Genomic DNA, 60,948 nt, shown 5'->3' with positions numbered 1-60,948 from the left:
ACACCTCTGCTGCCCCAAGGTGAAAAGTATGCCAAAACTACCTGTGCTCAGCCGAACCCCTGGCAGCCCATGCCTGCGGGAGCTTCTCCTCCGTGGGTCTCAAGGACAGAGCGAGCAACCTGCCTCCCAGCCCGACGCACGGGTTAGCCACCACCCCACTCCCTTGGGGGATATTTAGGTGGGAGACGGCCTGACAATGACCTAGGGCAAGTCATGTGGCCTCAGTTTCCCCAGCTGTACAGCACAGATAGTAACACTGCCCTCCTCTGTAAAGCACTTTGAGAATGACTGAAGAACACTGTCTGCACGTAGGCCCTAGTTACTCCCCTGCCTGCACCCTGAGATGGCTGAAAATTGAAGATGAGATCAGGTTGAGTCTTGCTAACATATGTTCCCAGATGGAAAAAAAGTGCAAGGAGAAGCAGGCACATCTGTGCCATTGGGAAGATTCCTGGACTGGATGTTATTTTATATTTTTATTTACAATATTTGACCTACTTAGTAGAATGCTGGGCTGGGTCTTTACTTACACACCATAAACATTCAGATTTTACACTAAAAAAAATAGAAAACACAATATCATGTGCTAAGTTGGCCAACTATTTTGTTTTAAAAATCAAAAAAACACATTGTCTTATTATTCAACAGTTGTGTTACCATTGTTGCTTATTGTTCAGTTGTATACCAACTTGTGTTTTCCTTTTGCTCTCCACATTTTTTAAAGCATAGCTTTACTAAAACTGTTTGGTTTCAAAGACCTGGAGGCATTTCTCTGAGTGACTGCTGCTAGGGATTTCTATCATTACAACTGTTTAGCTCACCAGGAAAAGGAACCAAGTACATCGTTTCTAGTGCTATAGTGTAGCTGGATGTAGTAATTAAAATTAATCAGTCTCCTCAAGAAGCGTTACTAGTGGGCGGCAGCGCCCATGGCAGCCGCACATGTGGGCATCAGGGAAACAGGTTTGGGAACCCCCGGGTTAGTGCCGTAACTCGATCTCAGCAAGCATTGGCGTGTCTCCTCCAGCTTGAAGTGCAGACACCTGCTCAAGGTCATACGGTTAGGCCCCACCCCCCAGCAGCCTGTCCTGCGCGGCAGCGTTCACCTGCAGACACAGCCTTTTACACAATGGATCCAGGAAGAGGGGTCCATTCAAGCCAAGCCCCAGACATACAGCATGTTTGACTGTAAGCCAGCCAGTGCCCACACACTCGCTGCCCCCTCCAAGCCCACACGTAGGCCCGGAGCCAGAATCAATGTGCAGAGTCCTCATGGACCACGACACAGCGCCAGGGCCTGCTGGCCTCCCGTAAAGAGCCTTGTAGCCAAGCAAATCCAGCTCGGGTGTCACTGAGGCTGCAGGCCTGCCATGGGGCGTGGGCAGGGCCCAGGCTCAGGCAGAGGGGGACCCTGACAGAACCCCATTCTGCTTCCCTCCAGCCAGGATCTCCTCTTCGCTGCGCAAGGACCTGGGCTGCAGCTTGCCAGCAAGGGTGCTGCCGGGGTGCAGGCGTGCAAAGCGCCCCAGGGCCCAGATGGGGAAGACGTTGCGGTAGGAGGTGTAGCTGACTGCACAGGACTTGTTGAACACTCCAGAGATGTTCTCCTGCGAGGGGAGAGAGACAGAAAGAGGCAGGATTGGCAGGGTGCTCGTGAGCAAGGGGTGCTCTGGCAGGTGGTCCCACAAGCCCTTTGCACTCTCAGGTCTGTTGCGGGTACTGTGCCACGCACATGTTATGACTGATACACTCGTGTTTCCCACATGCCCCGGCACATGGATACACTCCCTGCTCACTCCCCCTGAGGCATGACACCGCACACACACACGGCCATTTGTTGTGAGTTCAATCCTTGAGGGGGCCATTTATGGAACTGGGGTAAAAATGTGTCTGGGAATTGGCCCTGCTTTGAGCAGGGGGTTGGACTAGATGACCTCCTGAGGTCCCTTCCAACCCTGATAGTCTATGGTTCTATGACCAGGCTCTCCACCCCGCTCCAGTGGCCCGAAGAGGCCAGGCACTGGGCAACAGTGCCCAAGTGGGGATTGCCCTGCCGGGCACAGAGCCAGCATTAAGAGGCTCTTGCAGCCTCCAGCATGTGGTGTGGTCGTGGCACGGATGGAACGCACTGTTGGATGGGATTGTGACCAGCCCCATGTAGTAAAACAGTCCTTGGGCTGCTCTCACGTGTGCTGGGGCCGCGGCCAGCAGGCAGCCGGCCTCAGAATCAGGCAGTCAGACCTCCCCACCTCCCAGGGCTTCCCTGCAGCCACCAGCCTGTTGGTGTCACTAGGCATAGCTACCAGGTAACTCGGGGGGGTGGAAGACCACGAGTGTCGATGAAGCCCTCCTGCTCTGGGTCTACGTGAGCCAAAGCAACTCCATCTTGTGAACTTTAACCAACCTAAATGTTAACAGCCTAAAACCAAAATGTGTAATAGTCAGCATTTCTAGCAAACAGCTAACAGCTGTAGCTTTGCTCAAACTAGCAAAAGCGGTAGTGATAGGAAGGGGGAAAGTCTACATGCGCCTGGGCCGACAAGGCCAAAGATAAACATGCGGACGGGAACTTTTCTAACACGCTAAAATGTAATGCTTAAAGTAACTGCTGTTGGGAAGGGAGGGGTGAGGAGGGAAACAAAACAAAAGGCTTACACAAACAGCTTAAGATATAAATACTGGGACCCCGCCTGCGTGCAGGTGTGCAGGATTTGAGAATGCTTTTTCTCCCTGGCACCTTATTTGGGCTCAAATAAACTTGGTTTGCTTCTCCACCCTGGTGTGTTAATTAGTGCGACGCACACCGGGGCACACCCACTGTTGCCCCCCCTCGGGCCCTTTGGGCCGGCAAAACAAGCCCATCCAATCCTACCCCCTTAACACGCCATGCCTGCATCTCCCTGTACACCTCCAGCCGCTGAACAACAGCAGTCAGCAGATGAGCCCTGTCCTGTTCCTGGTTCCAGCTGGATACAGGGCTCCATTAGCCAAGGGCACAGGGCCCTGGGAAGGGTCAGGTGGGGTCACACAAAGCCATGCAGCCCGAGCCAGGGGGGAATCCCCCCGAGATATACAGAAGAAACCTCGTCCTGCCCACAGTCCTTGGACCCAGGGTGAGCTGCTGGGACGCAAAATGGATCCGTGTCCAGGGATTTGACAGGCTACTTCCATGTGCAAAAAGAAGCAAACCCCACAATGGCCCCAGAGGGCGAGTGCTGGCAGGGGAAGGCAGGGCACACAGGGTTGGCTTGGGGTGCTCTTTGGTTTGCCAGCGTGAACGGCAGGGAGATGACAGGCAGCTGGCAAAGCAAAGCCCAGGGGCAGTGTGGTGGGGAGAGGAGGGAGGTCAGCCAGAGACCCTGCCTCATCTGGGACGCTCCCACTGCCGAGGGCACCTGCTCCCAGAGCATTTCACTGCTCTGCAGCCTGGGGCTGCTTTGGGTCCTGCATGGCGCCTGGATCCCCAAGTAACCATGACAGCAAAAGCCCCCTCACCTCATGGCCTTGGCCCGAAGCCTGCACTGATCAGAAGCAGGCCCCTCCCAGAGTGTATCCTGGCCCTCCCCCCCAATCTCTCTGTGAGATCTACGGCTCATTACTGCAGCTAGGCATGGACCGATAGGCCCTGAACAGCAACGGCTGGTTCAACATGCTGCACAGGTCAGCCCAGTACATGTTCCCTGCTCCGGCTCCCCTCTCACAGCGTCCAGGACAAGGGCTCCATCTGCTGGTCAAACCTTCTCCACCAGGGAGATCGTCCCTTCTTCTGACACCACGACTTCTCATGACAACTGCATTCCACCAGCTCATCCAGACAGGAAGGCTTTTCAATACAGGAGGCAGAGCTGTCCCTTGAGCTGGACCCAGACTGTGGAACTCACTGCCACATGACAGAAGAGACCATGGGCCAGAACTAAATGCAAAGCTCAGCTCTTCCACGGAGCCACCCTCAGCCAGCGATTCCCCCTCACGGACAACCCCCAGCAAAACCCTTTGAGCCATCGGCCTGCTTCTCCCGCAGCTGGGAGGGATGAGAGGGCGAGTGGCTGGCTGAAATGCCTGCAGTGACAGGGGCTGGACACATTAGAGAGAGCAGTGAGGAGCTGCATACCTGAGGCCAGTCACCATTGGGCAGCTGCTTGTCAATCAAAACCGTGATCCCCTTTTCCAGCACCCCAACGTCCGGGTATCTGCAACGAGAAGGGGCAGACGTCAGTGGTGTGACTCCGAATAACATGCTAGCCCCCCACCCCCGCCAGTGCAGCCGCAGCCGGAGCTCTCCTCTCTCCCTCCCCGGCACCGCAGCAGGGACAGGAAAGCTCTTCCCCTCCCCCCACTAGCATCCAGCACTCACACTATGGCCACCCCCCACCTCTGTGTCGTTCCCAGGCCGGCAGGGCGGCACCGAAGGCCCTAGAGAGCCAAGCAGTTGAGGAGGCACCAGGCGTTAAAGACAGGCCTGCGACAGCAGCCACCTGGTGCAGCGCCGAGCACGGCAGTGCCAAGGCTCGGGGGCAGCTCTGGGCCGTGCTGCTGCCTTACAGAGCCCGGACGCTCGCTGTGGGGAGCCGGTAGCGTGACGACGGGCACCAAGCGCCAGCCCATGGAGTGGAGCGGTCACTGGCTAACCCCTCTCGGCACAGGTGCCTCCCAATCGCTGGGGCGTGAGCTCTGGGTTAGCCCAGGCGAGGACACCGCAGAGCACAGCAGGGGGAAGGCATGGTGTGAACGAAGGCTTCCACACCAGCGCCCCGGTGCCGAGGTCCTTGGCAGGGCTGTGCTCTGTGAATGCGGGTGAAGAGGACGATGTTCTGCGGTGAGAAGCGGCGTCGGTGCTCCTACCTGACGGCCATGAGCCCCAGCAGGGCCCAGCAGGTGTTGTGGATCTGGGAGGTGGAGCTCTGCACGTATCTGCGCTGCTCACAGGACTCAAAGTCCTCTCCCCAGCCACCATCCTCCATCTGCTTGGAGACCAGGAACCGGCAGGCCTGGGCCACTTCCCTGCATGCGGCTCTGAAGGGACGAGGCAGAGCAGTGGGAGTCACTGGGGGCAAAGGGACTAAGCCAGGGCAGCCTCATGGGGCTTTGGGGGAAGGGGCTGGTGGAGCAGGTGGGGGCAGCAGACAGTGTGAAGCTGGGGCAGGGAGGCTCTAGCAGGAGCCGGGGGCTCTGAGATGAGACCTGGCCCCGGGGGTGGGAGCAGCAGCCTAGGACCAGGCCAGCTTCCTCTGGTGAGTGCACAACCTGGCTCTGCACACCAGAGCCCCCAGCTGCGTACAGCCAGCCAGCGGGAGCCAGGGGACCACGGCTGGGGACAGGGCCCCAAGGGGCTGTGACTCTCAGTGAGCGGGGGACCGGAGGGTACAGCACAGGACAAAGGAGCCCGACCTAATGCCCAGTGCGGAAGGCTGCTCTGGGTTTGAACAAGCTCCTCCCCCAGCAGAGTGATGCGGCACCTCCCGTGCTCCAGGGATGGCGCCAGCCACTCCAGGTCATGCCGTGCAGGCCGTGGGCAGCCAGGGAGCCGCACGCCGGATTCCCACACTCACCCGTTCTGGTAGGTCTGCTCCAGACAGGCGAAGGCCTCCAGTCCGAACCAGGTGCCGTAGGTAAAGCACACGCCCCAGCTCCTGGCGAGAGGAGAGAGCCAGCGTCAGGCAGTGCAGAACGCTCTGCGGGTCTAACACCACCGGCCCCCCGTGCCACAGACGGGCATGGGAAGTCCCCGCCTCCAAGTACAGACCCTCCCCGCCGCAGACCAGGGCTACGCTGAGCCTTTACTGGAGCTGTCGCACATACACGAGCCAGGAGTCGCATCCCATCCCCCGTCGCTGCGTGTCTGGCTCGTCTCTAGTCCACAAGCTAAGGGGGTTAGTCACTCACTGTCAGCGCCCAGCGCCACAGGCTCTGGTCTGCAGGGGGCCCTAGACACAACTGTAACAGGCCGGACTGCTGTGGGCTCCCTGAGCCAGCCCCCTATGCCCGCTCCCCAGACACTGGCACACCTGGAGGTAAAGGGGAGAGAGGGTTGCCCAACAGTACAGGTACCAGCACCTCTCTCCTCACCCCAGCCGCCTCCTGCCCCGAGCAGCGTGGAGTTTGCTGCACCAGCGGTGCACGCGGCCACTCACCCTTCCCATGAGCCGTCAGCTCTCTGCACCCTGCGGCAGTACTCCAGGCCCTTGCGCAGCGTCTCTCTAGACAGGAGGAGAGGGGGTTCCTTAGTGTGCAGCGTCCATCCTCCTGCCAGCCCGACCCAGGGGCTCCTTGGGAGCTCAAATCCCCTTGGAGAAGTGGGGGCCCAGCCCCTATTAAAAGAGTCACTCGAGGGCCGTAAGCTGCAAGATGGACTGAGCTTCCACAGCCCCTGTGCAGCTGCCTGACCATGGCCCCTGGGGCTCAGATGGAGACAGGACATTTGCCGGTGGCCTCCCAGCTGGACTGCGGGTGAAACACAGCCTGGTCTGTGCCCCCAGTGCCCTGCTTGAGGCCAGATGGCCCTTTGGCCTCACACGGGAAGTGGATATACTCAGTTGGGCTCTTCTGAAAGGGTAGCTAGGAAAGGAGGGTGCCCCTCACTGCACCAGGGCAGCGCTGCCCCAGGGGCGTGCACCCAACCAGCGGCACCCGCTGGCACAGGAGCTGCCCTGTTCGGTTACCGGGTTTGTTCCTGGAGCTGTGTGGGCGGCAGGGTCTGCCCTGCAGGTCAGAGCGTACAGGCGGGGCCCACGCCAGGTTCATCCCAGCAGGCCCCACTTACTGACCTCCCCAGGGTGCAAGCTTTGGACTGACGGTTCAGCGCTCCCCCTCCCTTACCTGACCTCCTGGGCCCGGTGCTCGGGGAAGGCCTCATGGAAGTGCTTCAGTGCCTGCACGACGGCCGACGTGCACTCCACGTAGCAGTAGTCTATCATGATGTCACCTGCCCGACAGGAGAAGCAGCAGTGAGCATCCCCGTCACACAGGGACTCATGGCCAGCAGGCAGCTCGAGGACAATGCCAGGTGCTGGCAGGGGCCCTACTTCCCTGGTGCACTCCCATCCTAGGAGCTGTGCAGAGCTGCTGTCTCTGGGGAGAGGCACTGGCCGTGTGACTGCACTGAGACCCCCCCGGGCCTGCCATGGGCACCACGCCCAGCAGACCTGGCCCTGACTCCCATCGCGGTGCAAGTGACAATAGCTGGAGAGAGGCCCAGCGCGCCTGCCCTTACCAAACACCTCCGAGGGGTTCAGGAGCTCCAGCAGCCGGCCCCCCCGCTTGGTTTCGTATGTCGCAAAGCCCCCATCAGGATTCCTCATGCTCAGCAACTGCCCGGACATGGAAGGGAAGAGATTGACAATCCAAATCAACCTCATTCACCCCTTGCTACAAATCACCGCCCCCCCCACCCACTTCACAATCCCTCGTCAGAACCCTAGATTCCAAGGCTGGAAGGGCTGGTCTGACCTGCAGAGCACAGGCCAGAGACCTGCCCCAAAGTAACTCTTTTCCAACAACAGCAGATCTTCTAAAAAACAGCCAATCTTGATTTAAAAATGGCCAGTGATGGCGAATCCACCACAACCCTTGAGGAGTTGTTCCAAATGTTAAATACCCTCTCTCTTTCCAGTCTCAATTTGTCTGGCTTCAGCTTCCAGCCATTGGATCATGTTAGCCCTTTCTGTGCTAGACTGAACAGTCCATTATTAAATAATTGTGCGATTAAAAAAGTTTATCGTGTTTAACTGTATGATTAATCGCACAGTTAAACAGTAGAATACCATTTATTTAAATATTTTGATGTCGTCTACATTTTCAAATATATTTATTTCAGTTACAACGCAGAATACAAAGTGTATAGTGCTCACTTCATATTAATTTTTATTACAAATATTTGCACTGTAAAAAACAAAAGAAATAGTATATTTCAATTCATCTAATAGTGCAATCTCTTTCTCATGAATGTTGAGCTTACAAATGTAGAATTATGTACAAAAAAACTGCTTTCAAAAATAAAAATGTAAAACTTTAGAGGCTACAAGTCGACTCAGTCCTATTTCTTGTTCAGCCAATCGCTGAGACAAACAAGTTTGGTTACAATTTGCAGGAGATAACGCTGCCCGCTTCTTGTTTACCATGTCACCTGAAAGTGAGAACAAGTGTTTGCATGGCAGTTTTGTAGCTGGCATTGCAAGATATTTACATGCCAGATGCACTAAAGATTCATATGTCCCTTCATGCTTCAACCACCATTCCAGAGGACATGCTTCCATGCTGATGATGGGTTCTGTTCAATAACAATCCAAAGCAGAGCGGACCGACGCATGTTCATTTTCATAATCTGAGTCAGACGCCACCAGCAGAAGGTTGATTTCTTTTTTGGTGGGTTGGGTTCTGTAGTTTCCACATAAGAGTGTTGCTCTTTTAAGACTTCTGAAAGCATGCGCCACACCTCGTCCCTCTAAGATTTTGGAAGGCACTTTAGATTCTTAAACCTTGGGTCAAGTGCTGTAGCTATCTTTAGAAATCTCACCCTGGTACCTTCTTTGCGTTTTGTGAAATCTGCAGTGAAAGTGTTCTTAAAATGAACATGTGCTGGGTTGTCATCCAAGACTGCCATAACATGAAATATAGGGCAGAATGCAGGTAAAACATAGAGCAGGAGACATAGAATTCTCCCCCAAAGTGTTCAGTCACAAATTATTTAACACATTTTTTTTAATGAGCATCATCAGCGTGGAAGAATGGCCTCTGGAATGGTGGTCGAAGCATGAAGCGTATCTGGCGTGTAATTACCTTGCAATGCCGGCTACAAAAGTGCCATGCGAATGCCTGTTCTCACGTTCACGTGACATTGTAAAATAAGAAGCAGGCAGCATTATCGCCCATAAATGTAAACAAACTTGTTTCTCTTGGCTGAACAAGAAGTAGGACTGAGTGGACTAGTAGGCTCTAAAGTTTTACATTGCTCTCAAAACCAAAACAGTTATGTAACAAAAAACATCTACATTTATAAGTTGCACCTTCATGATAAAGAGACTGCACTACAGTACTTGTATGAGATTAAAACTGCAATTTTTTAAAAATCACAATTAATTTTTTTTAGTTAATCGCGTGGATCAATCACAGTTAACTGACAGCCCTAATAAAAATATTAAACAGCAAGGCCCAGGAAACTGATCCCTGTGACACACCTCTAGAAACTCACCGCTTGGTGCCGATCCCCTGTTGACATTACATTTGGAAACCCATCAGTTAGCCAGCTTTTAATCCATTTAATGTTTGCCAGGTTAATTTTGTATCACTCTAGTTTTTTCACCAAATTTTGTGTGGTACCATGTTAAACATCTTACAAAAGTCTAAGTCTTATATCAACACTATTACCTTTATCAACCAAACTGGACAAAAAATTATTATTTTCCATAAATAATTTTTTGATTATTCTAATTTTAATCTCAGTGGTGACTGGCATTAATTACATTACCCTCCTTTAAGTTTTTATTAATGGAGTTTCTTGGCCGCTCCATTATCTTGCCAGGGATTGATGTCAGACTGTCCGGCCTTGAACATTTTATTTACCCGTTTCAAATACTGGCACAACATTAGTTTTCTTTCAGTCTTCTGGAACGTCCTCGATGTTCCAAGGCTTATGGAAATAATCAACATTTACAGTCCAGTGAGCTTCTCAGCCAGCTCTTTTAAAACTCTTGGATTCAAGTTATCTGGACCTACTGATTTTTAAATGTCTAACTTTAGTTGCTGCTGTTTAACACCCTCCAGAGATACTAGTGGAATGTAAAGATCATCAGCATATGATATGACTACACCATCTGTCTTTTCCCCCAAATACAGATAAAAAATATTTATTGAACACTTCCGCTTTGTTTTGCATTATTACTGATAATTTTATCATTTTCATCTAGTAATGGACCAACACCAGTTTCAGGATTCTTTTGTTCTTAATGTAAGCAGAGTCAGGATGAGCTCTACCTTGACATCTGGTGGTGAATTGTGGTGAGTTGTGGAAAAGAACTTCAGGGGCTGGTCTTGTTTGCATAGGCACACCCACCCTGCCTAGCATGAGCCCACAGCTGCCCAAATGGTCACTTTGGCTGCTGTGGGATCTCCAGTTTCTCTGTTATTGCGGCAGGAAGAATAAAGTGTTGTTACCCTGATTATGTGAATCAAGGCCAGTGGAACGGTTTTATGACAGGGTGACTCGCCATCAACTACGAAGCACTCGCTAGACAAGGGCCATGGGTTCCAAAATGCAGTGAATTGAGAGAGGGAGAAACTGGGGGGTGGTAATTTATATCTGATGGTATGGGCCCCTTTTGAGAACCTGAAATACCAGTTGCTGCACCACCACGGTTGAACAGCAGAGCTGATTTTAGTTTTATTAATAGTCTAGTTACAGACTGCTGTGCTGAATTCACGTTAGGCTAATGATGCACCAGTGGTGGGGCTCCCCTACTACAAGCTGAAATCACTAAAGAGCTAAAATTACTAAGAGCTGTGATCACTGAGTGCTGTGTTAACTAGTGGGGGAGCCTGAAGATATATTGCTAAGTGGCTGGCAGAGCAGTTTGTGGGATGATTGGAATGGCCCATGGGACAGCAAGTGGAGTGAAATGGAGCTGAGCGGAGCAGTTCGTGGGACACTGGAGCGGATCATGGGATGGCTGGTGGAGTGGAGGGGCTTGTAGTGAAGGCTGCAGCAGAACCCCACAGAGAGGTGGGGCAGTCGGCCTTGGACCATGTAAGGTGCCCCTTAACACCCTGTGCACCCCTTCCCCCCCATTTCCACCAAGGCTGGGGGGGGGTGTAAAACTCTGCAGATAAACTTTTGAACTCTGGGGCTGCACTGACCAGGGATAGAGACTTTGGGGGTGCTGGACTTTTGGGGTGTTGGACTTAAGACCCTGAGGGAAAAAGGATAGTGCCAAACTTATTTGGGGGGTCTTTTGCTCATGCTTTGTGTTATGAATCCTGTTTGTGGTGTTTTCAACATAATGCCGCATTGTTTCCCTCCTTTATTAAAAGGATTTTGCTACACTCAGACTCCGTGCTTGCGAGAGGGGAAATATTGCCTCCTAGAGGCGCCCGGGGGGGGTGGTGGTATGTAATTGTCCCAGGTCACTGGGTGGGGGCTTGAGCCGGTTTTGCATTGCGTTATTGAAACAGAACTCCTGGATACTGAACCCGGCCCTTGTTGCTGCCAACTCAGACAGGCAGAAGGGTTACATTAATATCTTAAACTCCTTATTATCCTTAACTCTGCAGGCCAAAGAGTTCTTCTTGTGCCCCTTTGTTTCCCGCATCCATTTTCTACAATTCTTAGCTTCCGATTTCAACTTCCCTTTTCTGCCATTTGTTAGATATTGTTTTCTTATTTTTATAGGTGCCTTCACCTCCCCTCTAATCCAGGTCTTTCGTTATCCACTCCCGCCTTCTTCCTTGATTGTAGGATTGTAGCTTTTGGGGCATCCACTTGTTCTTAAACAATTACCAGTTATCATCTACATTTTCTCTGATTAAATTCTTCCTCCCGGCTGATTTGGGTTGCAGTTGTTTAGCTTTGTGAGACTGGTCCTTTTAAAGTACCAAGTATATATGCCTCTGCTCTGGACTTTATTGTGTTTGCACATTACTCATGTGATCGATTCCTAAGATTCCACTAATTTTTAGCTGTGTGATCAGTTCCTCTTTATCTGTCAAGACGAGGTCCAATACAGAATTCTCTTGTCTCGGTGGCAACACTTTTTAAGTTAGGAACCTGTCATCGATGAGATTTTGAAATCCCAAGGAGGTTTTGGTATTGGCTGCATGAGCCCTCCAGCGTGTGTCACTCTGACCGAACTCCCCCATCCTCACACAGCTTTTTTCCCTACACACTGCAGATTGGTGCGTAAGGGGCCAGACATCCTGGCCCCTCCTGTGATTTGGGGTCTGTAACAAACACCAACTTGTGCTCGGTCTATTAGAACAGTGATCTATTAGCATCTGAGGTCATTGTCTTCCGAGTTATCAGTGACTCAGAACAGGTGATGCCATTTTTGATGTAGATGCCACTTCCCCTCCCCTTTTGCCCACTGGGTCTTTGCTAAATAAGTCAGGGCCATTGACTTTACCATTCCAATCGTGGGACTTGTCCCAGCAGGTTTCAGTAATGCCACAGCTAGATCACATTTATGAGCAATTCCAATTCCTCTTGTTTGTTACCCAGGCCCTGAGCATTGCTGCATAGGCAATTCAAGAATTTTTCTCTCTCATGTCCTTTGGCTCCCTGATTTTATTCTCAACATCTCAATTTTGAGCTAAATGAGGCCTCATTTCTTCCCTCTTTTTCCCCTTCCCTTTTGCTAGGAGCTGGCCAGAGCCAGAGGCACTTTTATCCTCCCCCCGGAACAGCTGCCTGGTCTCCAAGGCCCTGGAGCCAGCTCGGGACACTCGCTTCCGCTCCCCAAGACCTGGGCGAACGAGCTCCCTGCACGGGGTGTCTGTGCTGTGAGCAGACTGCCCACCGGGGAAAGGCTCTGCACTGTCCCTCCACGCGCCGTCCCAGGGACTGAGAACAGCTCTGAGCTCTCTCCCGCACACAGGGCAATCTGGTCACGTCCGGTCAGCCTGCACGCGCTGCTCCCCTCTCGGGACTCATGAGCGACACCCGATGGCAGCGAGAGGCGCTGTGCTAACAGCCCTGCCTGGGCTCCTCCTGGGGTTCATGCCAGCCCGGCCCAGCTCACATCCAGACGTGATACCAGGCTCACGCCCAGCAGGCCGTAAGCCCAGTCACTGGACGCCGGAGGCTCACAGAGGCAGAACATCCCCCACCCAGAAGCCATTTTGTATTAAGCTGTTCCAAGATACATGGCGCTGACTCTGGGGTTCTCCCCCCAACCGAGTCTCCGCCACCTCTTACCACATTCACAGCATCAAAGAGGCGCCCCGTGGGGACGTGCTCTGCTATGAAGGGACACTTCTCCTGTAGCAGCATCACTGATTTCAGCCCCTCCGCAGTGCAGTCAGCCACGATCCAGCCGCAGTCACGGGTGCTGAAGGGGAATCCGCCCTGGGGAGTCAGGCACCAGCACTCAGCCCCAGGACTGATGGAAACTCCCCCCGCCACGCTCTGCCCTGCCCAAGGGACGGGGGAGCCCCCTCACCCAACCCCGCATTACAGCTCTGCCTGTGCACACGAAATGGGGAGAGAAGGCTGGCAACCATCCCCCACTTCGAGTCCGGCAGGCAGCTGGGGAGGCAGGGGAGTCCCTCCTTAACAGCAAGGTGGCACCAGGAGCTACTGCCATAGCTTTCAAACCTAAGTCTGGGCCCCAAGCAAAGTGCCAGTGGTGGGTGAAATCCAGCCCATGCCGTGGGCAGGTGTCCAGACACATTCACTGAGCAGCTGGGCGCAACGGGAGGCCCTGGGGCAGGTGAGGCCCAGAGCTGGCACAGTGGGGGCTGCAGCCCAGGATGGCAGTGCCATGGTGGAGCCTGGGGGCAGGAGCTCACGCTGTGTCTGGCTGCGCTTTGCCTGTTACACGGGACCCTCATAATTACCCAGGTGAAGCTGCCTCCCGCACCAGAAAATACTGTACTGGAGAAAACAACACTGCCCAGCCCCACCACAAACAGGCCTTAGTGCGATTGTGCCACATCTCCTTCCATGGCAACTGGTCTGACGGCCAGCCCCGGACCCACGGCCATTGGCCTCAGCTTACAGAGCCCCTCCTCCGCCGATGTGATGTGTATTGGCCAAGCCCCACCTCCATATGCAGACACCAAGCCACCTGCTGCTCTGCTTCACATGCCCCGGGCACCGCCAGGTAAACGCCAGCTCGTGCCCTTCTTCCAAGCAGGCTGAGCCTGTCTAACTGTCAGCCCTCGGCACCTGGGATCTCAGTCACGGCCGCAGACTCCTCCAGACACCAGAGAGTCGCTCTGCTGCCAGAGCCTCCCTCTGACGCTATCACGGGATAGCTCCACTTTGAGTCTAAAAGGTTCGTTCCCTGCCCCACGAGCAGCCCAGAGCTAGGGGCAGACAGACACGTGAGGAACAAACATGGAACAACAGGGGAGAATCATCCCAGGGAAATCCAGGCACGTGGCCAGCTGTACCTTGTTCATCTGGCGATAGTATTTCTGGTAGTCGGGCGGGTTCTCCGGAATCTGCAGGAGATACGAGGGGCACCAGTGAGAAGGAACAGCAGGAGCAGCCTGGCTGCAGGCTCCATAGGCCCCACTGCAAGAGCAGAGCCCTGCAAAGGGCAGGGGTCCCACAGCTATGGTCAGGGACGGCTCTATGTATTTTGCTGTCCCAAGCATGGCCGTCAGGTGGCTTTCAGTGACATGCCTGCGGGAGGTCTGCCGGTTCCGCGCCTTCGGCATACCCGCCGCCAAATTGCCGCCAAAGCTGTGGGACCGGCGGACCTCCCGTAGGCATGCCGCCGAAGGCAGCCTGACTGGTGCCCTCACAGCGACCGGCAGGCCGCCCCCTGCGGCTTGTCGCCCCAGGCACACGCTTGCTGCGCTGGTGCCTGGAGCCGCCCCTGGCTATGGTGATGGCCACGGGATCAAGGCCAGCTGTACCCGCAGAGCACTCCTGTCTCTGCTGCCACAGTCTGGTCGCCAGAGGCCAGGCTGGGACTGGTGCTTGTCTGTGCCACATCTCCCTGGATCAGGCTGGGGCCAAGGCTGGCCCTGGACTCTACCACTGGGCGGGGACGAGCAGAAGGGACTTCCACAGCTGACCTTTTGCAGTACGCCCCAGTGCTGCCCTGGCGTGGCTGTGTCAGTGCACAGGGCACCTGGAGCGCTCCCCCAAGCCCAGCTGCAGAAGGCCCTGTGCACCCACTTGTTTTCAGGGCTTCACCCCCCACCCCAGAGCTCTGAGAGGGCCCTGCAGCTGGGTCCGCACCAAGCTTCCCATGAAACTACCCTGCCACGCTGGCCCCAGCACCAGCGACAGGGCAGCCTGAGAGCAGAGGGCTGCTGGGGTGCGACCCCCGGGCCAGGCAGCCCTGCTCAGAACAGGCCTGGACGATGAGGTGGTGAGAACACCAGTGGAGGTTCACACGTGTGCTCCCATTGCCTCTAGCGCCTGTGGAGCAGCACCGGGAAACAGCACCAGTGCAGGGACATCACAGGAATCTCAGGGTCAGCCAAGCCCATGTGCCAGCTGTGTCCCAGGGCAGGGAGAGGTGAGGCACATCCCACTTCACAAGGCCAAGTGCGCCGCTGTGATGAAGTGGGAATGTTCTTGATGTGTTATTTGACTGCTGAGTGGGGAGTTTTGCTGGGACTGCCTACATTGGGGAAGGGAGGATTCCTGAGCAAGTAACATGAGAACCCAGGAGAGGGGTTGAAGGCCAGGTAACACCTCTGCCCGGGAAAGTGGACAAAGGACACAAAGGCTGGGGGAGGAGCCGGGGGAAGGCCAGAAAGGAGATGGCTGAAGGGAGTTTCAGTTTGGAGCTGGCTGGGAAATAAAGAGGGGCTCCCTGACCAACAGGCTGTGGCCTCCGTGGGGCCCCCAGATGGACCTAACTAAAGGGGGTCCTGTGTTCCTATCGTCTAAATAAACCTTCTGTTTTACTGGCTGGCTGAGAGTCATGGTGAATTGCAGGAAGCCGGGGGTGCAGGGCCTTGTCTCCCCCACACTCCGTGCAGCCCTGGCTCCAGCCCTGGCTGGGTGGGGATCAGCTCACTGCGAGAACCCTCACCGGAGCTGCAGGGGGACAGCGGCAGGGCTCTGGAAACAGGGGAACTAGAGAGAACCCAGCTGGCTCAGCCCTACAGAAAAGCCTCATGGAATGTAAGAAGGAGGAAACCTACAGATCCAGAGACATTTGACAGGGTGCACAAAAAGGACTCTGCAAACTATTGCGTTTGACAGACAACGAAAGCCCCTGAGCTGAGCTAGCCCATGGGACCCACAGCATTCACCTCCCTGCCACGCTGCTTTAAAATGCCCCTGGGCTCTGACCCCCAGACCCAAATGGAGTTAGACACCTCAATACCTTTGAGACTCTGGGCCTCTCTCCCTACCCCGTTCTGGTACCAAATCCCTTTCCTCTGTATCTCCTACCACGGCCCGAGGCGCTGGGTGCTGAAAGCCAGCTAACAAAACTGTAAACCCTGTGTGTTCAAACGCAATGTGAAAAAGCGCAATTCCTGCTCACACCACACTGGTGCAGCACATCTCCAGAATTCTCTAGAATTGCAAAATAACGCTAGCTTCCTTCTAACAGCACCAGCAAACGTTTCACAGTGAAACCTGGGGGTGCTGCAGCACCCCCATCCCCCTAGCTCCTGTGCCTATGACTACAGCGCACGAAGGGGATGAGCCGCATGGCTGGATGCCAAGAAGCTCCGCAGGACACTACAGTCTTACCAAAGTCAATGCTGGCTTCCCACATCTGTGACCCCAACTCAGGGCTCACCTGGGTGATTTTGAGGAACTCATGGGCCTGCCTCAGACAGGAAGCGAATGCCGGGTCGTTCTCAGCACCAGCCTAGACAAGGAGGCAGACACACAAAATAAACAGACATCACTGCTCAGCTCTGTGATCAGTTTAGTTCTTCGGAAAAAACAAATTAGAAGAGAGCTCCTGGAACCTGTGCCAGGCACGGTCACTCCCTGGTAAGAGTCAAACACAGCACTTTGGCCAGCCAGGGACTCTGGGGCACCAGAGATCTGCACTGGGGTGGCTCATCTCCCACTGGCTGGTATCGGGGAGGAACAGGAACTCTCAGGCTCTGAGCGACTGGCACAGCAGCATTGCAGTGCCCAATGCTGGAGCTGTGCCAAGCAACACACCTCCATTGCTCGCTCAGACCCCACTCTCTGTATTCCAGCATTGCTGCTGGCTCCGAGCAGCGTTGGGCTCTGGGCGGGTTTTACCACGGCAGGGGCGATACGGCCCATCTTCGTACCAGTACCCCAAAGAGAACACAGCGCATGCGGGGAAGAGGTAACAGGAACTCCCCTTGGTCCCTGCCCATGTGCATTTCAGCGCCTACCCACCAGTGCCGTGGGGCCACGTGCCTGCACCTGACGGGGGTTAGGACGGTATTTTCGGGGGCCATCCCCGGCAGCATGCCACATGCCTATGGAACAGCTATAGCGGCTCTTCCCTATGCTCCTGCCAGCTCCACGCCTGCAGCTGCCCAAGTGCAGGTTCCCAAGCGGCGTGACAGTGCTGCTCATCTCCGGGTGTTACTACAGGGGACACGTGCAGAGCCCCGTGACATTCTAGCCTTGCTCCAATGACACCTCGCACGCAGCGTTCAAAGGCCAGTCCACCTGCAAACCTGCACACACCTGCCTTTGTACACAGGTGCGTCCACCCGACGCTACAGGGCACTAGCTGTTCTGCGCCCTTAGCGTGTGTTCGGAGCTCGCTGGGATTGCAAGCCTGCAGGTCTCTCTCTAAACGCTGCACTCTGCCTGCACCACCAGTTACCGTCTCAGCGCAGGGAGCTCAAGGTGACATTCTCTGGGCTGTGCTATGCAGGGGGTCAGACTCGACGATCGTCACAGTTCTGTCCAGTCTTGACACCCGAGGCTGTCGAAGCCTCTCTCTAGTGTTGCTGTTGAGCGTACACTGCAGGAGCCGGGCCCCCAAGAGCCATGGCACTGAGGAAAGTGCAGGATGGTGCCTGTCTGAGACCCACGGCCCTGGGGGGCAGCCGGCACGACAGCAAACATTACCTCCAGGAAGGCTTGGACGGCAAACGCTGTGTCCCAGAGCTGGGATCCGTTGGTGCCCTGGAACAGAAGAGTGTGCAATGAGAAGCAGCTTTTCAATCCGCCCCAGGCTTCCCGCCCACCCCTACGGGCCACACTGCCTGCAGGTGCCATCACGCTGGACCAATGGGCCTCATAGACAGAGAAAGGTATAGGGCACGCGGCTGGGTGCAGTCATGCAGCACAGGCACCGTCACACTGCACCAATGGGCCCCACGAACAGGGGGGGCTGCAGCCTAAGGGAACCCACTGGGGCAGAAACAGGCAGCAGGAGCAGGGTTATGGGGTTTTTTGGTTCGAATTTCCCTCCAAAGCTATTTTAGCGTCTGATCTTGCAAGCCCACAGAGGGGTTCAGAACGAGGGCAGTTTGGCCATGGATCCTGAACCCAGAGAGGAGCGCGAGGAGGGGACTGGGATGGGCTGACAGGGCTCCAGGCACATGGGGAGCTTGGGCAACAGCATGTGGGCCCTGCTGGGCTGGGCCGTGGGGCAGCCGCGGTACTCAAGCCCCAAGGAGCTGAAGGCTGGGAGAAGGTCTCGGTGGAGCACTGCACTACGAGACTGCCTGCATGGCAGGTCTGTGAGTGCTCTGCTGGCCAGGGCCAGGCCGCGACACCAGGAACAGTCAGTTTTTGCACAAACTGACAGCAGTGCGAATGGCTGGCTGGGCGGCAAGGGGAGCCGTGGGGCGGGGGAATAGGGAGGTGGCAGAGCTGTGTCTGGGGGATACACCGCTGTACCGGGAGAGGCACGTTTGTCTGGGAGACACTGAGCTGCAGGAAGTCGGACAGAGAAGCAGCCTGTGTGGCCAGGGCATGGGGGAGCAGCACGCAGCCCCTTTCCTTGCTGGACACTCAGCAGGGGCCAAGCAGCCGTTAGTGTTCTGTTCTAGCCCCCAGCGCAGGTAGGAGAGGGGCTGCCCGCTAACGTGGGGGCCAGAACCGCACAGCTGAGACAGGACAGGACGGGACTCCCCCCTAGGCTCCATCCCAGGGGCAATGCCTGTGTGGCAGGGGCTGGGCACGGGATGGCGGGTGCAGAGCACCCCCCAGAGGTGCAGGGGAAGCAGCTGCCTGAGAGCAGGACACACACTGCTCCCAATACCAACCCCTTCTACCCTCGGCCAGGAGGAGGAGCAGGGACGGGAGAAGCTGCTGCTGTGAGCCGCACAGCTGGGCCAGGGCTGGTCCTATGACCATCAACAGCCCGGCAGGAAAGGGAGACATTGCAGGGGTGGCAGTTCCCCCAAGGCAGAGCAGCCTGGCGAGACCCCCTTTGCAGTACGCGCTCAGTCCCTGGGGGAGGGGTCCCTGCCCAGCCCTGGGAGCCGTCTCACAGCAGCGAGAGCGGGCCCAGGGTCCCTGCGTTCGCTGCCAGGGCCACAGCGCCTTACCTGCATCTTCATGCCGTCCAGTCCCAGCCTGGTGGAGAGAGAGCACATCAGTGCAGCAGCCTGGGGAGCGTGGTCCTGTCCCCAACTCCCGCAGCCACCAGGCATCTAGCACTGCTGCCAGGGCACGGAGCACTGAGCTTCACGGGCAGCCCTGCAGCAGCTTCCCCAGGGGCCCTGGCCTGCCCCTTCCCAGCCCTCTGGCCCCCAGCTGACTGGGAGAACTGGAGCAAGTGTGACTCGCTAATAAGGAGCCAGCGTCTGGAGCTGGCTGCTGATCAGTGCAAGACCCCCACCGTTCGCATGCCGCCTGCACAGAGCTCCCTGGTCCTGGGGCCTAGGCAGTGTGGTAGCCCTGGGGGCAGAGCGGGGTCCCCCATGGCAGGTCTGGGCAGCAGGTTCCCTGCTAGGGCCTGGGGATTCCCGCACAGGGCAGAGTGGCTCTCTCTAGCTGAGTCCTGCGCTGTCTCTGGGGCTGGGGAGGTGCATGGGCCTGGCCTTACCAGAGGTAATCAGGGATCCTGGAGACATGCTCCTGGAAGGCTGGAGAGCTCTCCCCCTCCACGGACCAGCGAACCAGCATGTTAATGGTCTTGGAAATCTGCCGAGAGAGAAGGCGTCACTCCCCTGCAGAGCGCAGTGGTGTTCGGCACCTGCACAGCATGACCTGACCTCGTGACCAGCCACAGGAGCAAACCCCAGGCTGGGGCTGTCTGCAGGCGAGCGAGCACGTCTCCTTGGGGCTCTGGTCGCAGAACGGACCCCTTGGCATCCCCATGTCTGTTCCCCATCCCAGCGCAGGAGATCACTCTCCAGCCAGGGCCTTCCACCAGCTGTTCCCAGCACAGACTCTGCAGAGGGGAACAGCTGGCACGCCCTGTCTCCACGGCCACTGCACAACGACCAGGCAGTTGCTCACGCTCTCCTCTCCCGCCAGCCTGCTCACGCCCCTTGTCACCCACCGTGAACTCTCCTGTGTGCAGCGCCCAGCACAACAGGCCCTGAGCCTGCCTGGATTACTGGTTGCTATGGTTACGTGCCAGCAGCTGGGCAGTCCCAGGCTGGTCTCTCCCGCACCTGGGCAGGAATTGGAGCCAGCGCCGTTGAGTCTGTGGGAGCGGTAACAAGCAGCCTACCGGGCCAATGCTGATGGCCTTGGTGAATCTGTCGTCAGCCTTGATGTGGTCATACAGCTCCGCGATGGCTCGCTGCCTCAGCCGGGCGCTGTGGTGGGCTTCGTACACGTTCAGGATGGCTGAGACGGGAACAAGAGAGACACAATAAGCTGCCTGGTCCCAACTCCTGGGCGAGCAGGGCCCGGCCCCGAGCCCCAGTGAGCTCCCCTCATCCCTGGGGTCAGCCTCCTTCAGCAGCAATCAGCACAGAGCCCTGCGCCTTTCCTACCTACTGGATCCAGGTGGCTGCTGCTGGCTCGTGGCTGATGCAAGCGAGCCAATGCCGCACACAGATTGCCCTCGTGCCCACTGGGCAGGGCAGTAACGGTGGCGCAGTGCGGAGGCCAGGCAGGCACAGCTTTGTCAGGCACACGCATTCCCTCCCAGGTTAGTAAAGTCTTGCCAACTTCTGGTCCCTGGCCACTCTGAGATCCCACTGGCAGAGCAAGGCTGACAGGAAGCTTGGGGGCTGCACTGGGGTCAGATGTAAGGCTATGGGGCAGCTCCACTAGTGACCCACGGCCGTGGGGACAGAAAACAACCTGCACATCAGCTATCCCCCGCCCTGCCCTGGCCAGGCCCAGCCACTTCCCTACTCACCATTGGCAAGTGTGAGCAGCCAGCTGTGCGGGGTGTAGAGATCGCAGGCAGCCACGTTATTCCTCTGGGCCGGCCAGTCAATGCTGGAGTAGTCCTGGACGTACAGCTCCTGGCAGGGAGCAGGCGGGAGATTAGCCATCCGCTCACTAGCACGCCATGGGAGCAGACCCATGAGACAGCTGCAAGTGTCAGCCTGGCGGGGTTGGCAGCCTGGGGGAGTACAGCATGGAGCACGCAGGGGAGCACCGGGGAAGGAGGACAGCGCTGCCTGGCTCACTCTGTGGCTCCACACCAGCCACCGGGACAGGTCCCATGTGGTAGCTGCTCCCAGCGCCCTTTGCTAAGGAGAGTTAACAAGAGGAGAAAGCACCTTCAGATAGTGCCAGAGCACCTGAGGGGGGTGTCGGGGGCCCACACGGCCTGCGGGGGGACACAGCCCAAAGGTGGGGGGCCCACACAGGCCAGAATGGAGGGAACATGCTGGAGCACGCTCAGGCAGTAGGAAGGGCTAACGGCTCAACTTAATTCTGGCTGGAGGCCTGTGTGCAGGACTCCACCCCGCTCCAATTCACAGCAGGGCTCCCGGGGCCCAGTGGGCAGGAAGAAGACAGCCCCTAAGGCGTCACTCCCCTTCAGGCCTAGGGGTGTCAGGTGCCCAGCCTGAGACACCAAGTCTGATTCGCAGAGGGCAGGGCTCAGTGCTCTAAAATCAGACTCCTCCCGGGGGCCTGACGGGGCCTCCCAAAAATCACTCCTCCCTTTGGAAAGTGCAGGCCTTAGGCATTGTGAACAAGTGTGTGGTAGGTATCTTGCCGTGGCATTCACAGGGAAAGCCTGCTCCCTGCACGACCCCAAACACTCTGCCCTTGGCTTCCCTTCCTACCTTGCCCTCCCAGCTCTCTCCTTCCTTCCCCAAAGCCCACCCCAATTCCTGCCCCATAGGGCTCCCATCAGCCAAGGTTACCAGCAATGGAAGAGCGTTAATGCGGCGCCTACACGGGCTGTTTGAGGCAAGCACTCCCGGGCCCCCCATGACTGTCCTGGCCACTGAGTATCAGAAATAAGACTGGCAGGTGACTGGTAGAAGAAACTTCACAGGGAGAAGATACCAGGTACCGAAGGGCGGAGAAAGGCAGAACAAGAACCAGTGGCTGGAGCCATGAGGCCCGAACTGTGAACAAGGAGGATGATCAACCACCAGAATGAGCTGCCAAGGGAACTGGCAGACTCTCCATCTCTTGATGTCTTCAGCTCCCAACTGGCTGCCTTTCTGGAGGGCACGTTGTACTGCAGCCAGACACGTCGCTGGGCTCAGTCCAGAGTAACTGGGTGACATTCTGTGGCCTGCGTTGCACAGGAGCCTGACTAGATGATCTACCAGTCCCTTGATGTGATGAATCGAGCTCTGGGTCATCACACAGACAGCAGGGCATCGGTTCCATGCAGCTCCTGTTGGGAAGGTTACTACTGCACCCATGAAGGCAGAGCCTTTTCATCTGCTAACGAGAGCTCGGATACTGCACAGAGGGAACATGCCAGCACAGGCCAGTCATACCTCAGCCCTAAGCTAAAGGGAAAGCATGGAAGGACCACGTGGCTCACTCAAGCAACACCCCCCTGAGGGAGCAGAAATGTAGCGCACACGACGCCAACGTACAGAAGTATCAGCTGTGACAGGGAAGGCGTAAGGAGGCTCAGAGGGAACCGGAATGGCCAGCAGCAAATAGCAACTTCTGTAATTCTCAGAGAACCAGGAAGCTGGTGAGAGTCGCTGGCCCTGCTAGATCAGCAGGGAGCGAGCGGAACAACCAGGGAGGACAGGATGCTGAGCGGCAGGATTACTAAAGTCTTCACCACAGAGAACGAGGGGAGAGTCCCACCCTGAGCTCCTCTTTGGTAACAGACGAGGCAGCATGAGGGACGGAGGTGTCAGACAGGGGCTGCTGGGACATGGCTCAGAGCCGTCGCAGTTAGTGCCCAGGCAGGGGGAAGACCCAGAAGCTCTGGTGGGACGGGGGAACAAGGGGCTGACGTGGGGATCACATCACAACAAGCCTACAGGGATCTCCAACAAAGCACTGCCAGGGGCTGCAGGGGCTGGGATTTGTGCCCAATGAGGAGATTTGGGTCCATGCGACTAGACACAGCTGGGCCATGGTGGGAAGGGTCTCCAGGCCACCGTAACACAGGGTGAGGAGCGGGGAGGGTGCTCAGGGAGTTCATTTACCTGTCGGAGGCTCTGGACAAGCTCATCCTCTTCGGCAGTCAGGCGCGTGGCGTAGCAGTAGCTCATCGGCAGGTACACCTGGCGGCAGTGGCACCAGAGCGTGGAGGGGTGGGCTGGCATCCAGGCCGGGAGCAGCCTGTCACACAACAGAGGACGCTGTCGGCAGTGTGCGGGATGGGGAATGGGGGGCCGCAGGGACATGGGCACAGTTAAGGACAGGGCTGTGGGGCAGTCAGAGGGGTAATGTGCCCAGGAGACACTCGGTGTCCAGGATAGCCGCTGCCTGAGGGGTAGAGCAGCCGTTCAGGACAACGCGCAGACCCCAGGCGACCGCTGCTCCGTGCTCCCGGGGTGCGGGGGAGCTGGGAGAGAAGCTGGAGCCCTCGTTTGGAGCCAGGAGACTGTCTGCTCCAGCCCGAGGAGAGCGTTCTGGGCTCTCCCAGCAACCCAGCGAGGCTGTTATCCTGGGCGGGGCCTCTGCCCACAGCCTGCAGCTGATTCCCTGTGGTTCGTGTTAACGGGGTGTGGAGGGAGGTGCAGGGAATAAACAGCCTCTCCTGGGGGAACATGCCAGTGGGCAATGCTGCCACTGGTTTCCCTGTAATCAGCCAGTTGCCTGAACTCCCTCACCTCACACTGCCCCCTGCTCCTGGCCCCACGGCCAGCTCAGGCACCAGCTGTCCCTGAGCGCTGGGGGAGTCTGCGGCAAGCCCAGTTCCAGGACGGGGACAGCCATGGCATGCCAAATGGGGAGGGACCGTGTCAGGACCCAGCACAGGAGGGAGGGACTTGGGAAGAGCGCAACGGGTGGGTCTGGAGGCTGGCAGAGAGGGCAGGAAAGCTGGAGGTCAAGCAGGTGGGCCAAGCTTGGATGGGGGAGAGAAGGTCATCAATCAGCCCATGCCCCGTGCCAGGAATGGTGCCTGGTTTCCGTGCCCAAAGCCTGCTGGCCCAGGCTGAGCGAGAGAATGGGGGACTGGTGCAGGCCAGGGATTGCTCTCAAGTCCCTGGCGTTCAGCGTTGGGCTTTCTGCTGCGTCCTGCTGCTGGGAGGGGACGGGGCTGTGGCTTGGGACTGAAAATCAATACACTCTGCAGATACAGAAGAGCACCTACCACAGCTCAGGGAACAGCGTATTCATTCCCTCCCAGCTGTAAACGTTCAAGACGGCCAGCCAAAACTTCCCCCACGACGGGATTCCCACAGCACCACCTGGAGAGAGAGACACAGATCTGGGCTCTGAAGGCAGCCATGGGGGCCAGGGACACAGACCCTGCCACGTGACATGGCATGAACAGCGGCTCCTGAATCCTGGTCTGGTTGTGTGGCAGGCCAGGGGCCCTGGAGAGCTGCAGGCCGGTGCAGCGGGTGCATGATGGGCACTGCACCCGACAGACACAGTCATTCAGAAACGACACCTGGGAAGGGCACGTTTTCTGTGCAAGGTGCAGCCAGTGAGACCACTGAACATTGTGCAATGGAGCCACGAAGTGAAGCTAAGCCACATGAGGGGGCTGGAGATGGCGATTTAACCCACAGCCGACTGCTGAGATGGACCGGATGTTCGCAGGGCTCATGAGTACCCTGCCTCCCAAACGGAAGCGTTCGCAACAGGTGAAGGAGCTGAGGTTTCACCATCACCCCAGAAGGTAAGTGCTGCAGGGTCCTGGCACAGCAGGATGCGGCATGGGCTGTGACATGCCACACGTGCCGCGACAGCCAAGCCAAGCTGGGAGAAGCTAAGGGTGGCAGGGCAGAAGCTAACGTGCAAACTGCACATGCTGCCATGCAGCCAAGGACAAGCCATTGCAAAGGCTCACTCCACTCTGGTCGCATGTCCCCTCGCCCACCACTCACCCCTTCGGAGCTGGGCAAGCCCTTCTCAACAGTCCCAGCTGGGGGGAGGACAGGGTGCCAGAGAGCTCCAGCCACATGCTGACCTTTGCTGTGGAGGTTGATCCGAGCCCTCACGAGGTCCGGGTCATCCGGCCCAACCCCCAGAATCCTCAGGGACGTGTAGCTGAGCGCTGTGCCAAACACTGTCGATTTGTCTTCCACGTGCCTGCCACGTACAGAGAGCGGGGAAGTCAGACGTGGCTGAGCACTTGTGCAATCGACCAAGCCTGGCTTCATTGGGGCGAACCTAAGCAGGGGGTTAAAGCTAACCAGGCAAACTAACCGAAAAGCAACCACCCTGGGCCAAGCTGCTGGGGATCGGGAACGAAATGCTCCCAGACCCTCACTCTAGTGGTCTCCCCATGGTGAAGGGGGGCTCTGGTCACGCCACATGCTGGCCTCCCCGGCACTGCAGCTCCAGCAGTCTCACACTGAGCCATTTCCCACATGTAAGGGAGCACCAGGCCAAGCGCTGGATGCTGCGCGGGAGCTTCCGAAGCACTCGGCCATGGCCTAGCCTGTCCCCGCTGAAGCCATAGGCAAGTGCTCTCGTCAAGCCAAGGGGGGCAGAGCGACGCCAACGCCGAGCACTGCGAAACCCCCACCACTGCGTTGCTGTGTGATTCAGTACAGCGGCACTGCCGGAGCTAATGTCACCCCGGAAGTGCCGATGAAGTGGGGCTTGATTTGCCAATGAAATCAGAGTGTTTCCCTCCCAGGGGCCAGCTTGGGGGCTGGTGGGATTTTAGTGATTTTGTTTAATAGGTTGAGGCAAGACCCGCTGAAAATGAGCCAGTTTTGAACATTCTCCCTTGTTTCCTAGTGCTCCTCTCGGTCCCCCTCCCCTCCGCTGGAATAGGGAAACCTGCCTAGACAATGGCAGAGAGCTGGCAGTGCAGGCGTACGTCTCTACCGTGATTCTTTCCCTTTCACCCAGGCCTCTGATCACAGACCCGCCTCCTAGAGACGGGAAAGACATTCTTCTCCAGCGAAGCCAAGACAGAGTGCACGTAACAGCCAGAACGCCTCTGCAGAGCGGCCCCTGACACCACCCCTGCAATGTTCCCGGCAGTCCATCCCTGCCGCCTGCAAGGATCCCCTCACCCTTGTTTCTGTGCCCTCCTTCTCCGAGTGTAGTTAATGACCAGCCAGCCCACCCCACTAACATACCTCCAGCCGCTACAGCTGTTCTGCGCCCCCCAGGAATGCCAGGACCCGGGGAGGGCTACTGAGGGGAAGCACAAAGCAGGTGGAGCAGGCCTAATGCCTGGCAATAATCTCTGAGGTATAAGGCCCTATCAGAGCAGATAACAAGGCGCGAGGCAGACATCTCAGGAATAGAACTGACTTTTGTGCTTGCAAGGGGCTTCTGAGATTGCGATACTGTTTTCACTGGCTGTGTTGTGCAGGGACAGACAGAGAGGAAACATTCCTCTGGTCAACTGGGTCCGGAACGCACAACCTGCCCAGTGCAGCAGGAATAAGGAGAAAGGAGCTTCTCTGCTACTCACAAGCCCCAGCCTCCGTCCGGGAGCTGCACCGAGCGCAGGTAACGCACCATCTCCCTCCTGTAACCTTCTGGCAGTGGGATCTTGGCAACGTGGCAGGTGATCAGGAAACCTGTTGGACAAAACCGTCCACTCTTCAGGCCAAACCACCCCCCGATTTCAGCCACAGGGACACTCTAGTTGGTTCAGAGAAGCATGTGTCCTCTTCATGGTCAGCACAGGACATGAGAAATCACTGTAGCTAGGAGTCCCAAGTACGCACTGCACGTATAGCTAACAAGGGGCAGCTGCACCCCCAGGCTAAATGGCTCCAAGGTCGTCGTCTGCGGGAACCCAAAAGTGTCATCAAGGCCATCCAGACAGAATGTACATCAGACTAACAACCACATGACCTTCCCTAGCATCCCCGGCTTCAGCCCCCGCGATGGAACAGGCTGTTGGGGTCAGACTGCACCAAAGGACCCTGCCCCCGTTCGGCAAAACCAGACGGGGGATTTAACTGGCTGGGTAGTTCTTGGTGCCTCACAACAGACGCCAGCTCATTATTAAAGACACGTTTCCTGGGGATTAACTGTAGTGCAATGCAGCCGGGGCATTTCCTAGGTCACTGTTTGGGGAAACGATTGGCCAGTAAGGTTCAGCACCCTGTGTGCTGGGGAATGACAAGACACTGCCCTGCCCAGGCCTGCGACAGCGCCCGACCCTGAATCATCCCCAGACAGCTAAGCAAAGACCCCACAGACCCTGGCCACGCTGCTGGACCCTGCTTGGCACCCGCTATCCCAACCCTACGCAGGTAACTCTGTAGGGGAGGTGCTGCCGCTCAGAGCACATGGCGCAGCCATTTCATCCACCGTACCTGGCAGCAGGAAGAGGGGCCCCCCGTAGTCACCGGCCCAGTGCCCATCCTCCGCCTGCAGGCCAGAGTAAAACTTTATCCCATTCAGCGCTGCTTCCTGGGCCGTGCAGGCCTGGGGCAAGGCCTTGAAGAACTTACTCTGCAAAGAAAGAAAGAGGAGCAGGGACAGACATAAATTAAAAGAGCAGTGCTCCAGCCAAGGCTGGCTTTATGAACTGCGGGGCCTGATTCAAATACTCAGCGGTGGTTCGGGGCTTTGGCAGCACTCCGGTGGCGGGGGATCCGCTCCAGGTCTTCCGCAGCAGCAAAGGACCCCCCGCCGCCGAAGACCCCGAGCAGACCAGGTGAGTAAAAAAATTCTTAAACATTTAAAAAGCACCTAAGATGCCATCTTAGGCACAGGGCCCGATTCTGGGGAATCGGGGGAATCGGCCTAAAGCCGGCCCTGGCTCCAGCTCGCGCACAAAAAATGGCCAACAGCCAAGACACCATTAGAATCAAGTGCCTTGTTCTGTGGGCTATGGCAGCACTGCAGTCCCATGGGTAATCAGGGTCTGTGTACCTCCCCCATGGCCTGCACTGCACTGGCCTTTCACACAATACTTAGTAGCAACGCCAGCAACCAGACACCAAATCCAGCACAGAGCGACTGTGCAGAGCATGCGTAGGGATGAAGAGGGTGTGGGAGGGGAGCAGAGGAGGAGTGTGAATACAAGCAGAACGCTTGCTGCCTTGAAGCACCTTCTGAGTCATTCAGTGCATAATCCGCAGAGAGTCAGCAGGCAGGGAGGGAGCAGGGCAAACAGACCTCCCCAACACCCTTCTCAGGGGCAAGATGCCCCCTTGCAGGGAGCTGTGACACCTCCCCTCTTGCCCAGCAGCCAATACAACCAGGTTGGCATGAGGCTGTGAATTCTGCCCCTGATGCCAGCACCACGTGTGCCTGCCCTGTGGAATTAGCAAGTATGTGAATCCCAGACAGTCACTGAAAAGAAGCCTTGCTTCAGAGACAATGATCAGCATCTGGGGGCAGGAGACAATGGCGGCAATAGGGGAATTACAGCCGGCCATACGAGCATGGGGTTCAGGTGGGTGCCCCCTTTCCCAGCCTTGGCAAACACTGCGCTGCGAGTGAAAATCAGCCACCCACCGTGTCCAAGCCTAGGCAGTGAGCCTCCAGCCCGCTCTGCTCTCGCTCACATTCCTCGCCAGCCTCCAGGTAGCGCCAACTCTGCCGCCCTTCTTCATTGCTCAGTCGCCAGCGGGTGAGGTCACTCGCAGGTTCTGTTTTATACGGGCCGCCCCTTCTTCGCAAACACCTGGAGAGACCACAGGGAACCAGACAAATCCCGGGCGCGTCACCAAGCATTGCCGGCTCTGAGCATCGGGCTGTCAGTGCCCTGGGACGCGCAGGGCCAGTGCAGACGCCTGCTGCAGCGTTAGCAATAGACATGAGAACCCAGAGAGCTCTGCACTCAGCCACGAGCTGGCTGCCAACACTTAGACTTTGCAAAATAACAAGGGGGAAGGGGCGAGTCCTCGGAGCAACAGCTGGGCCAATGTCATGTTGCTTGGCTGTGACCACTCCACACCGTGCTGTCGGAGCAAGCACCTCACAGACCCTCAACCGGTCCCATACAGGGGGCTACTTCTGACAGCGCTCCCCTTTCCTGGCACCTTCCCACCCCACGCTGTCCTCACAGCAACCAGAGCGCCAAGTTCTAGGAGAGTTTCCCATCGGCCCATGGGGACCTGTCACTGCGAAGGGGTGGCAGCTCTGTCACCTCCCTCCATGCTGGGAGCGGTGGGGCACTTCATGGATTTAAAATGTCTCTGGATTCCTAAGAGCCCCGGCCCCTGCTGGCGAGTGGGTGCCACACTGCACAGACCAGTTACTCCGTGGCACTGCGCTGTGCAGCATTACACACAGCCGTACAGCTCCGAGCACAGGGGCTCGGCCTGAGTGCGGCCTCTGGGAGCCGCTGGAACAGAAACAGGCTACAACTGGGATGCAGCAACAGCACTGGCCAGGGTCACACGGGCACACTCACAGAGACACAGAGACACACTCTCGCAGAGGTACACACAGAGACACACACTCACACAGAGAGACACACAAATTCACATGCACTCGCACAGAGACACACACTCACACAGACACACACACAAATTCACATGCACTCGCACAGAGACACACACTCACACAGAGACACACACAAATTCACATGCACTCGCACAGAGACTCACTCACGCAGCCACTGGTACAGAGGCACATACACAAGACACGCACTCTCGCAGAGGCTCAGAGGGACGCGCACGGACACACACTCACAGAGACACACTCTCCACAGAGACACACACTCAAATTCACATGCACTCGCACAGAGACTCACTCACGCAGCCACTGGTACAGAGGCACATACACAAGACACGCACTAACAGACACACACTCTCGCAGAGGCTCAGAGGGACGCGCACGGACACACACTCGCACAGAGACACACACAAATTCACATGCACTCGCACAGAGACACACACTCACACAGACACTGGTGCAGAGGCACATACGCTCCAGACACGCGCGCGCACACTCACGTTTCGTGCCCCATCTCGTGGCCGCCGCCGCACGCCCCTGACTCCGGGGGCCGCGGGCTCGCGGCGCGGCGATTCCCCATCTCGGCAGACATGGGCCCACGCGGCGCCGGCCAATCAGGGCCAGCCCCGCCCCTGCTGCCCAGAGCGGGGATGGCCAGGCCCGGCAGCGCCAGCTCCGCCTCCCCGGCCCAGGCCCCGCCCCGGCCCTGGCTCACGGCGCGGGGGGAGGGGGGGGGACCCTGCGCGGCTCCGCCTCCAGCCCCGCCCCCGCCGGCACAGCCTGTGCCTGGCGGAGAAACGTCCCCGGCCCGGCAGCGGATCCCTGGGCCCGCCCCGGGGGCGCCGTCAGCCGGGGCGCTTGGGCTAAGCAGGCACCCCACAGCGCTGCGGCGCGGCGCCTCTCCCAGCCCAGGCCCCCGCCCCCCGCGCTGAGCGGCGGTGATTCAATCCTTCCCCAGCCACGCTGCAAACTCCCCCCCGCGGCCCTGCCCCGGGGGCCTGCCCCGAGAGACCCAGCGTCGTAGCCGGCCCTGGCACGCTGACTGAAGGCGTGTCAGGACACTCAGAAACCAGCCTCAAGGCAACCACCACCCAAAGGGCAGCATCCGCCAGGACACAACTGACTTCCTGCACAAACGGCACAACATTAACAACCTCCCTCAGGGCACCGTCCTCGCCACCAGGGATGTCGCTTTCCTATACACCGACATCCCTCACCCTGAGAGCTTCGCAGCCTGCCTCAAATATGAGACAACGGACAACACTCAGATCTCCACCCTAAACACATTGTCAAACTCATCCATTTCATCCTCACCCAGACCAGTTTTACATTCAACAACAAACACATTATCCAAACCGTGAGGACAGCCAGGGGGACTAGGATGGCTCCCCAATATGCCAGCCTCTTCACGAGCCACCTTGAGGAAGAATGTCTGGACAAATGCACCACAAAACCAATGAGAACCTGAGTGTGACGGGATCCCCAGGTTGCAACCTGGGATGGTGAGAGTGCTATGCCTCCCTAACGCACGACTCTGGGTTGTCTCTCACAATGCCGTACTGGTGACAAGCAGCAAACCCCTCCAGGTGCTGTTCCCGCTCAGTACAACCCCATGTGGAGCCCCCCACCCAGCCAGATTGCATGACTGCTCCCAGAGCCACTCACAAATCACACAGCAAGGCACCAGCCAAATCCCCCCAGTTCCCAGCCTTGTACCACCGGAATATACCATCTTGCACTGCTCAGGACCCTTTCTTGAGCAATGGAAAGTTTATTAATTGGTTCATCAATGGAAAGTGACATACACCAGCCTTTGTAACCTGAGCAGATTTACCGAACACTTCAGTCAAACTCACTGGTAAGGATCAACATTAGAATAAGTCTATTGATTACAAAAGATGGATTATAAGTGATAGGCAAGGCGTCAAAGTAGTTCCCAAAGGAAAATAAAAGATAAGCATGCCGTCTAAATTCTCAACCTTATTAGACTAGGCAATATGTAGACTAAGCAGTTTTTCTCACCCCACTGGATACTGCAGGTTGGTTACAGTCTTTCATACGCAGGCTCTCCCCGTTAGCCTGGGGAACCATCTCCTCAGCTCCAGCACCATATGCGCCGACTTCCCCTCTTTCTCATGGGTGCTCGATCCCCTCTGCCCCCTGGCCCCGCTCCCGCCCCACTCCACCCCTTACATGAGGCCCTGCCCCATCCCACCTCTTCCACCCCTGCTCCGCCTCCATTCCAACCCTTTCCCCAAAGTCCCCGCCCCAACTCTGTCCCTATTCCAGTTCCTTCCCCAAATCTCTAGCCCTGCCTCCTCCCCTGAGCATGCCACGTTCCCGCTCCTCCCCCCCCACCCCCGCCCGGAGCGTGCTAAAGCTGCCAAACAGCTGTTTGGCGGCGGCCATTGGGGAAGCACTGGGAGGTAGGCAGAGGAACAGGGACACGGCGCGCTCAGGGGAGGAGGAGATGGGGTGGGGGGTGAGGGGAGCTTGGCTGTCGGTGGGTGCAGAGCACCCACTAATTTTTCCCTGTGGGTGCTGCAGCCCCGGAGCATCTATGGAGTCGGTGCCTATGTCCAGCGTTCTCGTTGACTTCAGCGTGGGTTGGGGAGGAGAATGGACAAACCATGCAGCCTCTAGCCCGTATTTTATGTCCTCAGTCATGTACTTGGAGAACACAAGTCCAGACATGTCTGGTGGGCATTGCCGAAAAATCAGGCAAGGCTAAGCAATTCCGCTGGTGTGGCCGTGTGCAAGTGAGTCATTGAATTGTAACTCCCTCACTAGACAATGGCTGTTGATGATTGTTCAACACACACCTGGGTGTTCGTTACCTCCCTTGTTGTTGTGTCTGGGGAACTAATATCTGGGTGATTCCCCAACTCACAATCAGAAAAGTACCAGCTGTCTGGTGCAAAAGCTCTTCTTGCTCTCAGTACTCCCAGCCATATGGTAAAGAGGAGACCTGCCAGTGAGCCCTGCTGGGAATCTGGTTAAAGCCACCAAGCCAGTTACTGTGTTTTCATAAGGAAATCCATCTGGAACCATGGTGCTTAGAGGGGCCACACTGATAATGCTTATTCACGGCAAACTGCAAGAAATAGGGCAGACAATCCCCACAACTGGCAGTTTATTCTATACTTAGATTCACCAAGCCAGTAACAAAACAGCATCTGTAATACCACACTGGTTACTAAAAAGCCAAAATGCAGTCTCTTTTAATCAATCCAGCCTTTGGCTCCCATCCAGACAGCCAAATCCCGTATAGTGAGGGATTACGAACAATCTTGTTCACCATACTTAAAGTTCTACCAATCCAAGGAACCAGACACATTGCCCATCAGGTCAATGAATATTTCAGATCTCATCCAAATACATGATTACAGCCAGTCCTTATTAACTAAATCTAAGATTTATTAATAAAAAGAAAAAAAGAAAGAAGAACATTGCTATGATTAAAAGATCAATGTACATACATATATGAGTAAAGTTCTTAGATCAGTTTCATAGCAGATATGGTGAGGCTGATTTGTAAAAGTCTTTCTGGAATCAATTAAAAAAGTTATAGTCCAATAGGCAGTCCAAGTGCAGAGTTTGTTACAAATGGTTTGTTGTCAAACTGGGAGGATGTATCAAGTGGGGTCCCACAGGACTCAGTCCTGGGTGCAGTACTATTCAATATTTTCATTAATGACTTGGACAACGGGGTGGAGAAAATGCTTATAAAATTTGTGGATGACACCAGTCAGGGAGAGGTTGCAAGTTCTTTGGAGAACAGGATTAGAATACAAAAAGGCCTTAGAGAATTGGTCCAAAATCAACAAAATGAATTTCAATAAGAACAAGTGCAAGTACTACACTTAAGAAAGAAAAAAATCAAGTGGACAACTACAAAATGGGGAATAACTGGTGAGGTAATAATACTGCAGAAAAAGATCTGGGGCAAAGTGGATTAAAAATTGAAGATGAGCCAACAATGTGATACAGTTGCAAAAAAGGTTAATATAATTCTGGGGGGTAGTAACAAAAGTGTCATATCGAAGACAGGGGAGGTAGTTGTCCTGCTCTACTCGACACAGGTGAGGCCTCAGCTGGAGTACTGTGTCTAGTTTTGGGTGCCACATATTGGGAAAGATGTGGATAAACTGAAGAGCATCCAAAGGAGAGCAACAAAAATGATAAAAGATTTAGAAAATGTCACCTATCAGGAAAGGTTGAAAAAAACCGGGGCATATTTAGTTTTGAGAAAAGAAGACTGAGGGGACCTGATAACAGTCTTCAAATATGTTAAGGGCTGTTAGAAATAGGACAGTGATCAATAGTTCTCCATGTCCACCAAAAGTACGACAAGAAGTAATTTATTCAACGTGCAGCAAGGGTGATTTAGTTTAGATACTAGGAAAAACTTTCTAACTAGAAGGACAGTTAAGTACTGAAATAGGTTCCCAAGGGAGATTGTGGAATTCCCATCACCGGAATTTTTAAGAACAGGTTAGATAAACACCTGCCAGGGATAGTCTAGGGTTACTGCCTCAGTGCAGGGTAATGGGCTAAATGATCTTGAGATCCCGAGTCCAAAGTCCTGTGAGAACTTAGGGCTAATCGACATCGGTGCAGCTGCTCCAATGCCACTGCAGCGTGTCTGGGGAAGATGCCCTGTGCTGACGAGAGAGCTCTCTCTGCTTAGGTCGCTGTAACTTATGTCACTTGGGGGTGGCTTTTTTACGTCCCTGAGTGATGTAAGTGATATTGACTTAAGCGGTAGTGTAGACATGCCCTGAGAGGGAGAGTTGAGAGCCCAGAGCAGAAAGGAAGAGAACCCAGAGAGTAACGGGAGCTCAGAGGAAGAGCAGAGTTGGGCACTGAGCTTTCAGGGGGGCTGTCTCTGAAGGGGGGAGCACTCAGTTCCCCAGTGCGCAGTGGAGCCAGAGCAGGCTGGTGAAAGCTGCAGACAGGCAGGCAGGGGGTCACCTACAAACCTCCACAGGCCAGAGAGACACAGCTAGAGAGGGCTGAAGGTTGAGAACAGCAGAGGAAGATGCCTGCTGGCTCTCTGAACCGGAGACCTGAACTCAGAATGCTGCTGAAGGCTGATGGAGGGGCGAGTCCACCGATGTCTCCAGGCAAGAGCTGGAGCCCTGCCTGGCAAGGAAACAGGGTGGAGAAACACTCAAGCTAGAGGGTCTGGGTGAGGTGTGGTGAGAGACACTGGAGCCAGACCTGGAAGTTAGGGTGTTGGGGGCAGCATCCAGAGCTGCACCTGCTGGGCGCTGGGGTGTGGTGAGAGATACTGGAGCTGGGCTTGGTGCTGGACTGTTGGGACGAATGGACTGTTTGGACTGTACTGGGGGGGATTCTGGTGAGAAGGAAACTCCACGAAAAGGGCTATTGAAATACTTTGAAGGCTGAGTTTATCTGAGGAATTAAGATGGAAACTGAGGTGATGGGCCACTTGCGGGGCTGCCCTCAGGACACGTGTTTATGCCAGATTTACACCAGCCCACGTAACCTTTATTCTGCTCCTTTGTGCATCCAGCCTGTGCACCGAATGAGGCAGGGCTCCTGTGGGTAAGATAACATGTGATCGTGTAGTTAAAGACCAGACCATAATGCATGTGCACGGGGGTGACAAAGTAAGATTGAACAGAAAACTGCAGTTCTGGCATTTCCCAACTTCTGAGTGTTTGACTTTGCAACCTAAATAACATTCTTTGCACAGTTTACACTGTGTGTAATTTCCTAGGTGGTTTTTTTAAGAACGTAAAAACTAATCTAAAAGTGTATTAAATACAATTGTTAACACACACAGAGCGTTGTCATTGGGGTTTGAACCTTCAGCACTCCAGCACACTGGTACTAGGTAAGCTACAAGACAAGCTGGCAGCAGGAGAAGGCTGTTTTCCCAAAGGGGTGGATGGATTGCTGGGTCTGGAGATGGTTGGGGGGAAGCCAGCTTCAGCCCAGTCGGGCTTTCTCTCTCGTTCTGCTCTTGTGTGCTAGATCAAGGAGCTCTCCACTGTCAGAAATCTTCTCCCTGCAGCTGTCTGTGTCACTGACAGAGAACAATGAATCATTTTCAAAACAATGACAATTGCTTAACAATTTCACAATCCCTGCAGCTGTAAAGTGCTTCATCCATGATCCAAATGTCCAGCTTGCCCTTGCGTGTGGTGCAGTGTGACCCCACTGGCGAGACAGAGGGACACAAAAAAATGAGGGACTTGGTAACAATTTCAATTTCAAGGAGGGTGGCGGTCATTCCCCTGGACATTTATCATAGTGCATCCTGCCCAGCTTTGAGAAACACCTGAGAACACTTCTTTGACAAAGTTAATGAACCTGACTAATATCAGCTCCTTCATTTCCCTTCTTCCCATGCAGCTTGCACTCTGGGTTTGGCTTGAAGGACGGGTGCTGAAAATTATATTAGTTCCTTACTGCAATCTCTATTGTATTGTATTTGTTGCAGATCATTGTACAGCACCTTGTGTGGTTGGGGGGCTTCATAAATAAAACTGTTAATCATATTATGAAGACACAAATGTGCTAGAGACAATTAGTTATTCTGCACCAGTTATTACTTTGTTCTACTGACCATTCAGTGACGACACCAAGGGTTAAGTCTCCGCCGAGGTACGTCGGGTTAGTTTGGTAACTGCCTGTCTGATGGTGCAGTCAGAGCATCAGCCACATAGCTAAAGAATTGGGCTGAGGTCCTGGCCCACTGAAGTCAATGGCAAAACACCCATTGACTATAATGGTCAGGATTTCATGCTGTATGTTTGATTTTTTCAGTCATGCCCCGGTGCTGTGTTCTGTGAATGCAGGTGAAGAGGACGATGTTCTGCCATTGAGAAGCAGCGTCAGGTCTCCTACCTGACGGCCATGAGCCCCAGCAGGTGTTGTGGATCTGGAAGGCAGGGGCGGTTCCAGGCACCAGCACGCCAAGCACATGCTTGGGGCGGCAAGCCACGGGGGGCGTTCTGCCGGTCGCCGCAAGGGCGGCAGGCAGGTTGCCTTTGGCGGCATGCCTGTGGAGGGTCCGCTGGTCCCACGACTTAGATGGACCTCCCGCAGGTGTGCCGCCGAGTCCGCGGGACCGGGGACCTCCTGCAGGCAAGCCGCCAAAGGCAGCCTGCCTGCCGTGCTTGGGGTGGCAAAATACCTGAGCCACCCCTGCTGGAAGGTGGAGCTCTGCATGTATCTGCGTTGCTCGCAGGACTCCAAATCCTCTCCCCAGCCACCATCCTCAATCTGCTTGGAGACCAGGAACTGGCAGGCTTGGGCCACCTCCCTGCATGACGAGGCAGAGAAATGGGAAGGTATTGGACATGACAGAACAACAGTGACTTGTGTTAAAGAGCTTTACTTGACTTCCTCTAGAGCAGTGAGAAGATCAATAAGAAAGAACACATGTAAAGGCCACACAAGAGAGGGCAGTGTGTTTGCCCTCTGCAAGGAGCTGCAGTCACCATGACAGCAAAATGTCACATGGAAAAGAAAGACATGGCAGCTGCAGGTTACAGGCACCCTATAACCATTCTCCTTTCTCCGAGACAAGTTTCCTCATTTGGACAAGCTAACCAGCTCCTGGGAAATTCGTAAAGCTCAGGTCTATTATTGCACAATCCTCCGCCAATATATCAGCCCTACTACAAGAATGTCTTGATTTAGAGCAGGAAATAAAATGCCTTGAAACACACCCTACTCTTTGAGAAATCCAACTTCTACCTCCTTGCAAACAACTTGCTAGTATTGATCAATACAGCACAGAGAGGATCACGTCTTCTTTATAAGAACATGCCCGTTAGTCTCCCTAATCTTTTCTGAGATTGTCTCAGACTCAGCCTCCTTCCCTACTGCCCTGACTGAACAGCAATGCTAATCACCGTGACCACTGCAGTCATTCTGTACCAAACTCCAGGAAAGCCCCTGGGCTCACTGGCTTTGGTAGAGGATACTTTAAAGGGGGTTCTGAAGATGTGCTGGATCCCATTCCTCGACTGCATCTGGCAGCACTGGGCAATACAAACTCCCAAGATCCTGGAGCCTGGGGTTTGGTCCACGAATGCCCAGTGCCCTCAGGAGGGTGTACGTGAGCGAAGGTGGTTTTGAGTCTGGTCCTGGGCGGGGCCCTTCATTCTGCTCTGCTTGGCTCCGGTTGCCAATACGGTTGATGCCATTTAATAGCAGTCTGGATAGTCACAACTTCTGGTTAATAGCAACATTTTGCCATGAACCAATCCTGTCCCGCTGACTTGAATGTTCATGGCAGTTGGCGATTGCTGCTTATTAGCTACATTAGCTTATAAATGGCATGCTGCTTGTTAGCTACATTTTTGGATGAAAGGCTCCACCGGCAGGCAGGTTTGTGAGGAAGCAGCCAGGAAAGGAAGTGCTGAGACCTGCCATCCCTGGCTGCTGCCTCACAAACTTGCCTTCTGCTTATTAGCAACTGTTGGATCACAGCAACTTCTTGCTGCCGGCCAAGGGGTTGGTAACAAGCAAAATGCACTGTAGATTTGGGGTTGTCATGGCAGGCAGAGCTCCCTGCGGCACACTCAGGGGCGGCTCCAGGCCCCAGCATGCCAAGCGCGTGCTTGGGGCAGCAAGCTGCGGGGGGCGCTCTGCCGGCGCCGCGAGGGCGGCAGGCAGGCTGCCCTTGGCAGCTTGCCTGCGGAGGGTCAGCTGGTCCCACGGCTTAGGGGACCTCCCACAGGCACGCCTGTGGGAGATCCGCCGAAGCCGCGGGACCAGCGGACCGTCCACAGGCAAGCCGCAGAAGGCAGCCTGCTTGCCGTGCTTGGGGTGGCAAAATTCCTAGAGCCACCCCAGGGCACACTGACCCTGTGGCAAATCCCTCAGTCAGGAATCAGTGGCAATTGCAGTTCCCTGCCTCTGGCCACTTATTAAAGAGCCTAAATATGGACAGAGGAGCTGAACTGTAGCAGCCATTTTGTAAATACCTCGCCATGAATTGTAAACTGACCGTGTCAACTTAACACCTTGAAGGTGTGAAAAGGGCTTCTCCCAGCCACAGGTACAGCCCCCAGCCAGCATTAACTTCATACCAGAGCCAGTGAGGGCTTGTTCACCTCCCTAGTTAATAAACACAGTAACCAGTAATACTCTTAAATGACTGGCAAAATATTTAAAGTAGGAAACCTGGAGTTGCAAGACTGGGTTAGACCAAGGACCCCTCATGCCCAGCGACCTGGAACAGACAGACCAGGTCAGACCCAGAGACCCCACACCCAGCAACCTGGAACAGACAGGGAAGGTCAGACCCAGGGCCCCTCATACCCAGCAATTTGAAAAAGTCATACTGGGTCACACCAAAGGCTTTCATATCCAGCGACCTGCAGCAGACAGACCTGCTCTGACCAGGGTCCCCCACTCCCAGCGACCTGGAACAGACAGACCGGGTCAGACCCAGGGCCCCTCACGCCCAGCGACCTGGCACAGACAGACCAGCTCAGACCCAGGGCCCCTCACGCCCAGCGACCTGGCACAGACAGACCGGGTCGGACCCAGGGCTCCTCACGCCCAGCGACCTGGCACAGACAGACCGGGTCGGACCCAGGGCCCCTCACGCCCAGCGACCTGGCACAGACAGACCGGGTCGGACCCAGGGCCCCTCACGCCCAGCGACCTGGAACAGACAGACCGGGTCGGACCCAGGGACCTGACACCCAGCAACCTGGAACAGACAGACCGGGTCAGACCCAGGGCCCCTCACGCCCAGTGACCTGGAAGAGACAGACCGGGTCAGTCCCAGGGCCCCTCACGCCCAATGACCTGGCACAGACAGACCGGGTCAGACCCAGGGCCCCTCACGCCCAGCAACCTGGCACAGACAGACCGGGTCAGACCCAGGGCCCCTCACGCCCAGCGACCTGGAACAGACAGACCGGGTCAGACCCAGGGCCCCTCACGCCCAGCGAGCTGGAACAGACAGACCGGGTCAGTCCCAGGGCCCCTCACGCCCAGCGACCTGGCACAGACAGACCGGGTCAGACCCAGGGCCCCTCACGCCCAGCGAGCTGGAACAGACAGACCGGGTCGGACCCAGGGCCCCTCACGCCCAGCGACCTGGCACAGACATACCGGGTCGGACCCAGGGCCCATCACGCCCAGCGACCTGGAACAGACAGACCGGGTCAGACCCAGGGCCCCTCACGCCCAGCGACCTGGAACAGACAGACCGGGTCGGACCCAGGGACCTGACACCCAGCAACCTGGAACAGACAGACCGGGTCAGACCCAGGGCCCCTCACGCCCAGCGACCTGGAACAGACAGACCGGGTCAGACCCAGGGCCCCTCACGCCCAGCGACCTGGCACAGACAGACCGGGTCAGTCCCAGGGCCCCTCACGCCCAGCGACCTGGCACAGACAGACCGGGTCAGACCCAGGGCCCCTCACGCCCAGCGACCTGGCACAGACAGACCGGGTCAGACCCAGGGCCCCTCACGCCCAGCGACCTGGCACAGACAGACCGGGTCAGACCCAGGGCCCCTCACGCCCAGCGAGCTGGAACAGACAGACCAGGTCAGACCCAGGGCCCATCACGCCCAGCGACCTGGAACAGACAGACCGGGTCGGACCCAGGGCCCCTCACGCCCAGCGACCTGACACAGACAGACCGGGTCAGACCCAGGGCCCCTCAGGCCCAGCGAGCTGGAACAGACAGACCGGGTCGGACCCAGGGCCCCTCACGCCCAGCGACCTGGCACAGACAGACCGTGTCGGACCCAGGGCCCCTCACGCCCAGCGACCTGGCACAGACAGACCGGGTCAGACCCAGGGCCCCTCACGCCCAGCGACCTGGAACAGACAGACCGGGTCACACCCAGGGCCCCTCACACCCAGCGACCTGGAACAGACAGACCAGGTCAGACCCAGGGACCTGACACCCAGCAACCTGTAAGAGACAGACCGGGTCAGACCCAGGGCCCCTCACGCCCAGCAACCTGTAAGAGACAGACCGGGTCAGACCCAGGGCCCCTCACGCCCAGCGACCTGGAACAGACAGACCGGGTCAGACCCAGGGCCCCTCACACCCAGCGACCTGGCACAGACAGACAGGGCCCCTCACGCCCAGCGACCTGGAACAGACAGACCGGGTCGGACCCAGGGCCCCTCACGCCCAGTGACCTGGCACAGACAGACCGGGTCGGACCCAGGGCCCCTCACGCCCAGCGACCTGAAACAGACAGACCGGGTCAGACTCAGGGCCCCTCACGCCCAGCGACCTGGCACAGACAGACCGGGTCAGACCCAGGGCCTCTCACGCCCAGCGACCGGGAATAAACAGACCGGGTCAGACCCAGGGACCTGACACCCAGCAACCTGGAACAGACAGACCGGGTCAGACCTAGGGCTCCTCACACCCAGCGACCTGGAACAGACAGACCGAGTCAGACCCAGGGCCCCTCACGCCCAGTGACCTGGAACAGACAGACCGGGTCAGACTCAGAGCCCCTCACGCCCAGCGACCTGGCACAGACAGACCGGGTCAGACCCAGGGCCCCTCACGCCCAGCGACCTGGCACAGACAGACCGGGTCGGACCCAGGGCCCCTCACGCCCAGCGACCTGGAACAGACAGACCGGGTCAGACCCAGGGCCCCTCACGCCCAGCGACCTGGAACAGACAGACCGGGTCGGACCCAGGGCCCCTCACGCCCAGCGACCTGGAACAGACAGACCGGGTCGGACCCAGGGCCCCTCACGCCCAGCGACCTGGAACAGACAGACCGGGTCAGACCCAGGGACCTGACACCCAGCAACCTGGATCAGACAGACCGGGTGAGACTAGGACCCTTGAAACCTTGTGACCTGCCACTGGAATCAGTCAGTAACCTTAGGTCCGGATAGTTATTCTTTTCTTAACCAGTTAAGAGTTAGTCCTTTGCTACACATAATTAAATAACTCAATAATAGTTAAAAGAATAGCTCATAGCCCCGTGAGCACAGGAACCAGGACATGCAGTATCAGAGATGAAAGGCAACAAATATGTGTTCTTTGATCACACACCAAAACACACATAGAAACTTCTCCCGTAATCTGCGATCAAGCACTACAATTCATCAGATGAGGCACTATGATGAAGACTAAGGGGCCAGTCAAACTCAGGCACAATTTGTAATGTGCTCAAGTTCCAGATCCCACACCCACCATATTTATTGACTACAAAGAAGGCGTTGGTTCACAAGCCAAGGGAATTGCTTAAGAGGAATTCTCCGTTTTTCTGCTCTCTGCCACGTCGACTAGCCCCACACCTTGTTTCTCTAGACTCACACAAAGCAGATAAGTCCCTCTATGACTAGGCCTTCTAAGTGACCCGCCAAACTCATTCCCTTGGGCCCAGATCCTCAGAGCTATTTAGGTGCCTAACTCCCACTGATTTCAAAGGGAGTTAGGTGCCTAAGTACCTTTGTGGACCGTAGCAACTTAAACATTGATATGGGATGGTGCTGTGTGTTAAAACTCTACAAAAAGGCAACTTCTCATGCTCATGGCACTGCTGCTGTCTGACCTCCAGGTCCCAGATGCTGTGGCGGCCAGTGGAGCTGCCTGTTACGTTGCTTCCAATTCAGGCTGTGCGCTCAGATAGTTTCCCAGCTGTTCTGGGGCGAGTTCAGAGCAATGGCTTGGCTCTGCTATTTGTGCCTTGGAGTCAGGGCCGGTGCCTAGGGCGCGAAACATCCTTGCACCGGCCCTGCTTGGAGTGCAGTGGTTCTGCGGCTTGCCTTCAATGCATTGTTCCAGGACCCTTCCCAAGGAGATTGTGGGGGTGGCCAGCTGCGTTGGTTCCACTGATCAGGTTGCCAGATGAGAGAGGGAGTAGCCTGAGCGCTTCCCCCTCCCACCAGTCAGAGAGGCACAGACGGGAGGAGGAGCTAGAAGGGACCAGACCTGCTCCCTGGGGGGGCAGGCCAGGGCTGAGAGCAGACCCACAACTCGCAGCGCCTGAGGAACGGGCCGAGGGCGGGCAGGCTCTCTCCCCACAGCAACTGCCCACAGGTCCCTTCCTGAGGGAAGGGAGGACCTGCTTCAGATGCCTCCCCGGCAGGGTGTATTACCCTCCTTCTCATACAAACTCAGTTGGTTTGTGTCAATTCCCTGGTTTGATTTAGGGACTCCCCCAGCAGGGCAGAGACTTGGCACTGGTCTTTACTGCCGCCCAAGAGAGAGAACGGCCACGCCTGGCCACGAGGAGGCACCCAATGGGGAGCTGACCCCCTTGCTACAGGCCGTGAGCAATAGCGGGGTGGGATGTGGCCCAGGGAGGGCAGCCTTAAGGTGCTCCTGGGTGTCAGACCTTTGATAGCCCTCACAGGGCCCTGGCCTGGAGCCTGCTGGAGTGGGAGGGCCCCGGCTCCCTTACCAAACCACCCCTCCGCACTTCCAAGGGACAACCCCCCCGTCCACTAGGCAACACTCCCCAAAAGTGAAGGCCATCACATCAGGACATTGCACAATATTGCCATCTGTCACAGGCACTGAGAGGAGCGATAGGCCTCACTTCATAGAATCATAGAATGTCAGGGCTGGAAGGGATCTCAGGAGATATCTAGTCCAACCCCTGGGGCTCAAAGCAGGACCAATTCCCAGCTAAAGCACCCCAGCCAGGGCTTTGTCGAGCCTGACCTTAAAAACCTCTAAGGAAGGAGATTCCACCACCTCCCTACGTAACCCATTCCAGTGCTTCACCACTCTCTGAGTGAAAAAGTTTTTCCTAATATCCAACCTAAACCTTCCCCACTGCAACTTGAGACCATTACTCCTTGTTCTGTCATCTGGTACCACTGAGAACAGTCTAGATCCATCCTCTTTGGAACCCCCTTTCAGGTAGTTGAAAGCAGCTATCAAATCCCCCTTCATTCTTCTCTTCTGCAGACTAAACAATCCCAGTTCCGTCAGCCTCTCCTCATAAATCATGTGTTCCAGCCCCCTAATCATTTTTGTTGCCCTCCGCTGGACTCTTTCCAATTTTTCCACATCTTTCCACTGGACACAGTACTCCAGATGAGGCCTCACCAATGTCGAATAGAGGGGAATGATCACATCCCTCGATCTGCTGGCAATGCCCCTACTTATACAGTCCAAAATGCCATTAGCCTTCTCGGCAACAAGGGCACACTGTTGACTCATATCCAGCTTCTCGTCCACTGTAACCCCTAAGTCCTTTTCTGCAGAACTGCTTCCTAGCCATTCGGTCTCTAGTCTGTAACAGTGAATGGGATTCTTCCGTCCTAAGTGCAGGACTCTGCACTTGTCCTTGTTGAACCTCATCAGCTTTCTTTTGGCCCAGTCCTCTAATTTGTCTAGGTCCCTCTGTATCCTATACCTACCCTCCAGCGTATCTACCACTCCTCCAAGTTTAGTGTCATCTGCAAACTTGCTGAGAGTGCAGTCGACGCCATCCTCCAGATCATTAATGAAGATATTGAACAAAACCGGCCCCAGGACCGACCCTTGGGGCACTCCACTTGAAACCGGCTGCCAACTAGACATGGAGCCGTTGATCACTACCTGTTGAGTCCGATGATCTAGCCAGCTTTCTAACCACCTTATAGTCCATTCATCCAGCCCATACTTCTTTAACTTGCTGGCAAGAATACTGTGGGAGATGATATCAAAAGCTTTGCTAAAGTCAAGGAATAACACATCCACTGCTTCCCCCTCATCCACAGAGCCAGTTATCTCATCATAGAAGGCAATTAGGTTAGTCAGGCATGACTTGCCCTTGGTGAATCCATGCTGACTGTTCCCGATCACTTTCCCCTCCTCTAAGTGCTTCAGAATTGATTCCTTGAGGACCTGCTCCATGATTTTTCCAGGGACTGAGGTGAGGTTGACTGGCCTGTAGTTCCCCGGATCCTCCTCCTTCCCTTTTTTAAAGATGGGCACTACATTTGCCTTTTTCCAGTCATCCGAGACCTCCCCCATTCGCCATGAATTTTCAGAGATAATGGCCAATGGCTCTGCAATCACATCCGCCAACTCCTTAAGCACTCTCGGATGCAGTGCATCCAGCCCCATGGACTTGTGCTTGTCCAGTTTTTCTAAATAGTCCCGAACCACTTCTTTCTCCATAGAGGGCTGGTCTCCTCCCTCCCCATGCTGTGCTGCCCAGTGCAGCAGTCTGGGAGTTGACCTTGTTTGTGAAGACAGAGGCAAAAAAATCATTGAGTACATTAGCTTTTTCCACATCCTCTGTCACTAGGTTGCCTCCCTCATTCAGTAAGGGGCCCACACTTTCCTTGACTTTCTTCTTGTTGCTAACATACCTGAAGAAACCCTTCTTGTTACTCTTAACATCTCTTGCTAGCTGCAACTCCAAGTGTGATTTGGCTTTCCTGATTTCACTCCTGCATGCCTGAGAAATATTTTTATACTCCTCCCTGGTCATTTGTCCAATCTTCCACTTCTTGTAAGCTTCTTTTTTGCGTTTAAGATCAGCAAGGATTTCACTGTTAAGCCAAGCTGGTCACCTGCCATATTTACTATTCTTCCTACACATCAGGATGGCTTGTTCCTGCAACCTCAATAAGGAACTTCACTCGGACACAGGCTGCTACAGATCAGGGACCGAGGCTGCGTTCCTGCCCCTCTCACCCCCTGCCAGCTCAGCCGCCCTTAGCAGCACAGAGTTCAACTCTCTTGTTATCCTCTGGTAAGACCAAGCAAAAGTTCAGAACAAAGCCCCAGGATTTTTCCGAGCCTGTGAAGGGGGGAGTGCGGTGACTAGAGCGGATGCGGGGAGTCAGGACCCCTGGGTTCTATCCCTGTCTCAGGGTGGGTATCTGTCGTCTATGGTCAGAGCAGGACTCTGGACAGTAACGCCCTTGGGAGCTGGTGGCTCCTGACGTCTTGCTCTAAGCCTGGAGGGGACGGCAGCCAGTCCCCGCCCCGCCCTCTTCCTGGAATGCCGGGCGGAGATGGAACACGCGGGGCGCTACCACCACAACCAATCAGAAGGCAGAGCTCGGAGACGGGGTCGGTTTACATTCGGTTGTCGGCTGTTGGTGGAGTGGAGCAGAGCGAGATGTGTCACAGCCTGGGCGCTCCCCACCCAATGTCCCATTGCCATGCAAAGGGAAGGTTGGACACTGTGGGTGTTTCCAGGTGCTGAAGGACCTCAGCCAAGGCGAGACCATCAAGCCGGAGGCTGAGGACAATCCCAGGTCAGGCTACCGCGAGCCGCCAAACTGTCCATTAGACTCCGGGGCAGGGAGCCTCAGCACCACCCTGCCTGCTCAGGGGGAGCTCCTGTAAGAAACCCCACGTTTACTTGTGAGTTTTAAGTTGGCCAACGCGTACATCACCCTTCCCAGAGCAGGTTCCCAACCCCTGCTCTGCCTGGGCTGGGGCTAGGAGGGAGCCAGAGGCGCAGGGGGGGTTAGGCCCCTTGTGAATGTTGGGGGTGGAGGGTTTAAGGAATTGTCAATGGTTTAATATCTAGTTACTCCTCTTCTTTCCTTAGCCCCAGGCCTTTCTTCCCTCTGCCCTATAAAGCCCCCCCTCTGGTATCATTACTGGGACATTACTGGAAGGTCCCCAGTCCATTGACTGTAGTGCTCCTGTTACTGTAAGTCATAGAATCATAGACTATCAGGGCTGGAAGGGACCTCAGGAGGTCATTTAGTCCAACCCCCTGCTCAAAGCAGGACCAATCCCCAACTAAATCATCCCAGCCAGGGCTTTGTCAAGCCTGACCTTAAAAACCTCTAAGGAAGGAGATTCCACCACCTCCCTAGATAACCCATTCCAGTGCTTCACCACTCTCTGAGTGAAAAAGTTTTTCCTAATATCCAACCTAAACCTCCCCCACTGCAACTTCAGACCATTACTCCCTGTTCTCTCATCTGCTACCACTGAGAACAGTCTAGATCCACCCTCTTTGGAACCCCCTTTCAGGTAGTTGAAAGCAGCTATCAAATCCCCCCTCACTCTTCCATAGTCCAGAGATCTGAGCAGGAAAGAAGCAAAACAGAGATGCTTCCAGAGCTTTTTATAGTTTCTCCCATGTGGAGGGAAACTCATTGTCCCAAGCAAAGTCCCCAGCACAGTTTGTGGAAAAGTACAGGCACAAAATGGAGTCCAGTGTCACATGAACTGGTCACATGCGCTTGCATGGTTTGATGAGTCAGGGCAGGGGCCATAGCCATTACTCATGTTCTAGTTAAAACGTCCATAGAAAAGTCCATCATTGGGGGGGAAACCTTCATCTATGGCCCACTGTATTTGTTAATGGGCCATCAACTTGAATAGTCCATTCGCAATGTGCTGGCTAGACTGGATGTAAACTACCTTGTGAGTGTCACCCCAGGAGCAAACACATTTGAAAGACAGGTACATAGTCAATATTCACAACTTCAGATACAACAATGATATATGAATACAAATAGGATAATCATATTCAGCAGCTCATAACTTTTCCATTGACACCTTACATGACATACTTTGTACAAGATTTGTCGCAATTATATAACGTGGTAGCAACAATGACATACATAGTCATATTTCATTCGCGTAACATCGCAAAGACCACGACACACAGCCATAGAACCCAAGAGTCCTGACTTCCACCCCCTTGCTCCAGTCACTGCAGCAGATCCCACTCCCACTCCAGGCCAGGGCCATTGGCAACAGGGGCCAGGTTGTAATTCCCAGCTTTGGGAGGCAGTGTTCTATAGTGGTTAGTGCAATGGCCTGGCAAGAAGGACCCCTGGGTTCCCTCCCTGACTCTGTCACTGACTCATGACCCTGAGCTAGTGGCTTCCCCAGCCCAGGTACCGTACCCCATCAGAGAGGATAGGACCCCAATCCCTGCAGTCTTGGGTTTGGGAGGCTTCAGGAACATGTGTAAAGTACTGAGGGATCATGAGCTGGGAGGTCTCCCCCCCTCCCCCCCACACACACACATGGTCAGTGTTCTGGCACCTGCTGCTGGCCTGAGAGTTCCCATCCCTTGGCAGTAGGGCCTGCTCGTCTTTTCACAGACGTTGTCACCTGCCCAGTGTCTGCACGCGCCCTGCCGGCCGGGCAGTGTGCCGCCCCAGGGCAGGACCCCTCCAGCCTGCACTGGGCTAGGAGATAAAGAAGGGAGGGGGCAGGCAGTGACCTGGAACATCTGCCTCCAGCGCTCCATTGCTGCAGCGAGTGAGTGCCATGCAACGTTTCCTTATCTGCGTCTCCTTTCTGTCCGGGGATGGCAGAAATGAGGGATAATCTTCCCCAGTGAGAGACTGATTTCTAAGCACAACCCCCTGGAGCCCCTTGCTCAGGGCAGCATGTTCCCTGCAGGTGTTCTCCGGAGCCAGCTCCAATGTGTTTAGAAACGTCCCAGCCATGGGCCCCCAGCCCTTCCCTTGTAGGTGACTGTTCCCAAGCCTGGCAGTAGAATCACAGAATCTCAGAATATCAGGTTTGGAAGGGACCAGGGGCCAGACCCTGGGAGGTGCTGAGCACCTGCTACCCCCATTGAAATCAATGGGAATCCAGGCACTCCACTCCCCATGACTGGGACCTTCTGAATCTGAGCCAGGGAAGTTTCCCAGGGGAAGCCTGGACTCCTGAGTTCTCTTCCCTCTCAGGCTGGGAAGGGAGTGTGACATGGGGCTGCAGGAGGGAGCTGTTTGGCCAAACTAACTGCAGGTCTCAGTCCCTGACCCCAGTGCTGTGAATGGGGGAGACTCCCCTGGTGTCCCAGTGCCAGGATGGCGCAGGAGAGCTTTGGGAGCAGCCTGTCCTATCAGCTCCTGCTGGTGTGTGCAGATCCCAGTCTGGTGCCCCTTGGGGGGGATGGGGTGAAAGGGAGTCACCCGAGCTGGGGGGCAGACAGGCTCATTGGCAAGAGGCTGCGTTGCCCCAGACTCACAGCTACCCCCGCTCAGTTCCAGGATGGACGTGCTAAGGAGGATGCGGAGGAGGACGGCTCTGCGCGTGGGCCCGGAGCCAGCAGCCCCATTGGCAAGAGGCAGCTGCCAGCAGCCCCAGGCAGAAAGGGCCCCCTCTGTCCCTGCTGGGAGGGAAGCAGCCACCAGCCAGCCCAGGACATGGACATGGACACGGACACGGTTGGCCTTCCTGACCAGGAAGAGACGAGCTCCCAGAGCAGGCACCGAGCGGGGCGAGGCGGCATCTGCTCTGAGACGGAGGTGCCCCAAGTTCTGCCTGGGCAGGTGGGACCCAGTCCATGAAAGGAGCCAGGCAACGCAGCTCTGGGTTTGCTTTTGCTTCAAGGCCAGCCCCCAGGAGTCCAGCCCTGTGGCCCAGCGGGAGACATCTCCCAGCCTGCTTCCTGGTGACCTCCCTGCCTCTCCAGGGCAGGAGATGGGGGGACCCTGTCCCAGCACCAGCAGCTCGGCCTGCTCCCGAGGGGAGAGCGGACGTTTCCTGGGGGGTCCCTGGAGCACGGAGGCTGAGTGCTCCTCCACTACAGGTGAGGAGACCCCCTGGGCACAGGGAGCAGTAAGGGGCCATTTACACCCAGTGCCATGTTGCTCTGTCAGTCACTCGGGGATCCCAGCAGGGGCACCAGAACCGGGGGGAGAGGGGGTCTATGGCCACCACACTTTAAAAATGGGAGGGCTGTGCCCACCCACTTTTTAACATGGGCATAGTGTGAGGGATAGGGGCTGCATTGCCCCCCTCCCCAACTGCAAGCCTCAGGCAGGTGCAGAGCGGTGCAGGCAGGGCCTGCTCTTCGCGGCAGAGGAGCTGATCATCAGCCAGAACAGCAGAGAGTCCTGTGGCACCTTATAGACTAACAGACGTATTGGAGCATGTCTGACGAAGTGGGTATTCACCCACGAAAGCTCGTGCTCCAGTACGTCTGTTAGTCTATAAGGTGCCCCAGGACTCTTTGCTGCTTTTACAGACCCAGACTAACACGGCTCCCCATCTGATACTTGATAGCCAGAACCAGGCAGTAGTAAGAGCCACCCAGGGAGCCCAGGCTGCTGTGGGGAGCCCCGGACCCTCCACCTGCTCCTCCCCTGGCCCAGGCCCAAACCCAGCCCCAGCCCAGGCATGCTGGAGCTGCAGGAGTGGGGGTGGGGGCACCTAGCCTGCAGCCTCAGCCCGAGAGCTGCCGCATTGGGGAGAGGCACCTCTTCTCCACAGCCCAGGAGCTGCTGTGGGGAGAGAAAGCTGAGGGGAGTCCTCTCTCTCTGCCATAGCCCCAGAGCACCCTCCTGCTCCCCAAACCCCTCGTCCCTGGACCCACCCCAGAGCCCACACCCCCAGATGGAGCCCTCACACCCCTGCACCCCAACCCTCTGTCCCAGTCCTGAGCCCACTCTCACACTCTGAACCCCTCAGCTCCACCCCCACTATATCAATTTTGTTATGTGCACCAATATGAAGGTGCTGTGTCACACATCACCTCTATATTGGTGCACATAACAAAATTCATTCTGCATATGGGTGGGAAAAATTAGAGGGAACACTGCTCATGGCACTGGCTCCCCCATTTCTACAACAGTTCCAGTGCTCCTGGATCCCAGCCAAGGGGTTTGGCCTGAGCTTTGTGAGCCCAATGATGCCAACAGGAGTTGCACAGCCACCCCCTGCAGCAGGGCATGAGGGGAGCTGCTGGCAATTGGGCCTCTGGTGCTCTGGGGTGGGCTCCTCTGAGGGAGTAGAGGGTAGTTCAGGGCTTTCTCTTCCATGAGGCCCTGGGGCTGAGGGGGTCGATGTGGGGCCCTCTCTGCCATTGGCAGTGGGAAGCATTAACACTTTTGTCCCTCAGGGCCCCTGTTCTTCCTCTTCCTCCCATAGCAGCAGCAGGAGTCACCCTCTGCCCTTCTCTCCCCGACGCAGACGATCTCAGTGACCTGTCAGAGGAGAACTGGCCATGGAGGAGGAGGAGAAGAAGGAACCAACCAAGAAGGAGGAGGAGGAGGAGGAGAAGGAACCAGCCACGGAGGAGGGTGAGAAGGAACCAACCACAGGGGAGGAGCAGGAACCAGCCACAGAGGAGGATAATGAGGAGGACTCGGCCTCAGAGTAGGAGGAGAATAATGATGAGGACCCAGCCACAGAGGAGGAGGTTATAGCCAAATATTTAATTTAATAGAGGATTTCTGGTTGTAGTTACACACCAGCATTTAAGGGGTGATGAATAGGTTTAAGCAGGACAGGATCACAGGAGTATAACGTTGATACGCATTTAGAAGGGATGAGTGCATTCAGTATATAAGCCAAGGAAGGCCGTAAAGCAGGCCCTACAGGCTGAGGCCTGTAAGATTTCAGCTTCGCCACACTAGTCCCGAGGAGGGTTTACATAAGTCGGTGACCTAGAAATAACCCTGTGCCAGTAAAGTCACAAGGTTATTGTAAAGAATGTTCAAATGGGTGATGTTCAGGTTAATAGACCACAATGCACCTGTCTAGACTGCAAGATGCCTGATTGTAACATCATGAAAAATTCTGCAGTTACAGGTTACCATGGGGATTTGTTTACCTAGATGCATAATGAGAAGAAAAGGATTTAAGGGGCTAGCCAATGAGATATGGGGCACCCAAAATTAGTGGGGTGTAGAAGTATTGATAAGGAAAAAGGGGTTGGAACCCTTATGCATATGCATGAGCTGTAGTGGGTGTAAGCGTGACTCAGAATAAGAGGTGTTGTGTGGAGGGAAGAAACACACAGGAAATGCCAGGATGTCAAGCCAGGGGTTGTAAGGATAATGATGATGAGGAGAATAACGACTGACATTCCAGGGTCCCCCAGCAGGAGATGTGAGATGTGAGTGAGGCCGGTCATAGGGGTAAACACTTTGCACTATCTTTCTATCTGCTGTTGAGTAAGTGTGGGACTGTTTATCTGCTTAGTGAATTTGTTAATAAAGCAGAACTGTTTCTTGAGTGTTCTAGGGTCTCTTAATACTAATAATATTCCTGATCCTGTAGCCCTCAGGAGACCAAATCTTTAACCAATGCTGTCTAAGGGATTAATCAGTAATCAGTACACCGATCCATAAATAAGGCTACAGATTAGGGTCCCATCTTGGGTGCCATGGGTCATTTTACCTACCTGTCACAAAGGTAGAAGGATTTATGTAATGTGTGTGTGTGAAATAAATAGACCTTTAAGAAAGTCCACGAAAAATCTGTTTGCCTTAATAATTAGAAGGGTAATAAGTTAAAGTCAAGTGTATTAAGGCATAAATTGTTTCTATGCCTATAAATTGTAGTTTTTGTATAATCTTTTGGTCAGGACTAACAGGGAACAGTGAATGTTACTAAAGCTCTTCAGAGAGCAGTCAATATGTTGCTGTACATAGAAGGGGAAGTAACTTTGGGGAAGTTTGTCTGCGAGAAGAGACCAGACAAAGCAAATAGCTTTAACTTAAATGTGGCCGAATAAAATTAAAATTAGTGTCCCAGAAACCCATGTTAAAATTGTTATTTTAAATTGTCTTTGTCATATGGCGCATCTAATGTAGTGTCATTTAAAATAGTATTAAGTTCTATGGTTTAGCTGTTTTAAAAAAAGGCCATGTCTGATGTACATGTAAAAACTGACACAGTAAATAGAGGTAGGGGGGGAAGTGACCCTGCTCACTACCCCTCTGACCTGCCAAGTACGGCGGGGGAAAGAAAGTGAAGGGGGCAAAGCTAAAAGCCTGGGGTAAAATTGAAATATTAAGGTACGTGTATTATTCCGCTGCTGAACATTTGCATTATTTTTGTTGTTAAAAAAATATTGGGTTGTTAAACAAAAAAAGTATCCTTAAATTTAACCAATCAGTTATTGCATATTATTAGCCCAAAGAGAGGTATCCAGTCAGTTATCATTCCGGACACACCCACCCTGGGCATGGTAAAGGAAATCAGCAATCCTTTTGTTTTACACAGGAATCATTCGTCTAAGGCAGTATTAAAACCTCTAACCAAAAAAAATGTAGCAGCCTCTGCTATTCACAAACAACAATCATGGATATTAGTATTAATTCTCAATAAAAGTGTTTACACTTCTTCCTTATAACATTTTTATAATTCCCTAGGTAAATAAAGCAGTTGTTAATTTTTTTAATCATTTGTTTTGTTTTCTTCTATTTTAGGATCTAAATATTCAGGATAGACACCTTCGGCACCTAACTAAACTATTTACATCTTAATTTTGCTTGTTAAAATAAGTTACTCTAACTAAAATGAAGTTGTTAATTCAAACAGGGTTTGTTTTTTTTTTGTTGATTTGTTTTTTAGGTATCCTCCTGTTTAAAAATGAACACATTTCCAGTGCCCGTCTCCCTTATTGATCAATCATGGTGGTAACTATTATTAAGCAATTAATAATTTTAACCCTTAGGTTTCCTGGACCTGCCCTAAACAGCAATGTTTAGAGGTCTGTTTTATGTATTTTACTCTTTGTTCTCTGATGTTTTATTTTATGTTTCAACACAATTATATTGAAATTGTTTTGTCTTTATTAGTCCCTTAGTTATGTTTTAGGTCATGTGACTGTTATAGGATTTTCAATTTAGGGGACTTATTTTATTTTTGTTGTTGCAACAAAAAATATTTTGTGCACAAAGGTATAAGAAAGCTAATTAATAAAACAATTTTTGTGGTCCCACACTATTTCAATATTATAATTAGGCTATACCCACCATTGGTGTACTATTACAATACATTAATTGTAGTTCTTTTTTGCAAATGTTAGTCATAAATACAGGTATATTTGTTTATAATTAAATTATGTATTCATGCAATGTTTTTGGTTAATCTTAATTTTGAGTTTGTCAAGCAATGTAGCAAGTTGTTTGGCACAACCTAGGTTAAAATGTATAAATTCATAAAAGGAAAACTATGACAATATTTATGTAGCGTTAATAGCTATGTTATGGCTACAATGTTTTATAATATAACTCTATGTTGATTGGTTATCTGTGTTTATAGATTGTTAAACATCATCAAATTAATGCAAATAAAATCAGGTTCCAGCTAAGTAACATAGTACTGAGGTCATTATCAGGATTATCACCCCAAGAAGGGGGCAAAACCTGATTTTGAGAGATTTCTCTTAGGTCAAATTTCTGTTTGTGTGTGTGTCAGGAGAGGCTTGTGTAATGGCATTTTCTGATGCATTCTCAGTTAATATTTGCATTGTATTCTCTTTGGATTTTGGTTTGGATGTGCAATGCTGTTATAAAATTGACATCATTCTGATATTTTGAGGGTTCACATCACCTGCTCAAATGGTTCAACTCGTCAAGTATGCAAAGAGTCTGCCAAAATACTCACTTGTTTTATGAGTGTTTTAGCCTCTTGCCTTAGCAAATCACTTTACGTTTTCATGGTAAAAGCTCAATGTAAGCAGCCACTTTGTAGGTCTAAACAATAAAGCTAATTTGCTAGCTAAGAGAGGAGCATCAAGAGGCACGATGTAAACAGGCTATCACACATTTATGAGTCACCCTGTACCCCCATCCATTGTCTTCAATTAAGGGAAGTAAAAATCATCCCAATCTTTGATGTTAAAAGCCCTATAAAGGAAAACTAAAATATCTGTAAAACGTTCAGGGGAGGATGTTCCTTATGAAAAACATCAGGGAACAATTATACTCTCCACATTGATTTTGTAGGATCACTATCTCTTGTGATTGTGAATCCAAAATGGGTAGATTTTCCCTTTAAGGGTAATATTTCTGCCACCACTAAGGCTCTGGGAGAAAAGATATTTGTCGCTGGGGGCTCTTATCAAAAATAACATCAAGGCAAGACAAAAAACCACTTTATTGGTTCTGCATTTCAAAAATATTGATAATATTTGTCTGACCAACCTGGTTGCCTTCTATGCTGAGAAAACTGGCTCTGTGGATATGGGGAAAGCAGTGGATGTGATATATCTTGACTATAGCAAAGCTTTTGATACGGTCTTCCACAGTATTCTTGAGAGCAAGTTAAAAAAGTATGGATTGGATGAATGGACTATAAGGTGGATAGAAAGCTGGCTAGATCGTCAGGCTCAACAGGTTGTGAACAACAGCTCGATATCTTGTTGGGAGCCGGTATCAAGCAGAGTGCCCCAGGGGTTGGTCCTGGGGCCGGTTTTGTTCAACATCTTTATTAATGATCTGGATGATGGGATTAATTGCACCCTCAGCTAGTTCGCAGATGACACTAAGCTGGGGAGAGGGGTAGATACGTTGGAAGGTAGGGATAGGGTCCAGAGTTACCTAGACAAATTGGAGGATTGGGCCAAAAGAAATCTGATGAGGTTCAAGAAGGACAAGTGCAGAGTCCTGCACTTAGGAAGTAAGCCCCGAAGAACAGCAGCAGCAAATGAGACAGCAGTACATGGCTGCTGCGTGTAGGGCTGGGACCCAGAGTAGTGGGTGGGAAGACCCATGTGCTGGAGTGACCTAAGCCCTGGAAAGGGGATACAGCTACTCACAAGAAAAGAGGCTAGATTTTAAGGTCCCAGAGACAGGGCTGAAGACCCTGGTGAGGGCAGATAGTTTTGTTGTACTTTTTGCTACCCCGGAAGGGGTTAATTCATTTTAATTGTGTGACTTGGCCGGAGGGCTGAGCTGCTGAAGAGGCACCTAGCAGGTTTGGCAATCACCAGGGGGTGAGAGGAGAAAACTGGAGATGAAAAACTGGAGAACCACACCCAGCCTCTAGGAAGCACTGAAGAATGAGTGCCCTCATCACACAAGTGAACGGCAAAAGTTTATCTTGATAAGAACCAATGAGAAAACACTTGGGCCTTACCACATCATGGGGAGACTCAGTTCCTCCATGTATCAGCTCAGAGCAACAGGGAGAATGGAAAAGTTATATAGATTTACTGTGCTAAAGAGTGATTTCTCTACTGGCTGCTGGAAGAGAAAGTGGAGGATAAGGCACAGACACTGCAATAGCAGCAAAATGCAACCGATAACAGCACAGGACCAGTGCTACAGCCTTGCCTCCAGTCAAACAGAAAAACAGCAGCCCATTCCAGTGAAAAGGGAAAGAAGGACAATCACTGTGAATCACAATGTTCTATTGGCACTCTTTTCAGATTTGCATATTGAAACTCATAATGTGATAACATTGATTTGGGCTTGAGAACAAGTGAAACGGGATGAAGGACTCAATTTGATTGCATGCCCATCAACTAAGATTATCTTCAAACACAGAGATCAACTAACACAGGGACAATCGATAACTAAGACTTGGAAAGTATCAGAGGGGTAGCCGTGTTAGTCTGGATCTGTAAAAGCAGCAAAGAATCCTGTGTCACCTTATAGACTAACAGACATTTTGCAGCATAAGCGGATGCAAGTTGACGAAGTGGGTATTCACCCACGAAAGCTCATGCTGCAAAACGTCTGTTAGTCTATAAGGTGCCACAGGATTCTTTAAGACTTGGGATAATCATAGAATCATAGACTTTAAGGTCAGAAGGGACCATTATGATCATCTAGTCTGACCTGCACAATGCAGGCCACAGAATCTCACCCACCCACTCCTGTAACAAACCTCTAGCCTATGTCTGAGTTACTGAAGTCCTCAAATCGTGGTTTGAAGACCTCAAGCTGCAGAGAATCCTCCAGCAAATGGCCCGTGTCCCACGCTGCAGAGGAAGGCGAAAAACCTCCAGGGCCTCTGCCAATCTGCCCCGGAGGAAAATTCCTTCCCAACCCCAAGTATGGCGATCAGTTAAACCCTGAGCACGTAAGCAAGACTCACCAGCCAGCACCCAGGAAAGAATTCTCTGTAGTAACTCAGATCCCAACCCATCTAACATCCCATCACAGACCACTGGGCATATTTACTGCTAATAGTTGTCGAAGAAAAACTAAGTTCTCGCTTTTTGTTTGGGTGCAGCAAAATTAAATACTTTATTTATTTCTCTAGTGAACACAAGAGGGAGAGAGTGTCAGGAACTGGGTTGCCCCTTGTCCCGGACGGATCTCTCTCAATTAGTAAACAATCATAGCAATTTTTATACCTTTGTTACAGACAGTGGCTAGCAAACCTGGAGACAGTAAAAGTAAACATTTGCATTTGTTTATACATAAGCCTATTCGCTATCTTATTTGTCTTCAATACTAGAACAGAAAACAAAACTGCAGTTTACAAGGTCGTAATGACTCTTCACACAATTCACTCTGTACCATATTAAGATCCCTTCAAACCTTCATTAATTAATTCTTGGCCTCCACACTCCCCCCTTTTGTACTTCTACTACAACAAACACCTCAAATCTCAATTTGCATTAAACCAAGGATTTCAGAGTCTACAGGAGACATGTCAACCTTAGGGGTTTTCATGGGATGTAATGACAATGCATGATTAGCATGAACATGAAAAGTATTATTACTATCATTACGTCCTTTACAACAACAACAACAATAACATAATCCCACACCAACTAACAACACTACAAACAATAACATCCCCATAGGAATAAAATAATGGGGTTGTCGTACAGTTTTGGTAACAAAGCACAATACATCATACTTAGTACATAAAGTAGACACTCTATAAGCTGTATGAAGCATTCTGTTCAGCATGATATATATTCTGAAGCATGTGAACTTGCCCTTGCAACTCAGAGATTCTGCGAACCTCTGGCAACAATGAAAGCAAATTCTGAAACCGATCAGGTACTATTCTAGTCCAATTAAAATATACCTGAAATCTAAGAGCCACATGTAACATTCTATCTGCAGGCCAGTAAATGATATGATTGCCTGCAGCAGTGGTAAGATTAATATGTATATCTTGTAATGTGGTGGTATTAACGTACACACAGCTATCATTAGCCTGAAAAAGTGGGTGTCCTGTAAGGGTAGTTCCTTGACCTCTACCCTCCCAGCAAATATTGTCATAAACAGTGACAACTTCCCCTGGCTCCAGTTTCCGTATACACTGAAGCTGTGGTGGTTCCAACGGCCAAAATGTCCATAAATTCCCTAACCCCATCCAAATATCAGCTGTAATCCCAGGAGCACTAACTAAAAATCGATTAGGAGAATCAGGTGGCCTGACTTCCCAGATATCTCGGTGAATCACCCAGTCCCACATGCATCCTCCCCATGGACCCAGCAGGATTCGGTATGTGGGAGCCCACACCCCCTTAACCGGTCCATATGCTTGGAAGGAGCACTGTGAACGTCCACACTTCCATCCAGAAAGTCTCCAAGTATGTCTCCATGGCCACAGATCAGATGGTACTCCTGACGTGTCTGTAAGGGCAGTGGGCCAAGCTTGGTGCACCAGATCATTCCGAATGGCCATCAGCTGGTCATTCAGGAAATCCTGAATTTCCGAACATGCTAGATCCCACTGCAATGCCTTCCCAGCCTCAGTGATATTCAGTACCATCTCTCTCAATAAATTCTGGGTCATAGAACTAAGGGCGGAAATGACATGTAACTCACCCACTCCGGTTTGCACTTGGGTGAGCTGTGCCCCAGAAATCAGGCCAGTGGCCTTCTCTAATTGGCCCAATTTCTCATCATGTTCCTGGGTCTTAAAAATATTCCAAACAGCAGCTGCAGAATTGGCCCCATCCCACAAGGATCCGGCTAGATCCCTCTTCTTTCTAGAGGAAATAACCCAGGCCCTCTGTTGTGCTAATCTAATGGCAGCCCCTTGGGAACAATTTGGATATGTAGAGGTGATCTGAAAACTAGATAAAGGCAATGTAAACTTCACAGTCCCTAGTGTAGTGTTAAGTACAGTCCACCGATATTCTGGCACATTTCCCCTCAGCGTAGGTCTATACCACACCTGTTGGTTGTAGACCTTCATATATTTCCGAGAGGCATTAATATCAATAGCATAAGAGGGAGTGTATTGCAATAAAGTACAGGTCACATTATCAGTAACTGGAATGAGCTCAATACAGGTAAAATTTCCAGTAGCAGAACAAACTCTCTGGGTAGTCGTTTGATTATTCACTAATTGGGTAACCAAATAACAATAAGGGCCTCTTTCAGGTAACATAGCACAAATTCCAGGAATAACCATCATATCTACTTCACTATGGAACCCATCAATTTCATTTATAAATTCTTGGGGCTGATGTGCAGTAATATTATGGATCCCTATTTCCACTGATCCATTTGTTTTCCACTCAATGGTTCTCTCATATGAATTCTGTTGAACTTTAAAAAATAGGCCGTCTGAGCAATATTCTAATAAATCACTAAGATGGGAAGGTCTGGGCCAATGAATTTCATTAGAATATACAATTTCGTTTACAACTGGATAAATTACAGAAGTGATGGCCAGGGTTGAGGGGCTAGTGGGGGTAACCTTTGTGGTAGCAAGGCGCTTTCGGTAGTCATCATCTGAAAGCCAATTAGGGAGGGCAGTACATCCCCAGGGTACTTGTCCATAAGCACAGAGCCCTGCCCCTGGAAGAAATCCAAGCCACCATTCAACCCCACATGCCCAAGCACGCTCCCCACAGTTCCCTCCTTGCCAATAAATGATGCTTCGTTTCTTCCACCAAGGCCAGTTCATAATGTCTTTTTTAGTCAGGAATCCCTGGACTCCGGAGGAGTTTGCAGAACGAATGTATCTTCTTTTCTTCCTCAAAAACAATTGCAGTCTAGCATGATAAAGGGAAGAGGGTTGTAATGTGGGAATTCCTTTAGAAAAATCCAAAGGCACAGTAGGTCTGTCAGAGGACAAGGGAGAGGTCACCAGTACATCACCTTGTCCTCTTCTTCCGCTGTCCAGCAGGTACAGCAGGGCTAGAAGAAGGAGCACGTTGATCATCAGTAGGTGTGGCCTCCCGAGGTGGAGGGGTCTTTTTGCAGTGCGATGCATGGGTCCAGGCAGGTAGTCCTTGACACTTCACAGCAGTGTTGGTAGTCAACAGGACTTGGAAAGGGCCTTTCCAGCATGGAGCCAGGGCAGTCTTTCGTTGATGGACCTTTATGTAGACCCAGTCTCCCGGTTCCAACGAGTGGCAAGGTTGCACAGGATCCTTCGGTAAGGCTTCCTTCACCTGTGTATAAAAAGACTTAACACATTTCATTAGTGCCTGACAATACTTAAGCATTATGTCATCCATCAAATGAATGTCCATCTGAGCTAAGGTCAGTGGGGGTGCAGTTGGTAGTCGCATTGGGCGTCCTGTCAAAATCTCATGAGGGCTGAGTCCAGTCTTTCGATTGGGAATGGCTCTCATACTCATCAGTGCCAAAGGAAGAGCATCTGGCCACTTTAAGTTTGTTTCAGCACAAATCTTGGCCAGTTTATATTTTAAAATCCTGTTCTGGCGTTCCACTGTCCCAGCAGATTGTGGGTGATGAGGGCAGTAAAGGTTGTGTTGGATCTGCAAAGCTGCACATAACTCCTTTACAATCTATCCAGTAAAGTGAGTTCCACGATCACTGTTGATACTCACAGGGATGCCAAAACGAGGTACAAAATCCTTAAGCAGAAGTTTCACAACAGTCCTGGCATCTGCTTTCCTGCAGGGAAAAGCTTCAACCCAATTGGTAAATACATCAACTAAAACTAATACATATTCATAACCACAACATTTAGACATTTGAATAAAATCAATCTGAATATTTACAAAAGGTCCCCAAGGAGGAGGGTGGGCTGCCTGCTTAGCTTTAACAGCTTTACCAATGTTGTGTTGTTGACAAATCACACAGTGTTGACAGTAGGAATGTGCTACAGAAGGGAAAATGGGTGCAAACCAATCTCGGGTAACTGCAGCAACCATCCCCCCTTTGCTCACGTGTGCCATTCCATGGTATATGCGAGCAAGATAGGACAATAACATCTTCGGTGCCACCAGGCAACCATCCGGGGCACGCCAAAGATGATCAGAATGTAAAATGCAGCCAGCAGCACTCCAAGAGTGCTTCTCAGTTCTTGATGCTGCCTCCTGGATCTGAGCCAGATCGTCAAGGGAGGCCAGTGAAGGCTGCTCTATCAGTACACAGGAATGTGCAGCCTGAGGTGCAGAAAGAGTCGCTGCTTTAGCTGCAGAGTCAGCCAGAGCATTTCCACGGGTAACTTCATCATGAGGGGTCTTGTGAGCAGTACATTTAACAACAGCTATAGCTTTAGGCAACAAAAGAGCATTCAAAAGAGCAGATACATAAAAACCATTCTTAATAGGAGAACCAGTGGATGTAAGGAAGCCTCTATATTTCCAAAGCAATCCGAAATCATGAACTACTCCAAAAGTATAACGAGAATCCGTATAGATAGTGACTGTTTGATCTCGAGCCAGAACACAAGCTCGAGTCAAAGCCACAAGTTCAGCTACTTGAGAGGAAAACACTGAAGAAAGGAAAGCACTTTCAACAACAGCACAGGTAGTGCAGACAGCATAACCAGCAACTAATTTACCCTTAGAATCTCGCAAACACGAGCCATCCACAAAGTAAAGGAGATCAGGATTTTGCAAAGGCACATCCAGTAAATCATCCCTAGGACGAGTAAGAACAGATGTTACAAATACACAATCAT

The 60,948-nt window shown here is 53.5% G+C and overlaps 2 protein-coding genes across 5 annotated transcripts; one reads left to right on the top strand and one right to left on the bottom strand.

The window, feature by feature from the left end:
* Positions 1–463: 463 nt before the first annotated feature.
* LOC123378438 (lanosterol synthase-like) lies at positions 464–30,120 on the bottom strand. The gene is made up of 22 exons (XM_045032185.1): positions 29,983–30,120; positions 28,538–28,706; positions 27,388–27,526; positions 26,532–26,640; positions 25,065–25,186; positions 24,240–24,336; positions 23,125–23,260; positions 20,898–21,006; positions 20,259–20,377; positions 19,626–19,723; positions 19,126–19,153; positions 17,696–17,752; positions 16,425–16,496; positions 14,101–14,151; positions 12,902–13,051; positions 7,211–7,307; positions 6,817–6,922; positions 6,132–6,197; positions 5,550–5,630; positions 4,843–5,013; positions 4,112–4,190; positions 464–1,607 (listed from the first exon to the last, which is right to left on the bottom strand). The coding sequence occupies exons 1-22, from the start codon at positions 30,072–30,074 to the stop codon at positions 1,395–1,397; spliced, it is 2,361 nt and encodes a 786-aa protein (XP_044888120.1). The 5' UTR covers positions 30,075–30,120; the 3' UTR covers positions 464–1,394.
* Positions 30,121–45,497: 15,377 nt separating this feature from the next.
* On the top strand, positions 45,498–53,446 carry LOC123378439. 4 transcript variants are annotated; one of them, XM_045032187.1, is made up of 4 exons: positions 45,498–45,789; positions 48,393–48,940; positions 50,281–50,551; positions 52,569–53,446. In XM_045032187.1, the coding sequence occupies exons 2-4, from the start codon at positions 48,400–48,402 to the stop codon at positions 52,573–52,575; spliced, it is 819 nt and encodes a 272-aa protein (XP_044888122.1). In that variant the 5' UTR covers positions 45,498–45,789; positions 48,393–48,399; the 3' UTR covers positions 52,576–53,446. The 4 variants fall into 4 exon arrangements, 1 of the variants encoding a protein (XP_044888122.1); XR_006582617.1 differs by having other exon boundaries at positions 45,498–45,767; positions 50,281–53,446; XR_006582619.1 differs by having other exon boundaries at positions 50,323–53,446.
* The last annotated feature ends 7,502 nt before the right edge of the window (positions 53,447–60,948 follow it).

This window comes from Mauremys mutica, chromosome 10 (assembly GCF_020497125.1).
Source record: "Mauremys mutica isolate MM-2020 ecotype Southern chromosome 10, ASM2049712v1, whole genome shotgun sequence".
Taxonomy (NCBI): Eukaryota; Metazoa; Chordata; order Testudines; family Geoemydidae; genus Mauremys; species Mauremys mutica.
This window is presented reverse-complemented; position numbering and strand designations above follow the sequence as displayed.

What these genes read in the sequence shown, in the direction of transcription:
- LOC123378438 (XM_045032185.1), bottom strand. Translation starts at nt 30,074, where the DNA reads ATGTCTGCCGAGATGGGGAATCGCCGCGCCGCGAGCCCGCGGCCCCCG. An exon ending in AGTTCCTCAAAATCACCCAG is followed by an intron (nt 14,152 to 16,424) that starts GTGAGCCCTGAG and finishes TATCTCCTGCAG; the next exon opens with ATTCCGGAGAACCCGCCCGA. An exon ending in GCTGACGGCTCATGGGAAGG is followed by an intron (nt 5,631 to 6,131) that starts GTGAGTGGCCGC and finishes TCCTCTCGCCAG; the next exon opens with GAGCTGGGGCGTGTGCTTTA.
- LOC123378439 (XM_045032187.1), top strand. Translation starts at nt 48,400, where the DNA reads ATGGACGTGCTAAGGAGGATGCGGAGGAGGACGGCTCTGCGCGTGGGC. An exon ending in TGAGTGCTCCTCCACTACAG is followed by an intron (nt 48,941 to 50,280) that starts GTGAGGAGACCC and finishes TTCCTCCCATAG; the next exon opens with CAGCAGCAGGAGTCACCCTC.